The 63,279-nt window shown below is 43.9% G+C and overlaps 3 protein-coding genes and 1 pseudogene across 5 annotated transcripts; 2 read left to right on the forward strand and 2 right to left on the reverse strand.

Annotated features, from left to right (window-relative positions):
* Window positions 1-881: 881 nt before the first annotated feature.
* Window positions 882-2,857, reverse strand: LOC135545014 (uncharacterized; annotated as a pseudogene).
* Window positions 2,858-14,175: 11,318 nt separating this feature from the next.
* On the reverse strand, window positions 14,176-23,523 carry LOC135545238 (protein phosphatase 1A-like). Its single transcript, XM_064972865.1, has 5 exons — window positions 23,118-23,523; window positions 21,745-22,316; window positions 14,734-14,851; window positions 14,387-14,501; window positions 14,176-14,260 (listed from the first exon to the last, which is right to left on the reverse strand). The coding sequence occupies exons 1-5, from the start codon at window positions 23,521-23,523 to the stop codon at window positions 14,176-14,178; spliced, it is 1,296 nt and encodes a 431-aa protein (XP_064828937.1).
* An 8,429-nt stretch (window positions 23,524-31,952) lies between these two features.
* Window positions 31,953-44,436, forward strand: LOC135546102 (reticulon-2-like). 2 transcript variants are annotated; one of them, XM_064974256.1, is made up of 10 exons: window positions 31,953-32,149; window positions 33,322-33,375; window positions 33,972-34,496; window positions 35,124-35,336; window positions 39,776-39,983; window positions 40,475-40,613; window positions 42,757-42,826; window positions 43,113-43,159; window positions 43,279-43,337; window positions 43,574-44,436. In XM_064974256.1, exons 1-10 carry the CDS (start codon window positions 32,119-32,121, stop codon window positions 43,647-43,649), a joined length of 1,422 nt encoding a protein of 473 aa, XP_064830328.1. In that variant the 5' UTR covers window positions 31,953-32,118; the 3' UTR covers window positions 43,650-44,436. The 2 variants fall into 2 exon arrangements, with proteins under 2 accessions (XP_064830328.1, XP_064830329.1); XM_064974257.1 differs by lacking the exons at window positions 31,953-32,149; window positions 33,322-33,375; window positions 33,972-34,496; window positions 35,124-35,336 and adding an exon at window positions 37,121-37,227.
* A 3,334-nt stretch (window positions 44,437-47,770) lies between these two features.
* On the forward strand, window positions 47,771-58,999 carry LOC135546103 (rho-related GTP-binding protein RhoU-like). Of its 2 annotated transcripts, none has more exons than XM_064974258.1 (3): window positions 47,771-48,216; window positions 50,237-50,295; window positions 56,517-58,999. In XM_064974258.1, the coding sequence occupies exons 1-3, from the start codon at window positions 48,000-48,002 to the stop codon at window positions 56,970-56,972; spliced, it is 732 nt and encodes a 243-aa protein (XP_064830330.1). In that variant the 5' UTR covers window positions 47,771-47,999; the 3' UTR covers window positions 56,973-58,999. The 2 variants fall into 2 exon arrangements, with proteins under 2 accessions (XP_064830330.1, XP_064830331.1); XM_064974259.1 differs by having other exon boundaries at window positions 48,071-48,184.
* Window positions 59,000-63,279: the final 4,280 nt, after the last annotated feature.

A 63,279-nucleotide genomic window follows, 5' to 3' on the forward strand; every position in this document is an offset into this window, starting at 1 on the left:
GAGTTTCTGACTTGGATGACCGTTTCTGTTCTAGAATGGGCAATCAGCAAACATTCGCCAGGCCCAGACATGTTGCAAGTGTTACTTTAAACTCACCTGGCTGCTGACTCTGTTTGGGTTTGGTTGGCCTAAAATGATTTTCTTCTATCTTTTTCTCCACATAAGAGTTAGAAGGGATGCATATTGCAAAAAGGAAGTGTGTGTACACACACACACACACACACACACACACACACACACCATGTTAAGTTCCACACTGGTTTGATTTTAGGCACAAATACGTCACTCAAGGCAATAATGTACAATGGATGAACCAGAAACATGTGTGACCTTCCCACCAATCATTGTGGTTCATTCAGTGATTTACTGTATGTTCCACCACATTATTCAGCTACATACCTCAGGATACGTCATACAATGTTTGTTTCTCAACTGAAACATGTTGAATTAATGTGTTTGAAACTCATGACAACAAACAGACAATGCCTGTGTTTATACACCCTGAAAAAGATCTGATAAGATTGGTCAAAAGACCAATTGGTGAAGACATATCAGAATTGGGCTGCCTTTGTAAACACAACCATAGCCTTTAAAATGTGTTTGCAATGTATTCCAAATATTTGGCACCCTCTGAAGTTGACAATGTCGTCAGAACAAATTATTACTATAAATTATTACTATACAATTGATTATTTTAAGACCTTTCAAAAACATTTTGATACAGCCTTTTAAAAAACAATTTCTTGACTCCTCCCTGGCACACATTACCATTTGTGCGCAACAGAAGCGATGGCTAAATAGTTCCCATTTCTGCCTAGTTATCCTCCCCTGCATCCAGTCCTAGCCTCTCTCACTCTGCTCAAAGCCCCAGACCACAGACCCTAGGAGGAGTAGCTGCCACACTCAAACAGTTGAATGACATGGAGCCTCAGTGTTTCCAGGGAGGTGGTACCAAGGCGGTCGATCCCTGTGCTGGTCACAAACACCCCGGCATTGGGAAGGCTGGGAGCCCAGGCTGGGACCAGGGCTTGGGCCTCGGGCCCCAGGTTGAATAGCACCACAAAGTGGAAACAGCCCAAGGAGTGCAGGAAGGCTAGCACAGGGGAGTTGGAGGAGTAGGGGGGGAGGGAGGTGGTGTTGAAGGGGAGGAAGGTGAAGCTCCCATAAATGAGAGATTCTTCTCTGAGGCGACAGCGACTGAGGGAGTTGAACAGAGCCAAAGCAGAGCGTTTGAGCATCCTCTGTTCCTGAAGGAAAGAAGGGAGGAACAGAGGAGGTTTCAAACCGAGAAACAGATCAAAGGAAAAATAGACCTGTCATTCTGAGAGACTTTCTGTGGTATAAACATAAACCACGGTCCAGAGGTCGTAGAACCACAGAGCTCAGATGTGGTAATACTGTAGGTATGTGAAGAGCAACAAGCTTGATATTATTTTAGACTAAAATAGCCCATTTGGACTACAAACCCCAACTGAGTCGTTCAGTCCATTGGTCTTATCTGCCTCATGTTCCCAGCTCATTTCTGCAGACACCTTCTTCACCACAGAAAGAAAGTGATTCACTGGTGTTGCATTGTACTAAAGTATGAGCACATCAGACGCAGTTAGTCTGTATTGCATCCCTAGAACCCAAGTCTCTTACTGGTGAACGGGCTATTTCTTCTCTGTACTTGACAACAGGTGATCCAGGTAGTGTCATCATCTGAACCAGGAGTATTCTGTGCAACACAGGTGATGCTTCACCGCCCACCTGGCATCACACACACACTATTGATGTAATTTTGCCAATAAGGAGTTGGACACCATCCTCGCTAGCCTGTGAAAGAACGAACAGAAAGAATGTCGGGTCATTACCGTCCAACTGGGACAAATTTTGCCGTGGGATGTCGACAGGTGTCGCTCCACAGCAATGGCCACTTCCTGTCAGGACAGGAGGTGATGCGCGTGTGGCAGCAGTGACATCATAACTAGCTCCACCAATGAGATGTTGGCTGATGGGCTAGAGGTATTCAGGGCAGGTAGAGACTGTTTCACCACTACAATCCTACACAGATGACACACACAGGTTACATTCCAACTTCAATCACAACTACTTTGCTATAAAACATTAACTACATATTCCAAAATCCTAACAGATTCCTTACATATATCAGACTATATTAGTAACTAAAACAAAAATATAATTTTGCTTAACACAGTTATAACAGTACATGTGAGTTGTGTATCATTTGTTCTGTATGTTAAGTGTTAGCAGTGCCACAGCACCTCTCATCATCTGATGTACTGGAGATCAAATCAAATCAAATATTATTGGTCACATACACATGGTTAGCAGATGTTAATGCGACCCCTACTCGGTCAGGGTCTGAAACAAACAGACAACACGAACAGACAACATAACGTTCAGTTAAAAATCTGTGCTTACATGAACTGGAAATAAATTGGTCTGGCTTTGATTGTTTGGCAACCAATTTTGAGCACTGTTCAACAGTCTGACCTTTTCTGATTATGCAGAGTCTGCCACAGATTCAAAATCATTCCACACCCTGTTCCAACCAAAATCTGAGTGAATACTGAGGTAACATAACTATTATTAAATCTCATTCAGTCCACATAACAATTGAAACCAAGATCTAACAATTATACTCATCAGTGGTGTAAAGTACTTAAGAAAAAATACTTTAAAAGTAATACTTAAGTTGTTTTTTGGGGTATCTGTACTTTACTATTTATATTTGTGACTACTTTTACTTTACATCACTCCTTAAGAAAATATTGTTGTCACCACTTCCTCTGAAGTCGGTCCCTCTCCTTGTTCGGGCGATGTTTGGCGGTCGACGTCACGGTCTTCTAGCCATCGCCGATCCACCTTTAATTTTCCATTTGTTTTGTCTTGTCTTCCCACACACCTGGTTTCAATTCCATCAATTACATGTTGTGTATTTAACCCTCTGTTCCCCCCATGTCCTTGTCCGGTATTGTTTATTGTACGTGCTTGCGCACGTTATGTCTGGTGTGTCAGACCCGGCACCGGGGGACCGGGTCTGGCTCTCGACCCGAAACCTGCCCCTCCACCCAAAACCTGCCCCTCCACCTGCCCACCGGAAGTTGGGTCCGTGGTTTGTGGGGCCATTTAAAGTCCTGAGGAGAGTGAACGAGGTTTGTTATAGGCTTCCCCCCGATTACCGTATTAACCCCTCGTTCCATGTGTCTCTCCTCAGGCCGGTGGTGGCTGGCCCATTCCAGGAGTCTGAGGTGCAGGAGGTTCTTCCGCCCCCTCTGGACATCAAGGGGCCCCGGCGTACTCCGTCCGCTCCATACTGGATTCGAGGAGTCGGGCGAGTGGCCTTCAGTATCTCGTGGAGTGGGAGGGGTACGGTCCGGAGGAAAGGTGCTGGGAAACACAGTTTTTGCTCTCCTGCGTCTGACTTCTCTGCCGCCAGTACGCACCCCTTACAATTGTACTTTTTACTCCATACATTTTTCTTGACACCCAAAAGTACTCATTACATTTTGAATGCTTAGCAGGGCAGGAAAATGGTCAAATTCACACGCTTATCAACCGAACATCCCTACTGCCTCTGATCTGGCGGACTCACTAAACACATTTGTTACTCATTTGTAAATTATGTCTGAATGTTGGAGTATGCCCGTGGCTTACTGTAAATAAAATAAAAACAAGAAAATGGTGCCATCTGGTTTGTTTAATATAAGGAATTTGAAATTATTTAATAATTTTACAATTGATACTGAAGTATATTTTAAACCAAATACTTTTATACTTTTACTCAAGTAGAATTTTACTGGGTGACTTTTACTTTTACTTGAGTCATTTTCTATTAAGGTATATTTACTTTGATAGTTGGGTACTTTTTCCACCACTGCTACTCATGCAAGACCTATCATCCCTGAATTGAGCCAGAGAGGTCAGAGGGCACAGCAGAGTCGTTGCCTACTGAGTCTTGGGGTCCGAACAGGTCCAGCTCACAGAAATCAATAGAAGTTTGAATAGTGGATCAGAACATTCGATGTTAAGTGCATTTTTCAAGGGCTCTGGAAATGTCCTTGTGAGGATACAGGCTAGCTGGCCTCAGCTTAGATCTGCCATTAGTTGTCTTGTCGTAAGGGCAAAGATGTTTTGGGTACACACCTGCTTTGAGGCACTCCATTAGCAGTTGTTGGATCTGAGGCACTGTACCCACTCGCTCATTGATCTCTAAAAGGTCCGGAGGAGAAGCGTCCCGATGACACAGCCCCTCCAGAAAAAGAGCCCCCCACACCCAGGTAGCAGCTCAGACATCACAAAACAACTCAGAAACTAGCTTTACAAACAGAGGTTCCCCACACACTAAAATGGAGTAATGTCAATTACTTGACTCAAGTCCATAAAACAGAGAAAGATACTGTTAGGTTGAGATAATTGTACGCAACAGGACTGAGGCAGTGTGACTGGTATAAACATACATGAAACAGGAGAATGAATGAAATAAGGGAAGGTATGCAAGTCTACAGAGTGGAAATATTATATTTGACTCAGTGACCAGTGGGCGACAATAGTGGTCTACAGCTGACAGACGTAGCGGTATTGAATATTGTATCAAACAGGGAATGTGTTCTCGATGTAGTGCTGAAAAAAAACAGCAGAGGGCACCCTACTTTCCTTACATGGTTGAACTGCATGTCCATTTTACAAATGTCAAAGCTATTTGGTGTTTTGACAGTGGTTAAAAGGAAGGACTTTAGTTATGATGGTTAGAAGAGTAGAGCAAGGAAGACCCATTTAATTATTATTGTGTTTTGCAACTTTATTCTATAAAATGTTAGTGAATTCACATCCTGAGACTGTCTTGTGTAGGCTTATCGGCCTTTAACCAGCGTTTTCTATGGATTAGGCCTATGGTCATTTGTGATTAATAAGTAATTAGTGGGAGGGGTTATTATTCCTACACTGGGAAAGTGGTGCCAACACTTCCATACTTCCGTATCCTGCCTCATACCATGAGATTCCTTAAAAACATGACACTACAGCTACAACCAGTGACTTTTGGGACTTTATAGTAGGATATTTACACAGCAGCATTGTCTCGGGATGTGTGGGTGCTGCAGCACTCCCTGAATTTTCACAACAGCAGTACACTGGGCCTTTACAAGTCCTGTATTAGCTGACAGATATAACCGGCTGTAGCGCAGGAAAACAAGTTCAGCAACCCCACCCCATAACTACCTCCCGTGTCTATGTGCAGCAGGTTGGAAGAATTCATGTACAAGGTTAGGGTAATTAGGTTAACATTAGGGCTCTGGCTGGACCACTTAAGGACATTGAGACTTGTCCCGAACCTTTGCCCCCGGTCTGAGGTCCTGAGCGCTCTGGAGCAGGTTTTCATCAAGGATCACTCTGTACTTTGCTCTGTTCATCTATCCCTCGATCCTGACTAGTCTCCCAGTCCTTGCCGCTGAAAAACATCCCCACAGCATGATGCTGCCACCACCATGCTTCAACGTAGGGATGGTGCCAGGTTCCTCCAGATGTGACCCTTGGCATTCAGGCCAAATAGTTCATCAGACCAGAGAATCTTGTTTCTCATGGTCTGAGAGTCATTTAGGTTTCTTTTGGCAAACTCCAAGCGGGCTGTCATTTGCCTTTTACTGAGGAGTGGTTTCCGTATGGGACTCTACCATAAAAGCCTGATTGGTGGAGTGCTGTAGAGATGGTTGTCCTTCTGGAAGATTCTCCCATCTCCACAGAGAAATTCTGGAGCTCTGTCAGAGTGACCATTGGGTTCTTGGTCACCTTCCTGACCAAGGCCCTTCTCCCCCGATTGCTCAGTTTGGCCAGGCGGCCACCTCTTGGAAGAGTCTTGGTGGCTCCAAACTTCTTCCATTTAAGAATTTACTGATTTATTTTACTAGGCAAGTCAGTTAAGAACAAATTCTCATTTTGACTTTCAACCTTCGTCTCTCCCGAGCCCGTACGGGAGTTGTAGCGATGAGACAAGATAGTAGCAACTACAGCAATTGGATACCACGAAATTGGGGAGAAAAAGGGGTAAAAATTCAAAAAAAATAAAAATAAAATAATAAAAAAAGATGTCCCTTCACTGGAACTAAGGGGCCTACCCTGAACCATGAAAAAACAGCCCCAGACCATCAATCCTCCTCCACCAAACCTTACAGTTTGCACTATGCACTGGGGCAGGTAGCGTTCTCCTGGCATCCGCCAAACCCAGATTCGTCTGTCGGTCTGCCAGATGACGAGCACTCGACGGGAATGTATTTTCCTCCACCCCAAGCCCGCCGCTTCGAGCTCCATCTGCTCCTTACACATGGGCTGCCCTTTAGGCGTCTCTGGTTAGGGGTCCGTGATCAGCTGCGGGACCGTCGCAGAGCAACCCAGACTGCCTGACATCTCAGGGCCCACTGCCACGCTGCCGTAGCCCTTGTCACCATCCATGTTCAATGGAATTCTGACTTAGGCTCCTGATGTTTCAATGATAAAAAGGATGACAAGATTCCATAATTGAATATTATTGACATAAAACGAAATGATCAATTAATAGTTGATAGGCCTACAACTAGGCTACAAGTCATTACACTTTCAAACGTTTAACGACTTCAATGGAGGTGTTACCATCTACAAACATATATATATATATCTTTTTTTAAATATTTGGGTAAAATAGGCTACACACTTTTCAATGTTTGTGAATACTTTTGATAAAATATTGCTTTCATTTTACTTAACAGCCCACACCCCCAGGGAACTCACCTACCGGACAGGTGAAAACTGTTACCACTATGATACCGTCGGGACAGAGGACTGGAATGACCTGACCATGACCAGTCGATGCGTGAATGATACTCTTGCCTGTCAAAGTGCAACATTCATACCATGCGTTTTAAAATCGTCCAATTAGCACATTTACCTTCTCAGTTTATTTGAATTCTAAGACCTAGGCTACTGTCAATATTAATTACTGGAAAAATCAATATTCTGGCATGTAAATCTTGGTGGGGCAAAAAAAATGTGGACTGGAATACATGGGATGCATGCCAGCAACGCAACAACACAATACTAAACAATACATTAATTGCACTATAACGGTGACAAACGGTGCCCACAAAATGTTAGGGCCTACAACGTATTCAACTGATATTCAACGAATATTCCCGCTTTCAAACCACAGACTCCAAATAAGTGTCATGATGTTGGAAAAATTGTGCACAACATTGCAACTTATTTTCACGATTTGGACATTAATTCGCTTCCCAACGCTAATAAACATGTGGAATGTAAACAGCGTTTTGTATTCCTAGTTGAATTAGTTGTGAGTGTAAACGAAGTACAAACTTTTTTTACATTCGAATTTCAATAGCTCCTTGGTTATGTGACCTACTTGACTCAAACAAGGTTCAGAATGTCCACTGACTACCCCTATGTATTGCACACACTTTAGTTTGTCCATTTTCATCTCACATGATTTCACATGAATTTTTCAAACGTTCTAATTTCAATAGCTCCTTGGTCAGGTGACCTACTGACTTCAAACAAAGTGCAGAATGTCCACTGACTAGCCTTATGTATTGCACATCCTTTAGTGTGTACATTTTCATCCCACCCAATTTTACATTAATTTTTCAGAATTTAAAACTTCAATAGCTCCTTGGTCATGTGACCTACTGGACTCAAACAAACTTCAGAAGGTCCATGGACTAGCATTATATATTGCACACTCTTGTTCGTATACTGTAAAATCACGCGGTGTAACATACGTTTTTCATAGTTTTAAATTTTAATAGCTCCTTGGTCATGTCGATTACACACCTAAGAAGCGTGCAGTGCATATACACCCATATTGCATAACCTCTAGTCATGTATCTTCTATATTGTTGTACATTAATATTAGTTCGACAATTAGGGGGTTCAGTCCAGTGTTGTGTTAACCCTTTTCTTTAATATTTATCTATAATAATTGGTAGTTCTAAGTACTTATTTTCCCTGTTTTTTTTCCCCCCACGGTATTTAACAGCGGTACATAATAGGAGAGAGACAGATAATATCTCCTTTCGTCGTTAATATCAACCATAAAGGAAAAGGGCAATGTTAAGCGGTCATGTTATTCATTGTCCAAAGCAGGGATGGAGAGTGAGCTAGGCTGTAGTGGGTTTGCTGGTCAATACATATACTGAACATGTAACCACAGTAATGGAGTACAAAATGGAATATTGACAAATTAAACAGAAATTGTAGACCTTTAATTTTTTCCAACATGTCAGACACTTTACTTCAAATAATACAAAACATTTCACAGTGTTAACTTTCTCTTTATCCCTGGTTGATGTACATTTCAGAGCCTGTTCGGTGTGGATCAGGTATAGCATACATTTTCAACAACAAAGACAGCACTTCCAGTTTGTGTTCTTCACTCTGAACTCTCTTCATTCCTAGGTACAGTACATGGAACCACCATTGGCATGAAAAACATGCAATCTGAAACAAAACGTAACATGTTATAAATAATATCAAATATCAATGCAGTATGACAAATTAGCCATCCATAAATATAAAGAATTTACATTTACTTTGAATTAAATATCAGACATTTTTAGTACATCCTCAGCCATTTCTTTTTGCAGTTGCTCCATGTGTTTTTGTGAAGGTTCTATATCAATTTGGGAAGGGATGTTGGGAAAGTTCTGTGCAACTTCCTTGGCCATCTACACCAAAAAATGAAATAGAATCTTTGACCGAATTGTCACATAACAGCTAACCATTCATTATTGAAAATATAGCTATCAAACCTGCATTATAAAGACCCCACAGCTGAAGGTGTCCTGCTGCATGGTTTGAGTTAATTCCCCTCCTTTCCACTTTATGTCATCTTTTCCAAGGCAGGATCTTCTCATTTTGAAGTATTCTCTTTTTTATGTAAACATAATGGAATTCTGATTAGTTATAGGCAAATTAATACACAGGCCAAAACGATCAGGTCACAAGGCGAGACCCAGATGCAGAAGGTCAAAACCAGTTCAGAGGTCAGGGCAGGCAGAATGGTCAGGCAGGCGGGAATGGAGTCCAGAAAACAGGCAAGGGTCAAAACCGGGAGGACTAGCAAAAGAGAAATAGAAACTTTAGGTATTTTAATACGTAAATAAACATTAATGTCTTTACCGGAGATAAACAAAAGGAGCTCGCTCTCGCCATGCGCATGGGAAACACTGCAGCCAAAATGGGAGCCACATAGAAAAACTACAACTTCTACCTCATTTTTGCAAAAACCAGCCTGAAAAAAAACCAGCCGGGGGGGATGGTTTGTCCTCGGGGTTTCACCTGCCATTTCAGTTCTGTTATATTCACAGACATTATTTTAACAGTTTTAGAAACTTTAGAGTGTTTTCTATACAACTCTACCAATTATATGCATATCCATATCCTATGCATATCCTATCTGGGCCTGAGTAACAGGCAGTTTCCCTTGGGTCACGCTTTTCATCCGGACGTGAAAATGCTGCCCCCTAGCCCAAAGAGGATCATCTAGTAGAGGTAATTTCCATCATTCCCCATTCTACACACAGTCTAAATTATAGGCATTGAACCATTTACATGAGAATAATAAAAGTAGCAGATAGGATCCAACCCTATCACAGAGTGAATAAATGTAGAGCATTTGTAGAGCGTTTGAAAGTGACAGAGCCAGCAGCCAAGATAGTTTTTCACAGTATGTCATAAAAAATTATTACACATATGAATGTATGTAAAATGCTAATATGTATTAGATATACTATAACTACAGTCCACTGACTATATAAGGGTAGTCAGTGGACATTCTGAACTTTGTTTGAAGTCAGTAGGTCACATGACCAAGGAGCTATTGGCATTTGAAAGTTTGAAAAATTAATGTAAAATCATGTGAGATGAAAATGGACAAACTAAAGGGTATGCAATATAGAAGGGTAGTCAGTAGAAATTCTCATCCTTCTTTGAGTTCCGTAGGTGACATGAACAATGAGCTATTGAAATTTTAAAGTTGACACGTTTTATTTAAAAATGTGTCAGATGAAATTGGGTAAACTAAATGGTGTGCAATGTGTCGTCCCCTGAGTGTACATTCTGAAGCTTGTTTGAAATCAGTAGGACACATGACCAAAGTGTAAATAAATAATTTTAAAAGGTGCGAGAAGTAAATCGACAAATAAAAGTGTGTGCAATGCCATCAGGTTAGCTACAACCAGTTTTGAAAGTTTTAGGAGCTATTGACATTTGAAAAATTTGATTTGTCACTATGTTGACGGTCCCTAACTGCTGTTGGTGGACATAAGGAAAGCTACAGGCGAATATCCGTTGATTATCCAACCTGAAACTGTCTTCACCTCAGTGGGCCTACAGCAGTCCCAACACCTTAACACTGCTACAGTTAATTCAGCCTCATTTCCTGCCTTTAAAAAAAACATAGCTGATATGGCTGACTTGCTTCTGTAACCGATGTGAAATGGCTAGCTAGTTAGCGGTGGTGCGCGCTAATAGCGTTTCAATCGGTGATGTCACTGAGACCTTGAAGTAGTGGTTCCCCTTGCTCTGCAAGGGCCTTGGCTTTTGTGGAGCGATGGGTCACGATGCTTCGTGGGTGTCAGTTGTTGATGTGTGTAGAGAGTCCCTGGTTCGAGCCTGGGTATGGGCGAGGGGACGGACTAAATTTATACTGTAACACTTCAACAAATGTGGTTTCTACTGACAATTGAGATGTACAAACTATGGCATAAGGGGACGACAAGCGGATAAGAGGTTATCCATAATTTCGATTAAGACATTAATAAGCGAGAGACAATAGACTTAGTCAATATAACTATTTGTTCAGCACTTTTGAAATGTACAGCGACAGAATTCAGAACATAGGCCGTTCTTACATACAAGCAGACAATGAAAGCTCTTACAATATTCAATGATTACATTTCTCTAAAACAGGTTATAAGCAAACAAGCACACACCTTCCATGAACGATGTGTTTACAATATTGCGTTGGTGAAAATAGACCAAATTATTAGGATGAGGCACATGGGCTACCAACAGCTTACTTCACAACACACACTTAGTATTACTGTAGCTACAGTATACATCTCTCTGGCATCCTATATAATTTATGAAGCAGCATAAGACATTGTTGGACTCACTTTGTGATGTGCTTGAACAGGAAAGTGGCACGGCGGTCCTTCATGGGCAAATTTGATCATCAAAGAGAAAGATGCTGGATTTACTGTTACGTTTTGAACAGTCATTCAACTTGTATTTCCCCAGTCTTAGCTCGTTTTTCCCCGAGTTCTCAGTTGTCTTAAACTTACAGTTAGCCACTGATTCCTTCCCAAACCACTCATTGTTGAATTGTCTATTTCCAACTTGTTGTGTAATGTTTATGTCCAATTGCCAATGAGCACCGAGACGTTTTATCTCTAATTTCTCTTCATATGACAACGATTGAAAAGGATTTGATTGTCGACTTTATTTTTAAAGTATGATGTTGACATGATCAGTCCAATCAAAGCTACTGTAGCTATAACGTGATTTGATGTCATTCTATCTGTGACCAATGATCATGAGCCTTCTTGGATGGGCACTTCTAATATAACTATGGCGCAACCCAAAGGGGCACCATTTTTTGAGCTCTAACCTTAGAATTGGGGATGACATTCTGTCCCATGAGTGACAGAATACTGAGCCAATCATGATAGAAAACTGAGCCAATCAGGCGCAACACTCTGCATTTTCTGCTAGCTAGCCCCACCACCACAGAAAAAGCACTGAGCTAGGCTGAAACACCTGCATTTTGGAGCTGCCTTACTCAAGAAAGCAAAAAAGAGACCATGTTTGTATGCGGCTTTATTAACTCAATTACGTACACTGTTTGCAAACTGATATGTGACACGTATCAATACCAAAATGACCTGCCCTGAATGACGGGTCGCCACTGCCTAACACACACAAATAAATTTTCCTATATCAGTGAAACATGAACCACCGTCAACAGAACAATACATGAAATGGGTCAAACAAAACTCAGTAATCACCAGCATACCGTGCACAAGCACTACATGAAACAATTCCGAACAAGGACATGGGGTTAAATACACAACATGTAATTGATGGAATTGGAAGCAGGTGTGATGGAAGACAAGACAAAACCACTTGAAAAATGATAAGTGGATCGGCGATGGCGAACGCTGCCCGAACAAGGAGAGGGACCAACTTTGGAGGAAGTCGTGACAACCCTTCCTAGCCTCTCTCACATTTGTCACACCCACACATACATGTGCAAACAATTTACTAAAAGTCATATGTTAATCTCACGGCATAAAATGCTGAATTGTGATCGTCATAGAAAAAGCTTGACTATTATTTAAGCCTAAGCTACATTGCTTAATTTCTTGTTACCAAAATGAATTAAACTACTACCAAACATTGTAACAACCAACACCATACTGGGTGACATCCAACCCTGTGCGTGTGTTAGATGGCTAATAACTCCATGTTGCAATAAGATGATTAAATGGTCCGAAATTCAACCCAATACCTTGATCTTTCTATTACTGTTGAAAAGAGTATTGTAAGATATACTGGTGCTAGGAAATACACAAGCTCTCCATGGAATGAGTTTGACACCCCTGGATTCGATGCATAAAACTGGCCAAAAGACAGTTGTGGAACAATATCAATGGTTGGTTATGGAACTGTGTTGTCTTCTTCTCCCTTGGTCCTTAGTCTAACCCTGTAGTGCTGTATGCATCCGTCTGAAGGCTGTAATTGGATGGTAATCAAACATTTCAGGAGTAGGAGCTCACTCCGCTCCATCAAAAACAACAAGACAAAATTGTTCACAGAATGTCATTCTATTTCATGAATTTATTGCCCCATTTGACATGCAAGATCTCATAGTAACCTGTTGTGCTGTCGAATGGTCTTGGATCCTATTTCCTCCTGATTTCATAGAATTCAAGCAGACATGCTGCAGCGGTGTTTGATCTATAGTCTAGCTCATTTTGACCTCTATCATGGAATACAGTTACTATGTTCATCCGTTTGGTATGATCCAAAGGAGGAATCAATTAACCGTACAACTACAGAGAGCTTTGTAAGGCAGCACAATGACATGTTATTGAAATGAAAACATGCAAACAGCAAAGCGATGTATCTATAGCTGTACTACTTTACTCATCACACTGGTCTAAATCATGTCTAGCTGTGAGCATCTGTGCTTTAAACTGCAAAAAGGTTACATTTTATGGGGTACAGTATTTGGGCCAATAATCCCACACCCCATGTTATCCTCTGCTGGTTCTCTCTCTCACACACACACACACACACACACACACACACACACACACACACACACACACACACACACACACACACACACACACACACACACACACACACACACACACACACACACACACACACACACACACACACACACACACACACACACACACACACACTTCATCTATTCATGTCACTTATGTTCCCTCACAGGATTCTGCAGATTATTTAGTGTAGGCCATGCCATCACAGGACACATCCGTATCGGAGCCTTCGCTGTTCTGCGATGGCTGAAGGGGTGTTTGGTCAACTTGATTTACAGCTGTAGTATGGAGTTGCGCACCGCTTAAACATATCAATTAGCTTTTAAATGAAATCACTTGATCAGCCTTATTCACAAGCTTCTAGTCTTCAAGAAAAGTAACCAGATCTACTCAGGCACTGTAAAGTGTTGTCATGCATTACAAGAATAGTTTTGGAATATGTAATTCTTCCCTTCCTGGAAAATGTCAACTATTTGATATTTTCTAAAGATACATTAGACTTGTTGATAGACAGTGTACATGAGGAACAGAGAAGAGATGATTGGCTAAGGGCAGGCCCAGGTCAAACCCCCTCCCACCATATTTCTTTATTTAGCCATTGGCTGATTCCTCAGCTGAAAAGAGTCCCCAGTTGGAATTGGTCACCACGGATACGTGAGGCTAAAGAATACATTTACATGGAAACGACTACTTGGACTCTTCAGATCCTCCGATGTCCTGGAATGTGACAAGTCAATGATGTGTCAGTGAAGAACAGTAACTTAGTTACTTTGTAGTCCAGTTTGCACTGATGTGTTTAGCGAGACATGGTGCAAGAGTGTGTGACCTATGTTTGGTCGTCTCCTACCATTGGTTCCAGAGATCTGGAGGGAGTTACAAACTTCTGATACGCAGTGATGACACTGTCTCTTCTGCAAAGGAAAATGAGTTATGCCAAATTATGAACATTTAATATTATTATTATTAATTCACACACATGTAGGCCCCTGTGTCGCTTTTTGAACTCTGAATGATGAGTTGGCGAGTGAGTGACTTACTTGCTGGTGACTCCTCCCCCAGGTGGTAGGCCAGGTATGTCCTCAGAGACCAGAAACTTCATCACATACAGCAGGTCAGGGTCCTTGTCCTGCGACCTTAGCAAATGTACTATCTCTACACACACAGATAGAGAGAAAGGGAGTGAGTTATGTAATGATCGGTCACTGTCCTCAGAGGAGAGAATTAAGCTGCCATTGTCTCAGTGTTTTTGTTATTGTTATCAATTTTAATTTTTTTGTGATGTCATATTATTATGAAAGCCTATTGTGAATGAGAACAAGCCAAGATGGTTTACAGCTGCATAGTAAGCTTAATCGCAAATCAAAAGCCCATTCGAAATACCTACCTTCCACTTTGGCCTCGAGGAGTGTCTCTAGCTCGGCCTCTTGTTGTAGGGCCTCTTGTGAAACCTGGGGTGCGCCAGGGAAGGTCACGATGATGATGCTCATGTTGTCCAAACTACCCTGCAGGAGGCGACAAAGAGGGAGCGCAGGGATGATGCCTTTGCTTGAATGGGGTACAATTCTATGAGCTCTTGAAACAGAAGCGTCAGTCAATATTTTATATTGAATAGGAAACATTGTTTGTTGGCGTATGATTCATTTCAACAATGTCCTTTGTTACCCCAAACATTCAGAAGCTAAATGAAATGCCAATGAAAGAAAGCTAACATAAAGCTTCCATTATTGATATAGAAGTTTACTTGAGGAATAATGTGGTGATGAGGAATATTCTTCGCTTGCTTAACGATAATGTAAACAGCGAAGAAAATAAGTCTCATTATGACATCACAATGGAGAGCAGGACTATGAAGTCTCAGAGTGTCTTCTGGGAAGAAGACAGCTGGGAAGATTTTCACATGACACTACAGGTGGAAGGATATTGTGATGTCATAACTGTGTACTGACAGAAAGCAGAAATGTGAATTTTGGAAACAGGTCACAATGGAACAATGGGAAGTAGAATTAGGAATTAGTATACCAGAATGGACATGAATCTTCATATAAAGCTTCTCCTGTAAGTCACTATGCATACTAAATGGCTAAAATGTAATGATGGTCTGAAAATTCAGCCATGGTTTGCCAGTGCTGTGATAAGATAGTGTAAAACAATGAATGTGAATAATTTATCTGCACTGTATTTGTGCTAGCTAGCTAGCCAGCCAGTTTTACAGGAGTGATTCCGTTAATTAATATGCCAAACTTCCATTCAAACAATGCAGTCAATCCACAGCCATACACTGGCTCAGTTACTCATCAGTTGATGAGTAAATGCAACAAGTACTGATATGGTATCATATAATAGCACTCACAGATTTCCCCAAAACCTAAATCTGGGACATTTGTCTGTTTACATGTATTTTAGAGGCTATTAATAAACCTGAATGTATAAACCTGTACAAACTGTATTCATTTTTATATGACAATATTTTAGGTTGACTATAATTCTATGACACAATTTCTGTTACATCACATACCTTACTTGTATATTCCTGCATAAGTAAAAGCAGGAAATGCATCACCTTTGCCTCTACTGCCATTCATTCCAATTAGACTGGTTCTGGATTTCTCCCTGACCAAGATGGATGCCATTTTCGCCCCATTCTGAAACTTGGAGGGATCATGACATAGGCCTCCAAGTAATTTAATAGGATCTCTATGGGGACTAATTGGTTATTGTGATCTCATGTCACATAGCTGAGAAGTTAGGTTCACTGTGTGCTACAACATAACCCATATAACTTAAGTACTGATTCAAAGGAGGTAAGTCTGTTCTGTTGCCATTGGTAAAGTGACGCTCTTCTTGGACCAGGTTAAATAAGCCTAGCTATCAGCTGGTGTGACCCTAAGACCTTGATAGTCTAACACACACACACTCACCCATAATCCTTCACTGTATTGCCCTCACCTCTGTCCTTCTCTCCCTCTCTCTACAGCTCCCTCTCATAATCCTGCTATTTAGAGGACAGGTACAGGTCGTGCCAGTGTTAAGATGTACCATTGTAAGTCCTAACCAGCATAAGCGGACCTGAATAAGATAACTGCTTACATGATGCTTGGTACATTAGGTATGTAATTATGTAGGCCCTTCAACACACACCCTGTCCAGTGCTGACTGCCATCATGTACTCCCCCTTCACGGGGCGACAGGGTAGTGGTTAGAGTGTTTGACTAGTAACTGAAAAGGTTGCAAGTTCAAATCTCCAAGCTGACACGGTACAAATCTGGTGTTCTGCCCCTGGACAGGCAGTTTAACCCACTGTTCCTAGGTTGTCATTGAAAATAAAGATTTGTTCTTAAACTGACTTGCCTAGTTAAATATAGGTTAAATAAATAAACAAAGGTGGTGGCCTAAATAATTCTGGCCCTATTTCTAAACTTTCTTGCCTAGCTAACACATTGGAATCCTTGATTCATTCTCTGCTATGCTCTTTCTTATCTTTGAAATATATTCTATTAGTCGGCTTTTAGACCAGGTCATAGCATTATCTCCGCTCCATTTCTAGTTATAAATGATGTGGTTAACTGTATGGATAAAAGGCAACATTGTGCTGCCCTCTTCATTGACCTGTCAAAGGTTTTTGATACTGTTGATCACTCACTGCTAACTCTGAGGTTTTCCTCAATTGGCCTAGACCAGGCTGCACGTAACTGGTTTAAAAATGACTTGACAGATGGAACTCAATGTGTATCTACTGATGGTGTTAAATCAGGTTTTCTGGATATTACGAAAGGTGTCCCACAGGGGTAGGTTCTGGGTCCTGTACTTTTTACTGTGTACGTTAACAATATTGACTTGTCTGTAACAAAAGTTGAACCCGTACTGTATTCCGATGATACTGTTGTGTATGCTATTGCCCCCACGGTTGACCAGGCTCTATCTGAACTACAGTCTGCCTTCATTGTATTACAGAAAAACTTTATTGACCTAAAAATGTGTATTCAATGCAGGTAAAACAAAGTATATATTGTTCTCTACACTCTTAGAAAAAAAGGTGCTATCTGTGTAAAGGGTTCTTCGGCTGTCCCCATAGGAGAACCCTTTGAAAACCCCTTTTGGTTCCAGGTAGAACACTTTTGTCACGTCCTGACCTTAGTTCATTTTTTATGTCTCTATTTTGGTTTGGGGTGGGCATTCTATGTTTTGTTCTATGTTTTGTATTTCTGTGTTTGGCCTGGTATGGTTCCCAGTCAGAGGCAGCTGTCTATTGTTGTCTCTGATTGAGAACCATACTTAGGTGGCCTGTTCCCACCTGTGTTTGTGGGTAGTTGTTTTGTTTTTTGTGTTGTGTCACCTGATAGGACTGTTTCGATTTTCGTTGTTTCACTTTTGTTATTTTATATTCAGTGTTCAGTTGTAATACATTTAACATGGACACGTACCACGCTGCAGTTTGGTCCGATCTTTCATATTCCTGTTCCTCAGATGAAGAAGACCGTTACAACTTTTGAGTTCTATGTAGAAACTTTTACACTGAGGGTTCTACATGAAACCCAAAAGAGTGCTTACATGATGCTACCTAGGGCTGTGGCGGTCACAAAATTTTGCCAAGCCAATAACTGTCGGTGTCATGGTAATTGACCGTTAATGAACATAAACACATTTAGCATCTCCTGGCTTCCACAAGCCACTAATGCAGACCTTTGGAACATCTACATTTTAAAAAGTCTAATAAATCCATTTAACATAGTCTACGCCTTCACAATAAATCCATTATTTATTTTAGACAGGTCTAAAGAAACATGATATAAAGAAAATGTAGTCTATTTCAGAAGAACAGGATAGCATACTCTGAGTTGTCCTTATGTTAGGTCCTGATCTGGCTATGCCAAACGGCTGTGGGCTACACTAGTTCATTCAGCAGACAAGATTAGCTTAGAATCCCGTGGCATTATTTTATATTATTTTATAGTATGAAGAATACAATTGAACAAAGCTGTATTAAATAGAAAGTATATTTTCTCCAAACAATTTGAGGGAGTGCGCATATTCTGCGGTTAACCTAATAAATAGGCACTCCTACAGTACCGATCAAAAGGTTTAGAACACCTACTCATTCAAGGGTTTTTCTTTAGTTTTACTATTTTTTACATTGTGGAATAATAGTGAAGACATCAAGACTATGAAATAAAACATATGGAATCATGTAGTAACCAAAAAAGTGTTAAACAAATCAAAATGTATTTTATATTTGCGATTCTTCAAATAGCCACCCTTTGCCTTGATGATAGCTTTGCACACTCTGGCTAAGCAATGAACCATAATCACAAGTTATTGTTACTAACCAACCAGGTTCAATGTTAGCTAGCTAACATTAGGCAAAAACTAGACAAGCAAATGTCTCTGAGATACAAATGATAAGGTCATACACGTAACATTAGCTAGCGAACAAGCCAGCTAACAGTAGCTAGCTAACAGTACACTTTAACTTGAAATTAAATCACTTTCTGTCAAAATTAGAAATGTGTAATATCTGAAAATGTAGCTAGCTAGACTAGCTTACCGGTATATATCATGGATGGACGCGTCTCATATTACCGTTGCCATGGTTTCTCTTCATTTGAAGATGTAATCCAGAGACAGATGTTTTTTCCATCACCTTTGCGATCATACTCAAATTCCACTGATTTCAAAACTCGGTCCTCCAGAAAGTGGAGAGCAACACTTATGCCATTTTACTACGCAAAACTTTTACTACGCAAAACTGCGTTAGACAGGATTACCTACACATACTGACCAGCTCAAATAGACGGAAGAGTGCTATATGGCAGACCAATCCAAACTCATCTCTCGGCATGTCCAGCCCACTCATTATCTCAGCCCATCATGGTTATCGGGATGGTTGCTATCCTTTTCTGTGGCTAAAACAACTAGGCTCATAATTTAATAATTTAGTTCCTATTTACAGATGGCATACAAGTCAGTTATTAAGGCACATGAAAGTTCACATGTTCCAGAATGCATTTCTGCCAAAAAAAATGCATTTTGATAAAAAAGCTCTCCTGTGAAGTAGTGACCCGTGACATACATCTAGTTTTCTGAAAAGGATCACAAATAAATACAACCACTAGCATCCCAAAATATTTTTTTACACTATGTGGCTGACGCAACAGATCAGAACATTTAGCTTAAAATGTTTATTAACTATTAGGCTATTTCTTCACACATGGCAGTAGGCTATAAGCACAAATGTTCCATTAGCGGGGAAAAACACCATTATCAAAAGTGACCCCAAATGTGATTATGCATGTAATGCTTTTATTGTAAAGGTGCATTTTTATGATGAAAATTATCTTCCCCAAACTTGAAACTCACACTCCGCTTTTGTCTGCCAGTTAGTCTCTTTACCTCTTGTAAAACGTAGTAATGTGCCCAATTTTAAGAAGTTATTTGGCCACTTTGGTTGTGATACAAACCTTACCAAGGCATATATGCATATGGGCTAGGCTACATGAGGTGTGCGACTATGATTTGAAAAAGTCACAAAAAAAGGCATTGTTTCTTGCCTTACGTTGGGTGAAAATATATAATTCAGAAGTGATAGGCTAATATTGTCACCCATCAGACTATTCTTGATTTAATTTTCTTTACATATAATAAATAATATGCTTGACTTTTTTAAATTTAGAATGGACCATTGCTCGAAACAGGGATGTCATCTATTCAAGCAAATGGAGGATGTTTTTCCCTTGGTTCATTTCATGCCAGCCAAGTAGGCTATACTCCTGTTGTAAAGATAAGCAATGTGCTCAATATTTTTCTTGTGCAATTGCATAGCCTATAGAAACGTTGCGCAACATGAGCTCATGGGCTCTCATGAAGTGTTTGATTAGATTTTCGAATACATTTGCATTGATGTCAGAGTGATTAGAGGGACAATGGAATGCTGAGTACCAGGCAGTTAGCAAGTTTGGTAGGCTACTAATGACCATCAGCAGCATCAGAGCTTGGAGAAGCCTAATTACTGTGACGAAATGGACACGTTGAATTTGACTGCCTTCATGACTCGTGACCACCGGTGTGGCGGTAATACGGTCACCGCAGCAGCCTTAGTTCTTCCAGGAACCAAAAAAGTTCTACCTGGAACCAAAAAAGGGTTATCCTATGGGGACAGCCGAAGAACCATTTTGGAATCTCTTTTTCTAAGAGTAGAGAGCGCATAAAAATAAATGATTTTAGAATATGTGATTTTAATGGTGTCCATCTTGGTTGTGACCCTGCTTATAAATATTTGGGCATCTGGATAGATGAAAGGCTGTCATTTAAAAATAATATTGATGAGTTAGCTAAGAAGCTGAGAATGAAAATGGGCCTCTTCTCTCTCGCTAAATAGTGGAAGGTAGATTATTCAGTCGACGTTCCTATCGGTCCTAGACTATGGCGACAACAGCTATGAACGCAGCTGCCATTTTGTTAGAGCTGTTAGATGCAGTTTACCATAGTGCACTGCGCTTTATTACGGGCAACAATTTTAGTACTCATCACTGCATTCTCTACCAGAGAGTTGGTTGGACCTCTTTGATGTCACGTTGGTTGATACATTGCTATGTTTTCATTTATAAAGCCTTTTTTCACAAAAAGTCCCACTGTACCGAACATCTTTACTAAACTTTAGACATACGAGTTATCAAACCTGGTGTCAGGGATGGCTAACTGGAAATTCATTTGGTCTCTACAGTTAGGTAAATCAGCTTTTAGTTTTCGTGCACCTTGTTTGTGGAAGAATCTTTCTAAATTTCCTTAAATTAGAATTTTGGGAGCCTCGGGGGAAATTCATAAATTTAGGACCTTATTAGTGATGAATGTGTTTTTTTTTATGACCGTGTTTCTCTTTCTTCATGCATTTTGCATTTATATTTGGATGTGTGTATTTTCGGTAATGTATGTAATTCAGGGCTCATCTGTAAAATAGACCTTGGTCTCAGTGTGACTCCCTGATAAAACATGTATTTAGAAAATGGCCATTGGCTATGGAGCAAACTCCTTGCAGTGCAGTGTAAGTCACCTGGCTGTTCCGACCTGGCTGTATCCTGCTGTTAAATCCTCTGACTGATCTGAACATTGAGTATTAGTCTCCAAGACTCCAGGAGGGGAGAGGGCAGACAAGACCTTGAGATGATATCATTGCCGGAAGATACTGTCAAAGTCCTCTAAACCCTCTCAGCCCTGGCACCTTCTGACTTTCCATACAATGTCCAGTTATCATTGCAATTTACTCAATTTGGCAATTAGTGAGTGTGATTGTACCCCTTTTCAAGTTTATACTCTGGTCCTGCATATGTACCCATAGAGGAGGAAGAGGTTTAGGATCATTGTGATTCTGCATGTAGTGTGATCTGATCATTTACACACTGACCTTATAGAGGCAGAGGTCAATGACCTGGTTGCAGATCTCCCTCAGGTCATTGCACACCTGCAGGCGGCTGCGGACGAATGCACACAGATCCTCGTTGCCGATGGCGTCCCACACGCCATCACAAGCCACTATGAGGAACTCATCTTGCGGGGACCTCTCCAGCTCATACACCTCTGGCTCTGGGGAAACTAGCTGCTCAGTCTGGGACCTCCACTCCACCTCCTTAAAGTCAAAGTCTCCCAGGGACCTGGACATGGCCAGGGAGCCGTTCACCCTATGCTGGGTCACCGAGCCGCCTGCGTTCTGTATACGCTCCTTCTCCCTGGGGTTGACGGGCTTGTGGTCCTCCGTGTAGAAGATGACGTGGCCGTCACGGCAGAGGAGCGTCCGCGAGTCGCCACAGTTGACGAAGTAGACGTACTGCGGCGAGAGCATGACGACGGCCGCCGTGGAGCCGCTGCGCTCCCAGCATTCCTGACGCGTCAGCGTGTGCATGTGGCTGTCAATGGCCAGGAAGCCCTCGATGATCCCCTCCTTCACGTCATCAGGGTTCTCCTCTGCCTTTACGCGCCCTGGAGGAGAGATCAATACGGGTTAACGGCCTGGTCTATAGCTGACAAATACACAGCATTTGGTTCTAATTCATATCAGGTCGCTCTGCCTAAAATCGACACGCAGAAGTTAACTACAGTGGGGCCAACTACAGGATAACTACACATAGTTACAATACAATTCTTTGACCCCCAGCCTTGCCAGCTTGGTTCCAAGGGACAAATGCCCACTGTCGGTGCCATGCCAGAGCACAAATCTCAGAGGTCAGGTCACGTTGTTGTATTCCTCTGAGATCACTGTCTGTCTGTCTTGCTTGTGGTATTAAATGATTAATTAATGCATTGTAGGTTAGCCTTAAAGTTTGTCTTGAGTTAAGTAGCAGACACTGTAGTCACAAGTGTCAGATTTAGTATCTCATACTTCGGGCTAAGAACAAAGATCAAGAGGTTTTCAACAACAACAGCTGTCAGCCATGTTGTGCTACCATGTTAATGTTTAGGAATGATACATAAAACCAAGAGTGATATTGTCTTTGGTGTTCAAGTTACAACTTTAGATCAAGAACAATATACACAAAGCCTACTGCACAACGGCACCTTGTCATTGCTCCAATGGAAGACACCCATGCCCAAGACAAAGAAGTTCTTCATTGATCTATCAAACAACATCTGTCTGTAGCTATGTCTGTGGAACACACACCGGAAACAGGTGTTGTAAAATGCTTCCCTACTTGCCCACATATTCCCTCAAAGTGAAAATAAACTAGACCGCCTACAGTGATTATAAATCAGTTAGTCAAAGTGTGCAGCCCAATTTGGTACCTGTAGCGAGGATGTGTTGCAGCAGATTGCGGGAGCAGTACTGTGCCACCGTGTTGCCAGCGTGTCCATCAAACACTGCATAGTAGCCCCACTCCGCCAGCTCCCCTCCCATCTCCGGCATGCAGGCGTGTGCGTCCTCCATCTGCGCCCTCCAGCCCTGCATGCTGGCCGTTGCATAGTTCAACCCCCACTGAGACCCTCCCTCGGTCGCGTGTTTCTCCAGGATGGGCCGGTCCAGGTAGACACTTGGCCCGTTATCCTCATCACTGGAGTCCTCTTCGCTCCCCTCCTGGCCATCTCTCTGTCCCCCCTTAAAGAAGAAGGTGACCATCTTCTCTGTCTCCTTGGCCAGCTGGCGGAGGAAGGAGGGCACCTCCACGGTGCTGGCCCGCCTGGCCGTCCTCATGGCTCCTCGGAGGCGCCGCTCAAGTCTCTTTCCTGACCTGCCGCTGGTCTTCCTCTTCCCCTCTCTCCTCCTTCTCCCAGTCTGTGTCCCACGCAGCAGGTCTAGGGGAGTGGGTTTAGCTGGACACGCTGAGCAGGTGGAAAATGTGTCGACTCGGGTCTGTAGAGTTGTGTTTAGGTGGGCTTCACTAGATACGGGCAGAAATTGCTGCGGCCATCCTTGTCTTTGTAAACCTGGCTCGTTGGCGTGGTTTCTGGATTCCTAGCATTTGTCTCAATGTCTTTATGTGGAGTGTATGTGGCTGTATGGTGCCCACTCTATCTCCTTCTCTGTCTTTCTCTCCCTCGTTCTCTCCTGTCCCTGGGCAGTGTTTGCATTGATATGCTAGTGGCCTGTATCTATTTCTGTCGACTTAACCCTCAGCATGATCACTCCTCCCTTGTCTCTCTCTCTCTCTCACTCTCTCTCTTAATGCTACTAGTTCATCTCCAACCTGCGAGGGATCTTAGATTAGTACTGTATGAGCGAGTGTACCATATGGATTATGAGCCTGTCAGCGTTTCATAGCAGCACGGTGGACAGACGGAATGAGCTTTCCAACTCTGTGTAACTGGACCTCTGTAGTTTATCTTCAGAACACTTTAGGACCTGTTAGCAATGATTCACTGAATGTAGCCCACCTTTGCGCGCCCACTCTCTTTCCCCTTTTCTCTCGTTCTCCTTTTCTCTTTAACACAGTGCCACACACATTCTCACACACAACACACGCGCACATTAGTACGTATTAGCCAATCAGTGTCACATCTAACTGATACGGCGGACCCAGGTTGTTATACATGCGTGTCATGGTTGAACCAGTTAAATAGTTCAACCAGTTTAACACGTATGAGCCGGTTTACCTCATTATTGATATAATGGAAGCATAAGAGGGAAATCCTGGCTCAACCACATGTGGGATCCTCATCATCAGAGGTCCCCTAGCTACAGTATAGGCCTAGGTGTTCCTTTTCCGTCTCTACTGTTTCTCTTAAGCAAATTACCTGGTGTGTATTTGCAGCCCTTGGCCTATTTTAGATTCAGTCATTCTGGGGTGGTCTAGTAGATTGCTGGACTTAAAATGGTGTATACATGAGGTTGGGAGCTGATCCAGATATCTATAGAGCCTTATAGGTTGAGTTATGGGTTTAGGTTGGGGGTGGGACCCACTATATGGTGGTCAGATAAGGAAGTGATAAGTAACCTACACATACACTCCCCTCTGTATTTATTTGGACAGTGAAGCTAAAATGTGTGCATTTGGATTTGAGATCAAATGTTTCAGATGAGGTGACAGTACATAATGTAGGGTTTTTTCATAAATATATGAAATTAGAAATGAAAGCACCTTATGTATGCCTACTCTTGCTCCGGCTCTAGACGTTGCAGGTTGACTAACCACCAGACCTGGCAACCCATCATTACATGCACCTGGCAACCCTCATTACTGTCACACCCTGATCTGTTTCCCCTGTCCTTGTTATTGTCTCCACCGCCCTCCAGGCGTCGCCCATCTTCCCCGGTATCCCCTGTGTATTTATACCTGTGTTCTCTGTCTGTCTGTTGCCAGTTCTTCTTGTTTGTTCGAGTCAACCAGCTTTTTGTTTCTCGGCTCCTGCTTTTTCTAGTCTCTCTTTTCTTGGCCTCCCGGTTTTGACCCTTGCCTGTCCTGACTCTGAGCCAGCCTGCCTGACCACTCTGCCTGCCCTTGAGCCTGCCTGCCGACCTGTAACTCTGCCCTACCTGCCTTGACCTGTCTACTGCTTGCGTATGTTGGAACATTAAAACATTATTTATTCGACGTGGTCTGGGTCTTCCCTTCATTCCTGATAATTACACACACCTGCGCACCATCATGAGGCACACCTGGACTTCATCACTATCCTGATTACTCCCCCTTTATCTAGCACTCCCAAGCATCACTCTTCAGGCATTATTAGTTCTGTGTTCATGTCCAGACGTTGCTCTTGTTTTGTATCGCACTGTTTTTATTATTAAACTCACCAGCCGCTTCCTGACTCCCAGTGTCATCTTTACAGAATACTGCCTCAATATGAAAGCAGCAGACGAGAAAGACATCTTCCAGATGATCGACGAACAGAGACACCTACTCAGCCAACACCACGATCATTTGGCGCAACTGAGTGCGACTATGGATGAGGTCCTCCGTGTCCTCCACCGCCTCGACACTACCCGAGAGGATTCACCTTCAAACAGCGGAGGACCTTCTACCACGAGTTGTCCCAGCGAGACAGTCCCCCATCCTACCCAGCAGTCCGCCCAGGCCAGTGATGCCCAACTATGCCCAAGTATGACGTGGCTTCCTACTCCAGTGCTCCCCCTATTTCACCCCACCACCAAGAGGTCCAAGGTTGCCATGGTCATTTCCCTGCTGACCCGGGCAGGCGTTGGAGTGGATCACAGCCATCTGGAAAAGAGGAGAGGAAGAGCTGGGTTCCAAAGAGGGGTTCATGGCTCTGTTCATGGGCGGTCTTCGACCATTCAACGCAGGGCAGTGCGGGAGGTGAGCAACTACTTCAACTCTGGCAGGGGGCCCAGACTGCTTCGGAGTACACCCTCGCCTTCCAGACTGTGGCAGCTTCCAGTGGATGGAATGAGCTGGTGCTCCTGCACGCTCCAGCAGGAAAACTCCTTCCCCTGCCTCAGCGGCCTTGGTTGCATCTGTCCATAGATTTTGTGACTGATCTCCCTCCGTCTGATCGTTTCACCACTATTATGATTGTAGTGGACAGATTCTCAAAATCCCTCTCTCTGGTCTCCCTACCACTCTCCAGGATGCTGAGGCACTGTTCCGGGCAGGTCTTCCGACACTATGGCCTTACGGAGGACATTGTCTCCAACCGTGGCCCCCAATTCATGTCACAGGTATGAAAAGTTTTCATGGAGAAGCTGGGGGTCACGGACAGCTTCACTTCCGGGTACCAGCCTCAGTCTAACGGGCAAGTGAAGAGGATGAACCAGGAGCTGGGGAGATTCCTGGGGAGTCACTGTCAGGACCGGCAGGGGGAGTAGCCAGATTCTTTCCATGGGCGGAGTACACCCAGAATATATTTTGTTACTCTTCCACCGGGCTGACTCCCTTCCAATGTGTTCTAAGTTATCAATCTGCCCTGGCTCTGTGGACCCCGAGCCAGACCTAAGCTCCTGTGGTGGATGATTGGTTCAGGTGTGCAGACGAGGTTTGGAACTATGCCCACGTGAGGCTCCAGTGTGCCATCCGCCGCCAGAAGGAGCAGGCGGATCACCACAGGTCCTGGAAACCCAACATTACGCACACCTGGTAACCCTCATTACGCATACTTGCGTACCATCATGAGGCACACCTGAACTTCATCACTATCCTGATTACCCCCCCTTTATCTAGCACTCCCTAGCCTCACTCTTCATGCAGTATTAGTTCTGTGTTCATGTCCAGATGTTTCTCTTGTTTAGTATTGCTCTATGTTCTTTATTATTAAACTTGCCACCTGCTTCCTGACTCCCAGTGTCATCTTTAGGATGTATCCGTCATTTGAATCCGTTTTATTTTACTTTATAAAGTATTTGGACAAATTCACTTTGGGCTGACATCCCGCTAACGGGATCGATATGACAACAGCCAGTGAAAGTGCAGGGTGCCAAATTCAAAACAACAGAAATCCCAGAAATCCCATCCCATAATTCCTCAAACATACAAGTATTTTATACCATTTTAAAGATACACTTCTTGTTAATCCCACCACAGTGTCCGATTTCAAAAAAGCAAACCAGACGAAAGCAAACCAAACGATTATGTTAGGTGAGTGCCTAGTCACAGAAAACACAGCCATTTTTCCAGCCAAAGAGAGCAGTCACAAAAAGCAGAAATAGAGATATGAATGATGAATGAATGAATGAATGAATGACTAACCTTTGATGATCTTCATCAGACGACACTCATAGGACTTCATGTTACACAATACATGTATGTTTTGTTCGATAAAGTTCATATTTATATAAAAAAAACTCAGTATACATTGACGCGTTATGTTCAGTAGTTCCAAAACATCCGGTGATTTTGCAGAGCCACATCAATTTACAGAAATACTCATAATAAACATTGATAAAAGATACAACTATTATGCAAGGAATTATAGATACACTTCTCCTTAATGCAACCGCTGTGTGTCACGCCCTGACCTTAGAGCTTTTTATGTCTCTGTTTTGGTTTGGTCAGGGTGTGATTTGGGTGGGCATTCTATGTTCCTTTTTCTATGTTTTTGTATTTCTTTGTTTTGGACGGGTATGGACGGGTATGGTTCTTTTGTGTTTCTGCACCTGACAGGACTGTTCCGGTTTTCGTTCATTCTCTTTGTTATTTTTGTTATTGAGTGTTCAGTTGAAATAAGAGTATGAACACTTACCACGCTGCGCTTTGGTCCACACCTTCTTCAACAAACGATTGTTACAGAACTACCCACCACAAGCGGACCAAGCAGTGTGGTATGGAGGAGCAGAAACTTCAGGATTCCTGGACATGGGAGGAGATATTGAACGGACAGGGACCCTGGAGACAGGCTGAAGAATATTGCCGCCCGCAAGAAGAACTGGAGGCAGCTAAAGCTGAGAGGCGGCGATATGAGGCAAGGCAGCACAGCAGGCACGAGAGGCAGCCCCGCCCCCCAAAAAATTGGGGGGTGGCACACAGAGACATTGGCGGAGTCAGGCAATAGACCTGAGCCAACTCCCCGTGCTTACCGGAGGCAGCGTGGTACTGGTCAGGCACCGTGTTATGCGGTGTCTCCAGTGCGCGCTCATAGCCCGGAGCGCTACATGCCAGCCCCCCGCAAGTGCCTTGCAAGAGTGGGCATCCAGCCAGGGCGGATTGTGCCAGCTCAGCACGTTTGGTCTCCAGTGCGCCGTTTCGGCCCAGGGTATCCTGCGCCAGCTCTGCATACTGGGTCTTCAGGGCGCTGGGATGGTTCAGTTTGTCCTATGCCTGCGCTCCGCCCGACTCGACCTGTGCTTGCACTCTGGTGGGGCCAGGCTAAAGTGGGCTTTCAGCCTGGAGGAGTGGTGCCAAGGCTGCGCACCAGAGCTCCAGTGCTCCCCCACAGCCCGGTTCGTCCGGTGCCTCCTCCACGCACCAGGCCTCCTGTAGGTCTCCTCTAGGACTCTGGAGGGAGGAGACGCAGAGACAGCCTGGTGCGTGGGTTTGCCACAGGGCTCCCTCCAGAGTCGCCCTCCAGTCCGGAGCCTCCAGTGTCGCCCTTCAGTCCGGAGCGTCCAGAGGCTCCCTTAGGTCCCAAGTGTCCAGAGGCGCCCTTCGGTCCAGAGCTTCCAGAGGCGCCCTTCGATCTGGAGCGTCCAGAGGCGCCCTTCGGTCCAGAGCGTCCAGAGGCGCCCTTCGGTCCGGAGCTTCCAGAGGCGCCATTCGGTCCGGAGCTTCCAGAGGCTCCCTTCGGTCCGGGGCCTGCTACGAGGGTCCCCAGTCCGGGGCCCGCTACGAGAGTCCCCAGTCAGGGGTTGGCGTCCCTCACCAGAGCCGCCACCGCGGAGAAATACCCACCTAGACCCTCCCCTATTGGTTCAGGTTTTGCGGCCGGAGTCCGCACCTTTGGGGGGGGTACTGTCTCGCCCTGACCTTAGAGCTTTTTATGTCTCTATTTTGGTTTGGTCAGGGTGTGATTTGGGTGGGCATTCTATGTTCCTTTTTCTATGTTTTTGTATTTCTTTGTTTTGGGCGGGTATGGTTCTCAATCAGGACAGCTGTCTATCGTTGTCTCTGATTGGGAACCATACTTAGGTAGCTTTTTCCCACTGGGTTTTGTGGGTAGTTAATTTCTGTTTTGTGTTTCTGCACCTGACAGGGCTGTTCCGGTTTTCGTTCATTCTCTTTGTTACTTTTGTTATTGAGTGTTGGATTGAAATAAAAGTATGAACACTTACCACGCTGTGCTTTGGTCCACACCTTCTTCAGCAGACGATCTTTACACCGTGTCAGATCTCAAAAAAGCTTTACCGTAAAAGCACACCATGCAATAATCTGAGTACAGCGCTCAGAGACCAAAACAACCTAAACAGATATCCGCCATGTTCTGTAGTCAACAGAAGTCAGAAATAGCATTATAAATATTCACCTACCTTTGATGATCTTCATCAGAATGCACTCCCAGGAATCCCAGTTCCACAATAAATGTTTGTTTTGTTCGATAATGTCCATAATTTATGTCCAAATACCTCCTTTTTGTTCACGTGTTTAGCCTAGTAACATGTCAAAGGATGTATAGAATCAATCTTTAGGATGTTTTTAACATAAATCTTCAGTAATGTTCCAACCGCAGAATTCCTTTGTCTGTAGACTTGCAATGGAACTCGAGTTAACTATCATGTGAACGCGCGTGGTCAGCTCATGCCTCTCTGGCAGACGTCTGACTCATTCCCCTCTCATTCTCCCCCACTTCACAGGAGAAACATCAAACAGGGTTCTAAAGACTGTTGACATCTAGTGGAAGCCTCGGGAAGTGCAATTTGACCCCATAGACACTGTGCGTATGATAGGTTTTTGCCTGCCATATGAGTTCTGTTGTACTCACAGACATCATTCAAACAGTTTTAGAAACTTCATAGTGGTTCCTATCCAAATCTACTAATAATATGCATATATTAGCGACTGGGCCTGAGTAGCAGACAGTTTACTCTGGGTACCTTATTCATCCAAGCTACTCAATACTGCCCCCCAGCCATAATATGTTAAAGTAGTCAAAGCTTTAGTATTTGGTCCCATATTCATAGCACACAATGACCACGTCAAGCTTGTGACTCTACAAACTTGTTGGATGCATTTGGAGTTTGTTTCGGTTGTCAAGATCAGCGTGTCTGCATGTGTTGGTATCACACCCACAGAGCTTTTGTAATCCCGCTCCACTAGATGAGTGATCCCCCAGCTTTTAATTAACAGGATACACAGGTAAGGCGAGTGGCGAAAGCTACAGTAGCCTCTTATTGTAATCCCAATGTGTCCATTGCAACTTCCCTTTATGAGCAGTTCTTGGAAATCAGTTGAATATTTAGCAATTGAACTGAGAAAATTGTGAGAATTGTTTTGGCCAAATGTGTGAGTAAATTTGTCCATTAAACATGAGGAATCCAATGCATTCTGTTTTTAATATCCCATTTACATGAGCATGGCATAATTGCAGTAGTTGGCCAGATGTCATTTTACATTGCTGAATGTATTTCCGAAAACCTCCCTTCAATATTTCATATAATTCCCCCTTATATATTGTCGAAGTCTGAACTGTGAGTCAGTGCAGTCAGTGACGTACATGAGCAGGATGATTTAGCTGACACATTATGTGATCACTCAGAGGAAGGCCCAGAAACGTGTCCAGGACTCCAGTCACCCAAGTCATAGACTGTTCTCTCAGCTACTGCACAGTAAGCGGTACCGGAGCGCAAAGTCTAGGTCCAAAAGGCTCCTTAACAGCTTCTACCCCGAAGCCATAAGACAGTCTATAACCCCCCCTCCCCCCCCCCTACATGTACAAATTAACTCGACTAACCTGTACCTCCGCACATTGACTCTGTACCAGTACCATCTGTTCATAGCCTCGTTATTGCTATTTGATTTTAATATATATATATATATATATATATATATATATATATATATATATATATATATATATAGATATATATATATATATAGATAGATAGATATTTACTATCGTTTATTTATGCCTGGTTAAATAAAATACATTTAGTAAATATTTTCTTAACTATGCATTGTCGGGCTTGTAAGTAAGCATTTCACGGTAAGGTCTGCTCCTGTTATATTCGGCTCATGTGACAAATAAAATGGGATTTGATTTGATTGGCAGAAGTAGCTTCAGGCAGCACACCAGAGCTACAACAGGCTGGACTACAGTCTGTGCTGCTGCTGCTGCTACTCCTGCTTACCGCCGCCAGACTATCTACAAATGCACCCTTCTGCTGTGTCTAGCAGTCTCACACGTGGTTATACGAAACACCTAGTACGTCTGTCTGTGTGTGGGATGGTGCAAAAGGACATGTATTTTTAATGAGCTTGATTATTTCCCTTTGTTATGTGCATGCAACTAGGCAAAGCCCTGTAAGGTGCTTATGTGAATTTACAAAAGCAGAGATATGCTCCGCTCGGCTGGATGCACACACTAATGATTAGACATGAATGGAAAGAGGGAAACACACACACACGCACACACACACACACTCTTTCTCTGGCTCTGCCTGTGCTGCTCCCCTGCTGTCATGGTGACGTGAGAGCAAGAGAGGGAGGGAGGGAGGGGAAAAGAGAGAGCAGGAGAGGGAGGTAGGGAGGGGCCGTGAGCGAGAGGAGGAAGCGGACGGTAAATAGAGGGAGAGCCAGAGACAACAGCAGTGCTGCATCGGTGGAACAAGAAAGAGAGGGAGGGAGGTGGAAGAGGGATAAAGCACGAGGGAGCAGAGAGAGAGAGAGAGAGAGAGAGAGAGAGAGAGATCCAGAGGAAGAGAGGGGGGCTTCCAGACTGGATGGGCCCAGCAGTGCCTTGATGGAGCATGGGCCAGGTTCTAGGATTCTCCCGCTGCAGTGAGTGTCGGTTTTTGTCTGTCTGTCTGTCTGTCTGTCTGTCTGTCTGTCTGTCTGTCTGTCTGTCTGCCTGCCTGCCTGTCTGTCTGTCTGTCTGTCTGTCTGTCTGTCTGTCTGTCTGTCTTTCACATCCCAATCTATCTGTATAGCATCTGTACTAGCCATGTGCATGGCCATCACTCTCCCCTCTCTTTCTCTCCCTCCCTCTCTTTCTCGAGCTTCCTCCCTTGATAAACACATGGTTGAAAGGATGGATGGATGGATGCAGTGCAGTGGCAGACACACCTCTTTCTTCTCTTTTGTAGAGACCATTGCAGTTGTGTATGTGTGTTCTCAGGATGTGTCGGCTATGTGTGTGTGTGTTCTCATTGGCTGAGCACTGGTTATGTGTGTGTGTGTTTGTGTCTGGTATTATGTGTGTTTGTGTGTGTGTTTGAGATAGATGAGGATGAAAAAAAGCTGCGTGTTGTTTTGCTGTCTTCATTTTAGCCAGGGCTGCCTGATCTTTTGGGTGATCTGAGGCAGGAGGCTTGCTAATGTAGTGAAGGCCTCTCGCCTGCCTGCTTTGCCAGAGCTGATCTGTGCTGTCCGAGGGGGAACATACTGCAGTTAGCTGTTAGCATTATATACTGGGTCTTAGAAAAAGACTACTCAAATGCCTGGATTCGAGCCATGGATTCTCCTAAAAAAAACATAGAAATGAAAACCTTTCATTTGCTCTCTCAGTCTCATCTCAATGTATCGAGACACTATTGAAATACAGCAGGTCATCTGAGAATAGGCTACGTGTGGTATAATGCTTTTCTGCGCAATGTACTGCTTTTGAATGTGATACAATGCTTTAGTAGGTGATATTGAATGCTTTAGTAGGTGATGTTGAGAGGAAAACTGTTATCTTGATAGTGTCCTCTCTCTAGGCTTAAATGCAAATAGGCCTTGGCTAAAAGTTGCAGACATCGAAATAGAAGGAAGAGAGGAGTTGTAGACATAGACGGTATAGAACAGTCTCCAGTTTTGCCAAGCGGCCAATTCTTAATCAGTTGTAAATCAGTAGTTATTTAAGATAAAAATAGTCTGTTTGATACTGTACATTTCATAACTGTGGTTATGATAGTTCCCCAGCCAATGGTAATAAGCACGTCTCTGATGAATCTGCTTCTTTTTCCTTCCAGAGGAATATGGTTCTGTCTCCTCCACACCTGATTCAACATCTCCCTGCACTGAAGGTAACATCACACAAGGCATACACACTGTACACGTTTAGAAATGGACTGCGTGAATGATTGAACTTCAATATGTGAGAATCATAATATGGGAGGAAAGAAAATCATACTATGACATGTCCACAAAGTCTATAGGTGTAGCCTGAGATTGATTGTGTCGATTTGTTCGTTTGAATCTGGGAACATGACTCCCCATCAAATGTGTTTTGCATCTTTGGATGTTGCCCTTTCATTCAGACAAAGCATGTTGCGCTTCACCGGGCTGTCCCAACTCAGCGCTCAAAAACATCAGAGGACGTGTAGATGAGTAAGCAACGTCAAACAGCTGCTCCATAGACATTAAAGTCACAGAACATGGGATATGTTTTTGGAATGATATTGCGTGCTTGCATAGATTTACCTCCTAGGATGAAAGTTTCCAATGTAATGGTTGAAGTTTTTAGCTAAGTTTATAGCTTAAAAAAAAATCACACAAAAAACGTATACAATTTCAATGTATAACATGGATACAGGACAGAATAACAAATATAAAAAATACAAAAATACTTAAAGCAATATAGGTTTTGCTTTAAGGCTTTTCCTGTGCCTGTTCTCTCCAGGTGGGAATGAGGAGTCTGAGCTGTACGACCTGCAGACGGCCAGGGAGTGGTCTGACGAAGAAGATGGGGGTCCGGAGGATGATGACGGTGGAGCTTCATCCCCCTCCATTTGGGGGACCCCGAGACAGAACTCCTTTGAGCCCACCTTCTCCTACATCGCCATCGCCGAGGCCGAGGCAGGCGGATCCTCACGACATCATCGTGACTCATCGTCAGGGAGCCGGCGGAGGAGCGGGGCCAGGGGAGGCCGCACCTCCCTGAGCCGCACGGACACCGTGGAAATGCTCCTCCCCCTGGACTCCCCCGACGTGGAGTGGGACCCCCACGCCTTCCTCGCCCGAGAGGAGGAGGAGGAGGAGAGGGAGCAGGAGGAAGGGGAGAGGGAGGTCCACAGACAGACTGAGACAGTCCATGCATCTCTCCTAGATACTGAGATTGAACCTCAGGAGAGGGACACAGAGACCCAGAGAGGGGAGACAGAGCCCCTGGAGCCCCGGCACTACAGTCCCTCAGAGAGCCCCCAGGGTGAGCTCACTATGGGGCAGTGGGGATGGGATGGGGCAATCTAGATGGAGGGTAGATGGGATCAGGGTAGATATACCTGCATGGAGGTACATGGAGCTACAGATAAAAGCAGAAGCAACTGCATCTTTTCAGGCTTTCTAGCCATTGAAATCACACAGTGGGCGAGGATACTGCTCGAGGGTAAATGGGTTTAAACTCTATGTTTGAAAATGGGTGGCGTGTACCATCAAATGGTAACATGGCTTACACACAACAAAACCGAGTTGAGCTAATACTGTGTGTGTGTGTGTGTGTGTGTGTGTGTGTGTGTGTGTGTGTGTGTGTGTGTGTGTGTGTGTGTGTGTGTGTGTGTGTGTGTGTGTGTGTGTGCACCATGACCACAGACGAAGTCAGACACCACTGTGCTTTAGACTCCCTGACAGCATGCTCTCTCCTGTTCTGTAGGGTCAAAATGAGCACGTTTTGTTATAAGATTTCTAAATCACTGTTCATTGTAAAGTAGGTGAGGCTAAATAATGACATCGTTTGATAAATTACACTTCTAGTTAATCTAATGCAACCTGGTTGAAGAATAACTTGATGCTGGGTGATGACATCATCACAATGACCTTGTGTTCTGTTTCTCAGCGGCATCACCGCCCCCTGAACCTGAGTCCCTCGTAACCATGGAAACCACCGTCACAACGCTCACGGCCGCGCGACCAAGAGGCGGCCTCACCGATGACGTGCCATCCGCTTCCTCCACCTCCATTGGTCGAAACACTCAGGAAGAGCTGGTCAGCGAACAGTGGTTTTCAGCGTTCAGCCTATCAGGCCCGGCGATATGCATCCACGTAGCAGGTAACGTTTGTAGCACATCTTGTCTACTTCTATGTGACTTTCCTATCTTGGATCTACCTTTTACATCCCCTTGCCTTTGCCCAAATAAATCTATTTTGGCTTCTACTACATTATCTTACATCACATAGCAAGTCTGGCAACGCGGTTGTGTTAGAATGACGCCGTCTGTCGGAAGACAATAACCCCTACCCTGATACCTCACTCCCAACCCCTTTCCTCGATACGTTGCTGAGAGCACAAAGCCTTCCTCAATCAATCCTTTTCAAACCACACTGGAAATAAAGACAACCCTCTCACTGCTTGAGCAACACGGACCCTGGAATGTAATTCCGCCGTGAGCCCTGAGTGTTCCATTGTGTCTCCATGGCAACATTCCCTTGGGATTCCCGAGAGCTAATGGGCTACTTGCGCAACAAACAAAACAAATCATTCTGTTTTCCTGGTTGGTCTGTATGTACAGTATGTCTGCTCGTACATGCACACTGACACCCCAATCTTTCCGCATCCCTTGGATCACTGTACACATGATAAAGCGAATGTGAGACAGAGCAGTGAAGGAGAGAGAGAGAGAGAGGAAATGTCTATTCTTTTGGAACTTTCATGAGTCATGTTTACTGTTAATTTTTTATTGTTTATTTCAATTTGGTTTAGTATTTATTTCACGTGCTTTGGCAATGTAAACATGTTTCTCATGCCAATAAAGGCCCCTTCAATTGAAATTGAGAGAGAGAGAGAATGCAGGGGTGAGACCTGAGATCTTCTCCGGACTCCATGGTCGATATGGATCACTCTTCAAGGGGGGCGCCACTCAATATGGACCTCTGGCATGTCTTCCAATCTTATTATAGTGGGTGGACTAGGGAGTGGCTGGCCCGGGGGCTGGGTGGACTGGGGGCTGGGTGTACTGTACTGTCCACTCCCCCTCACACTGACCCTGGGTGATTAATGGCTGGTCAAGCTGTTGACAGGCTTGAAGGGTTTCTAGATACCATGTAAAGCAAACCATCTGGTTTTCGTATCAGAATGGGGCTGAATGTGTCAGAACATGTTTTACTCCCCATGTTTATTGTGAGGTTGGACTAGCCGGTTACAGGTTAGACTACCACTATGTGCATCTGAAAAATGTGAGGCTATTTGAGCTATCGTCTGCACTCTTACAAAAAAAGGTGCTATCTAGAACCTGAAAGGGTTCTTTGGCTGTCCCCATAGGAGAACCCTTTGAACAACCCTTTTTTGTTCAAGGTAGAACCCCTTCCACAGAGGGTTCTACTTGGACCCAAAAAGGGTTCTCCCATGAGGACAGTAAAAGAACCCTTTCTAAGAGTGTGTACTTACGGGAAGCACGGTACCGTATGTATGTCACAATAATGTGCATTTACTTCTATGGCTGCTCCTTTGTTAGCTGTTGCCTGTTCGGTCTCTGCTTACGTAAGTGTTTTGTGTAATTCTCTGTCTGTGTCTATGTCCGTTTCCGTGTGAGTGTTTCTCTCTGAATGTCTGTGGTTATGTCTCTTTGGGCCTCTAGTGGTTTTGTATGTCCTCTATGTTATCCAGCTGTGGCTATCTATGTGTATACCAACATGTTTCTCTGTCTCAAGGTTTGTCTCTGTCTGTGCAGGTACTAAATGTGTGTATACGTGAATGTACTGGGTATCTATCTTACAGTATCTCTATATCTATCTGTCTATCTACATTGGAGTCTCCATGAGTCTTGAGGGGGCGGGCCCTGTTGGGCAGATTATTTTTGGCTGAAAGGTCTCTGTACTGCTGACGGGGCAGGGGAGGCCAAAAACAGCTCCGAGTGGCAGAGAGAGAGCAGGGGGACTGCGTGAGAGTCAAAGAGAGAGAAGGGGGATCGCCTGAGCAGCAACCAAAATGGCCAACATTAATGGTAAGACCCTGGCCTCAGAGAGACAAGATGGAGACAATATGAGACGGTGGCAGTCGGCACACTTAGATCTATCAGTGAATTGACTAGGCGGGGAGGCAAGGGACCTATTGAATGGGCAAAGCAGTGTCTCTTTTCAGACACCGGCAAGATCAGGGCACAGTTAGAGTTCCAGTGCCTATCGTCCTCAGCCGTCGGGCTGTTTCCACATGTAGGGACTGACTGTCTGTCCACTGCAGAGCCATGCATTTAGTGACCGTGAGTTTGGAGAGGAGTCTGAACGTCAGGAGACCAGCTCCAGCCATGGGTCTTTGGGGGGATTTTGACCACTCACTGACCAGGAGTGTTTGAGACCGTACCAACTGTGCAGAGTTGTGTGGGTCTGCCTGCTTAGCAATGGGATCAGTATCGCACTGTTTTTTTTTCCACGGTAAAAACAACACTTTTTGGTCCATTAAAAATCTGCTCATCCCATCCCTAGACGTGACCATCCGGAGTTGTGTTATAGCTTTGTGACAGCATGTAGGGGCCATCTGTGTGGTTGTTTCTGTATGTAAGAGGCTAGTAGCGTGATCAGCTGATCTGTGCCACCATTTGACAGGGTTACCTCTTTGGGCAGCAGCGCTGGCAGAGCCAAGGTGTTTCACAGGGTCACTCTGGGACTTCCCGCACGCACCGTAGTGTTACAATGGCTGGGTGGTGGTTATAGTTGTGGTGGTAAGTAATGCCAGGTCAGGCTGCCAATTGGTTGACTGGTAATGTCTCATGTTGATGTAACGATTGAGTCATTCACGGTCAGGCAGTCAGTGCTCAGCTCTGTGTTGGTTAGTTCAGTCAGAGGAGTACTGCGTTGGCACAGATAGAGAGGTTTCACTAAGATTATGGCAAATGCAGCTTTCATTTTGATCTGTGTGTGTGTGTGTGTGTGTGTGTGTGTGTGTGTGTGTGTGTGTGTGTGTGTGTGTGTGTGTGTGTGTGTGTGTGTGTGTGTGTGTGTGTGTGTGTGTGTGTGTGTGTGTGTGTGTTCGTGGTTGTATTCCCCCCTCCCCCTTCCCCGCTTCATGTTGTCTGTACTCTTCTCAGAGAGTTCATTGTATTACTATATTAACATCAACCAATATAGTCATGGCTTAGTATGGAGTCAACCTATTGGATCGTCACACGAGGGGGTTGTTTTGCCCCGGCGTTAGGCTAACTTGCTGTGGTATGTCTTCCTTTTCTTCGTGCACTTAGTCTGTGCATTGAACGGTCTTACCACATGCTGGTCAATGTCGCAAAGTGCCAACACATCAAAGTGGGCTGTTTGCTACAGTTCCACCTGTTGGGACAATGGACAGGTGTGTGTGTGCTGGAGGCTTTGTGGGTATTAAAAGTCTGTGGTAATGTTTATAAATAGTCCTCCTGCTGGTCAGATATATCAGTGCACTCTATTCTAATTCCCAGGCTCACTCATACACTAATAGCCATGGAGTAATGACCACATGCCTTTGTCACTGCAGTTTACCACGTCCGAGGGTTAGCGAGCTGCTGGTGTTCAGCTTTATTACACTGTGCTATCAGTGTTTTGGTTGTAATGTTTGTTTTGTTTGTAGCTACTTTTAACTATTCCATGGAGGGGTTAGGCCAGGGGAGCCTCCATTTTGACACTGAGAGGGCCCAGTCGCAGCGGCTCCAGTTGCTGGGTGACTGATCGAGGGAGACGGACAGGGTGCTGAGAGGGGGTGGTAGCGGGCTTGAAGACTGTCAGCAGGTGCTCTCCGAGTCAACATTTAAATTCAGGGTTCCTGCAAAGTCCCTCTCTCCTCTCCTCTTTTCTTTACTCTTCTCTCGCCCTTGGGGCAACTCCAGTCCTCTGGAGCCTGATTGGTGTCACAGTTTTGCCCCAGCTAACACACCTGACTCCAACAATCAACTAATCATGATCTTCAGTTTAGAATGCAATTTGATTAATCAGGTGTGTTTGCTAGGGATGGAGAAAAAGTGTGACACCACTCAGGCCCTGGAGGACTGGAGTTGCCCACCCCTGCTCTATACAGAGTGCAGGCTATATTAAGCCCAGGTTAGGCTTGACGTCTCCCCCTGCCCCTGTGTGTGTTTTCTCTCTGCCTGGTGATCACTGTCCCTCTGCTCTGCCTACGCATGGCTGAAAGGCCTTCTGGCCCACCGAACACTGGAGAGTCAGAGCCAAACAGGGACTGACTGGCTGGTGATGCTGTGGGGGTTTTGTTAAAAGCACATAGGCAGGAACAGTGAGGAGGACAGACTTGCAGCTGTGACTGTCCTTGCTGCCTTTCGCAAAGCAACTAAAATAGAGGACGTGTCAAATGCATGGGCTTGTCCCCTCCCCCACCCTGCTTCAATGAAGACTCCTGAGTCCATGTTAGCTTCCACTCTGTTCCTCATTGGTTTATATGTGAAGAGAACATGTAGACTATGAAACATTCTTATTTCTCCACCTGTTCTCCCTCTCTTGTCAATTCCCCTCCCCATCCCTCTGTTACCATCTATTCTCCTCTGCTCTCCCCTCCTCTCTCCCTCCTCCTCTCCTCAGTGATGGATCTGATCTACTGGAAGGACACAGAGCGTACAGGCATGGTATTCACAGGGCTGGTGGTTGGCCTGCTGTCCTTGTTCCAGCTCAGCATCATCACAGTCATCTCCACCATCTCCCTGGGCGCCCTGTGTTTCACCATCTCAGTCAGCCTCTACTATAAAATCCTGCAAGTGCTCAACATGGGAGACGGAGTGCACCCTTTCAAGTGAGTGACTCGCCAGTCCTCTCCTCTTTTCTCTCATCCCCCACTCCCTTCCACTCTTGTTTATTTCCTCTCTTCTCTAATGATGCAGTGGGAGTGGAATTCAGGAATCGTTTCTTAATTGGCTGGATTCCCCTCACCTCCCAAAATAAATCCAGCCTGGGCTCACAGTCCAGTGGGCTTGCCTTTAAAAAAAAACGACAGTGTGTTTTATGATTTGTTTAGGCTAACCACTGCTGTTTGATCCAAAAAAGTCGATAGACTTCATCCATCAGGATCTGAAAGGAACGTTTTTCTTTAGTATCTGCGCTGCTGGAAATAATGACATGAGACAACAAACTGTGCAAGCATCCGGGTGTGTTGGTGGCGACGACCACTCGTTTTCTAATCAACACCCTCTTCCCTGCTTCCTCGATCCTGGACTCTATCTCCATCACTCCCCCGCTATAGTGATCCCTCCTTTTCTACCCCCCCCCCCCTCTTTCTCTCCTCAGGGCGTATCTGGACCTGGACATCAGTTTCAGTGGGGAGCTGGCGGACCAATACACGCAGAAGACCATCGTCACAGTCGTCTCTGCTGCCAACTCACTCAAGAATCTCGTCCTGGTTGGAAACCTCTTTGACTCTCTCAAGGTGAGACTGCCTGGGTGTTGGATCTCATCGATCTTCATCTGGAATTGGCCAGAATATGACCGTGTAACTTTTTTATATGCTCCCCTTTCGACGGCTCCTCTCGATCTCCAGTTCGTTCACTTAATGTTCAAGTAACTTTTTACACAAGGAAGTCCTTCAGAATGGCATAGACCTTTAGTCCCTAAAAATACGCCCCTCTCTCTCTCTGTCTTGCTCTCTCTCTCTCTCTCTCTCTCTCTCCCTCTCTGTCTGTCTTTTAATCTCCTTCCCTTCTCCTTGTCTTTTGAACCCTGTCCACTATCGTGTTTACAGGAGGCCATCTTGTCATTGCGGATTTACTTCACCATTACTACATCTAGCTGTCTGGGCTCTGCTCTCTTTCATTCGAGCAGGCATCCCTCCCTCCCCTTTCTCTATCCATCTTTTTCTCTTTTTTCTGTTCTGTTCTGTACCGGCGTCAGCCTGCCTCCCCGTTCACCGGAGATGACGACGTTGTTATGCCTTCCGTCGCCACGACTGTGTTTCCGAACAACGCCACTATCAGAGACAGCTGCTGTCATACCCACAACTCACTGTGGCTCATGCGATTGTGATAATCATGTACATACAGTCCCGCAGCTTTAAATGTGTCCTTGTTTTCGGTCGCATCGGAGTGGCATCCATTTAGTACAGCCTTTTCTTACCCAAAGTCACTACAGGTAAACTTTTATTGGGTTTGCAATGCAGTAGCGGGCCTGGAGAGCCATCACACTGCTGCAGTGTTATGAAGGAACTAATAACTGGAGTGCCTGTACAGATACACTACTGCCCTACATGTTGACATTAAGAATCACAGAAAACATCCTATCAAAAAATGATTTTGCTTTGGCCAGCAAACTGGCAGCAAAAGCACAATTATGAGTTTGTAGAACTTCGGGATTGTATTCAATTTTGCATTGCGAACGATACACACAAAGAAAAACGGGTCGTATTGTAAGGGTAACAATAAGAAACATCTTCCCTTTACAAGTGTCCGTGAGTGCTCTCGAAGCATCGCAGTGGTGTCATTTTGTTATGGAGGCTAAAACAACATAGTGCTTATGCGAAGGTTACTTTTAACAGCTTGCCGAGGCCATTCAGGGGCTCTTGTCCTTTCCTTCTCCCCATCCTATGTATGCGTTTCATACAGAACATGAAAAAAAGGTGCTATCTAGAACCTGAGAGGGTTCTTCGGCTGTCCCCATAAGATAACCCTTTGAAGAACCCTTTTTGGTTGCAGGTAGAACCCTTCTGGGTTCCATGTAGAACCTTTTCTACAGAGGGTCAGTCCTGACATATCGGTGAAGCTTGCCATAGTAAGGCAAAACATACAGCAGATGTTGTATGCTTGCAAACATCCGGCTAGCTCAATTCGTTGTCAAATGATAAAGCGTTTCTGCTCGAAACCTTCCTTTTGGACTTCATTCATTTTATCTCCGGTTTACCAGGAAAGTAGAACTAAAACATTTGGCACGTTGAATCAACAACAGTCATATTGGCTGCACCATAATGCTTCAAGGATTAAATGTACATTTACAGCAGGAGTACTTAGTGTGACTGATCTCGGTTTAGTGAGAGCCAGTGTGACTGTGCCACGTAGCCTTGAGCCTGAGCCCCAGAAGCCCCTAAGTCCCTCGGTCTCAACCCTGACCTGGCCGGTATGTGACATGGGACACAGGTGGCTGTTCACCCAGTTACAGGATACGAGAGGAGTTTCGTCCTCTCCGAGAGGGTGGGGTGGGGTGGGGGGGACAACCCACTGAGCTGTATTGCACCAACTCCAGCAGGGTTGTGGCGGATGATCTGGGAAACATGTACTCATTCATTTGTCAGGGACCATGTGCAATTTTAACATATGATGCATGCATTCATTTACATATCACATTTGAGTCATTTGGCAGACGCGCTTATCCAGAGCGACTTACAGTTCAGTGCTTTCATCTTAAGATAGCTAGGTGGGACAACCACCCACACTTAAAATGTACGCACGCATGACTAAGTTACAATGGCTAAAGTCTTCCGCTAAATATGTTTACATTTTGATGGAATTTGCCATGCTTCATGCAAAGAGTACATTCAATTGTGTATGTGGAGCTCACTGTGTGTTTCCTCCCGTTCTTCTCAGCTCCTGGCTCTGATGTACCTGGTGACTTTCCTGGGAGTCCTGTGTAACGGCCTTACAGTGCTCATCATTGGTGAGAATCACAGACACCATTAGCATCAGCATTTGAATAACTTTACTGTATTGCCATTCAATAATCACGATGTCCCGTTTGTCCTGTAGAGACGGACACCATTGGTTGACGAATGCTGACGTTGTCGCAGATTGTACTTCTCGTATTTCAGTTGAAGACGCCGCTCACTGTATATTGTTTGATTGTAATAAAAGGGCACGGGCCACGTTGTTAGCCTGAAGGAGCTGTGTACTCAATCGGAAGGCTCGACACATGCTCACTCCTCCCTTTCTGTCTTCTTCTCCAGCTGTGATCACTCTCTTCTCTCTACCGCTGTTCTACAGGCAGCACCAGGTAAAATCTCACTCACGCTGCGGACAACTGCTCTCCTGATTAATTCAGCAAAAAGAGGTACTTCTGTCAATTGTTCAAATGACGTGTGTTTCTCATCAATACCTCTTTTGATGTTCCAGGCAAAAGTGGATGGCTTCTTTGCAGGAATTCAGGCAAAGATTGACAATGTCAAGGACATGTGAGTATGGCGCCATCTTGTGGCACGACAGTGGAATGAAACATTCCTCTTTCCTTCCTGTAGTTTTCCATTGCAGCTCTGCAGACCCTGCACTGAATTCTGAATCACTGTGACATTTACTCAATTTGTAATAGCTGGCAGTATTGGAGAAACGGTATGGAAAAAGCATATAACCTTTGTCAATGACCAATGTAAATGAGATCATGTGACATTGACCCCTCTCTTTAATAATACAGTCTCCACAGAATTGCCCAAGGTGGTGGCCCCACTCCTGACCCAACCCCTGGCGGTGCGAAGCCCAAAACACAATGAAGAGTAACGGCGGAGAGGAGGATGAGGAGCAGAGAAGAGGAGGAGTTACAGGCTGTCACTCAGATGTCTTACTCGGCAGTCTGCTCAGAGCTCCAGAAGGCGGAGCTTCTGAGATTGGGCAGGTTGTGTGGGGAGTCGAAGCATGGGGTTGGGACACGATGATACTGTTATGGTGGGATAGGGTAGGTTGCTACTGGGTGAGGGTGAGGGAACGGAAGTGATATCTGGACGAGAGTTGTTGCTGTTTCAAAGGAAGATTTAAGGCATGGCCTACATGGGTGATTGTGGCTTGAATGGTACAGACAGCTGCAGTCCAGTAAAATAATAAGACTGATTGGAACCTCCGATTCTATGAGACCTGTGGGTTCCTTATTGACACCTGTATATCTGAACAGAGGGAAGTAAAAACTTCAGTATAGAGTCCAGCAGGACTGGAGTTCACCAGGAGCGAGGACGGGGTCAGAAGTTGGAGTTCACCAAACCGGAGTTCACCATTATTCATAGCAGCCTAACACTTGGAATCAGGATGTGTGTGTGGTAGAGTCTGTGTGAGGGAATGATGGCACTTTTGTGCTCATGACGAGTGTGTGTGTGTGTGTGTGTGTGTGTGTGTGTGTGTGTGTGTGTGTGTGTGTGTGTGTGTGTGTGTGTGTGTGTGTGTGTGTGTGTGTGTGTGTGTGTGTGTGTGTGTGTGTGTACACAGTATGTGTGAGTTGACATGCAGCTCGCTGATCTGAACCTGTTACCTGAGAACTATTAAAGCCACAACTGTTCTTTTCATTTCAAATGTTCTGTTTCTTTTTGCCCACGTGATCATCCCCACAACATTTGGTGTTCATCGACGTTGAGCGTCTTCCGTTCCCGTTTCAACAGACTGTACAACCAGTGAGGTTTCTAAAAATGGCCTTCAGCTGCAGGATGCAACAGCACAGTCAGAACCAGGCCTCGAAATGCATTTTCTGAATTCACAGTCGAGAAGACAATGATCAAAAATGTTACACCGTATGACTTTTAAAGATCCAAATATCCGTGAGAATGGAATTGGGGGAAATGCAGTTAATTAGGATTTCATCTGAGATTGAGGTCAAATGAATCTGGGTAATACAGTACTGAGTATTGACGGTTAAACCAGACTTCTGATGTTGGAGCACTGAAACAGTTCTATTAATCTCCTTCATTGCCAGCCAGAATATGGTTTGATAATGACAGGACAATTGTTATGGAAACAGAGGCACGCACATGTCCTTCCGGTAATGCATCGGAAGTGTTCATGCAAAGGAGTTGAAAAAATAAAAGGGCTAGATGGACAATTTGAAGATCTATGGAGGGGGGTACTGTTACCCAAACGTTGAACCCCAATCACCCACACAGAGGGTACCCTCGAGCCTAATCTCTCGTGGACAGATGCTCGCAAACGTAGGATGGTATGGTTGAGTCTGCCAACAGACTTTGAAATGCGACGACAAACGAGGAACTTTGCTCCAGTGTGCCGATTTGGATTTTTTTTAAATATCACCTGACAAATCAAGATTTCGCAGGTGTTTGTGTCTTTCAAATTTCAGAAGGGGAGGGAACATTTGGCCCATGTTTGGTCTGAGAGTTTCGGTTTAGGGGGGTGGAGACTTGTCTTGTTAGTATCTTTTTCTCATACATCTCACCCAAGAACCTAAATGAGCATCTGACGCAATTACATGAGATTTTAGTTTTGGGGTTTCTGAGATTACGTCAAGCCTGAAAGGGTGTTCTGAGTGCGATGACTCAATGGGTGCCTTTCTATCAACAGTCCCATTAGTGCATGAACTGATTGACTTTGCCTGGCTAACCAAATGTCCCAACAAACGACTTAAACGACGGCAGTCTCAGAGCGAAGTATGTGGCGAACATAGAGCAGTGGAACAATTCCATTGGAGTCGTCAGGGAATGAATGACTAGCTAGATAACTGCTCCTAGACGTCTTCTGGAACAGGCCATTCACGTCGGACTGAAACCAAGGCTTTTTTTTTTTGAGTCATTTCACAATCATTTACAATCATCATCGTCATCACTACCATTTCAGTACAAAGAAACACTTCAGATTATGCCGCCACAGAAATTCCCACCTCCTTACATCTATTGCCTTCGGTTCCTCACCACAGCCTGGCAGTGTGCTTTAGTAATAACCCGAGACCTGTTTTTGAAGGATACATTTCCCCCTACCTTATTATTATTGTATGTTTTGACTGTGTGCCACAGCTCTTAATTGTAAGAGTTAGAATTAACTTTATCCCAGGACATGGTTAGATGATCTGGCCTGTTCGCCAACACTTGATGTCTCCCTCCTATAGTATGTTGCACTGATCTCACTACACGGTACTAGGGATGCCGGAAGCCCACGACAGACCTGAACCCTTGGTAGATTGGTAGATGGTGAATTGGAAGATGAGTGGTGAGATGGGTTATGGTTCGCAGGAAGACTTTATTACACGACCCCTTAGAAGAGGCAAGGACACGAGAGCAAATCTTAACAAACCTCAAATTAAATGTCATTACTTGTATTGTGCATAGACCAACATGAATAATTTTGTATGATCAAAAAACAAATGGGTCTCCAAACGTTGAATCTTGCAATAATACATATATATATTAGGCAAAATCTTGAAAAATAAATCAACATTTTGACGGGAGTCTAGTGTTTGATTCCTTTCTGCGTTTCACACCACCGTGTGTGTGCGTGTGCGTGTTTGTGAGAGAGAGAAGACAGAGTTTTTTAATGTAAAAACGTTTTAAAGCTCAACTAAAAGGAAAGAAAAAGAGGTAGAGCATTTTGATGACTGGCTTTTTTTACCACAGGGAGGCGACAAAAGCTAACGCATGTACTGCAACAGCCATACTGTGTCACAGATTCATCGTGAGGGTGTCACTCCATTTTGATTGATGTTTTGAACACGACACTTACACTTGATGGACAGCCAGTTGGGATCCTGTGAAGTCGCCTTGATTGGCGCCTTGACAGTGACTCTGCAGAATTTAATATGCAGAGATCCACGAGGCTGAGATATCTTTAGAATTGGTAAAGGGAAACCCCAATGGTAAAGTTAAACAGAAATGACGGAATCGACGGCAAATGCAGTACTGCCTGCTCAAGGCTCAAATATAGCGCTGTAGGCGACATAATTTATGGGCCTAGTCCAAACTCGACCATGGGCCTCACTGGAGTTTCAGCCTGTACTTTATTTAAAGGTTGGCACGTGACAGAAGGATATTGGGCCTTTTAAACTGTGCTTACCTTGACAAGTCTCGACATGCCCTGACCTCAAACGAGGTGTTATTAATGTGTATTATGCCTAGTTTGTAGGCACATAGGCGTTTGTCTTTCTGTTGAATCTGTTCTCAATGTCGGCCATTGAAATAATATTGTATCAGCCTAAATCTGTCAAAGGTGTGCCACACTCACTGTCAAACATGTTGAGTAGGTAGGGTGTCAAAGAAATGTCTCCTTTCAAAACTAGCTGCTTGACAATGCCAATTAGCCATGAACAGTTGAAGGGTAGGGCCAACATTTGTTTTTGTAGAATTGTGTTTTGAGTTACTGGCCCTCCTTTGAAATAGTTAGCAGGTAAATTCCAAAAGGGGCAATGCATGTCAAAGTTCTCCAAAGGTTGCCTTTCAAGTTTTTCTCTTTGTGTTATTCTAAAATGAATAGGAACAGGGAATGGTGGGCTACACAAATTCACGTCTATTAATTATGTGAGGTGTTCAATATACTACATTTGAAGACAGAACACCAGGGTTCTCCAATTCTGAGCAGAAAAACATATATATACATATATTTCGCTGTTGGACATAAAAGACTACAATCCTCATTAAATCAGCACAAAGTTATTTTAATTTAGGAAATCTGTTCCCAATTTATTTATAACTATGTTCAGGTCCCGACCATCCGCTCAAGAAAAAATCTGCCCAGGGCTGAATGTAATTGGGGACCCCTGAGGTACATAAACCTACAGGAACATGAATATGTTCATTTTGCCACTGACAGAAGGCGTGCCCATCAACTCGCTTCCTTTCAAAGCGCAGTGGTGGAAGAGGGGAGGGAATAGTCAAATCATGCTTGAAGTTATAAAGCAGACCCTCCTCCAACGAGTATTCAAAACCTGAGAGAAGTGCCTGTTTTCAACTTTTTACACATACTGAGTATTAGTTCTTTGGAGAGCACAAGACTACTGCTTTGAATTCTAACAAATAAAAAAACGGCTATAGACCAACCTGTCTAATTGACAAATATATTATAGGCTACAGAAGACATTTTCATGGTGCTCTCTTTATTTGCTCCTACTGGAGTAAGGAAAAGGTGTTCGTAACCAGTGCTGGATGTCACCTCCAGCTCCAATGGATTATAACCAGGCCATGGCTCCTCCAGTGCCGCCGCACAAACCCAAAACGACCCGGCCACTCGAGGCTCAGGAGCGGGTGTTGAAGTGCGTACTGCTCGGCGATGGAGCGGTTGGGAAGACCAGCCTAGTTGTCAGCTACACAACGAATGGCTATCCAACGAAGTACGTCCCCACTGCGTTTGATGACTTTTCAGGTGAGCCAGTTAAAACCATTTATTGTGGCACTATTATTGGAAAAATAAATAATGATAGATTAGTCTCCGACAGGCAACAAATCTGCAACTTCCCAGACAGATAAAATAAACATAAAACATGTTTTCTGTTGCACATTGCTACGTTTTGATTTTGACTATGGGCCAACACCCATATATTGCACATTGCTACATTGTAACAAAGCCTTAATTGACCATAGTGGACATCTGTTACATTGTAACGGGGAAATGTGCTGGCTCTGTCTTGCAGCCACCAATTCTGCGGAACGAATCACCTAACTTTTCTTGTGTCATTTTGCTGCCCTCGAGGCTAACAGCAGCGACCGTCTGTCTGCAGATATTTGTATTATTGCACACAAATGATGCGCCCTGGTCATTTTATACGCCCGGGCCTGTTGTAATTTCCAGTTGGCAGAATTCCATTTTCCAAAACGTAGCCACCAGCAAATGTTTGTCTAACCTACGGAATGGTTGAAAACTTAAACGGCATACTTGTTGAAACTAACCTCAGTTGGCAAGTGATGACAACGCCCGCCCGCACACACTGACGTTAGCGCGTCATTATCTCAGGAGAAGCCTATCCTTCCTTTTGAAGTTGTCGCTATAAACTTTGATCTCAGGAAACCTCCACCAAAACGCAATGTCTGGATTCATCTAAACTTGCATGACATGATAAGTCGCTCTGGATAAGAGCGTCTGCTAAATGACTTAAATGTAAATGTTAAATGTAAATGATAACTTTAGGAGTCTAGGGATGGCTTGATTAGGAAAATGTGACCCTGTCTTTATGGCCATTCAAAATGATAGACACAGCTGCCCTTACTTATCCGTACATCAGGAATATACATCTATTATCACCATTCTATCATTCTAAACACCTAATTATACTTATGCCAACCGCTATGGAAGGTTTTGAATGAGACTATTACATGTTTTAATAGGCGTATACACACGAATACACTTAGTATTCATCCCTCTCTCACTGCCCCCAGAAATCCAAGTTATAAGGCCTAAAACGAACAGAACATTCTTGTTGAACATGCTTCTCAGCAGGCAGGCTTGGCTTTGGATTGAACAACTCTGGCCATTGTTGTCAGCCTGGACCTGAAAGCCGTCTCTCTGCTATGATGGAATGGACACATCTGTTGCAATGGCTCTGAGCAGAGATTGTCTTTCTCCCTCATGACAGAGAGGGATTGTGCAGTTTGGGGGCCCCATTTGATGATGTCATTTTTCCGTCCCTGGAATCAGAGCCGTCTTTTGAAAGCTGATTTCTGGGCAGTTATGCAATTCCACAGGTGACACTTGGGGGGGGAGAGAGAGTGTTTTGGGCCCAAGTAGAATATGAGGCAGATCATATGTCTTTGATTGGGGAACGATTGCACAATAGGCGCTGGGTTTAATGAGGAGTAGTCCGATGCTGCTGCGGACTAGTCCCCACAGCTCTTTGATCAGGTGATGTGACCATATATCTTGGGCGCCTTGTAAACACTTCCAGAAGCTTCACCACATTGGGCTCTTTTGAAACATGGCCTATAATGAAACTGCTCGTGACATGACTCATAGCACTCTTCCAATCTGGAGAAAGCTATTGGGAGAGTCACTAAACAAACAAATCCGCTTTGGTTTCCTCTGTAGACAGCTTGGCAGGGCTTTCAAAGCTTGAAAGAACAGAATATGGTATGAAAGAGAGAAGTTATTGCCTTTACTTTAACTGGGCGAGTGGGTGGGCGAGACAAGACCGCCACTCTGAGTTAGGGGGATGGGTGAGCTTTCTGTTCACTGTGTCCAGGGGGTATGAAGTACGTCAAACTGGCTTGCCTTTGTTTTTCCCAGAGGATATTTTTGGTGGGCTGGCCTCTCATCTGTCAGGGGTCTCTTCCTTTCTGTGTGTGTGTATGTTTGTTTAAAGTGTCAGGTGGAGTAATGTGGAGGCAGATGGGACTATAGCCCCGCGCTGATTATTTTTTCTCTCTCTACCTCTCCCCCCCCCCCCCAACAGCGGTGGTGCAGGTGGATGGACACCCTGTGAGGCTACAGCTCTGTGACACTGCTGGACAGGTGAGAACCCTAGCAACACCTCACATACTACACACAGTATGCTTCGACCTATTGGTGCTGCGTTCACCGCTCTCTGTCACAGGCATGTATGCCCAGAGGAAAAATTATGCTGAGCACCACTGAACTTCCCCCAACGGCCATTTTCCTTCTTCTGCTTGGTTCTCATACATGTTACATGATTTTAGAGTCAGAGACGGTGTTGGCTTTTGTGTTGCGTGTCGTCTTTGCTGGTGGGTTTTGCTCAAGGCAGCATTCTGGGGCACCGTCTTATTTCCCAGGCTCTACCACTACTCTGTGGCAGCTGTGGGGCCCGCTGGTTCTCCTGAGAATGCCTCTCTAACACCCCCCCCCCCTTAGAGAGAAATGAATTCCTGGGCTTTGCTGCCACTCTACATCTGAAGTGGGATCCAGGCAAATCCATTGGCATAGCTTTTGGGGATGGGGGTTGGGAGGGGGGATTTGGGAATGCTTAGAGGCGTTAGAACGGCGGGGACTCATTAGAACAGAACAGATCTGGGTTGAAGCCACATTGTGTGGCAACCGCTAGGAGGGAGGGAGACGACGCAATCACAGAAAGTAGCTGTTAATGCATGTTTTTTTATATCTCGTTATGCTCTCTTCCTCTTCCCCCCCCCCCCCCCGCCCCCTTTCTCTGTCGTTCTGCAGGCATAGGCAGGCGCGGTTGGTGTAACTGAGAGTTGTGCGCTTGAGCTCTGAGCGTCATGCTAAGCCTTTTTAACATGGTTAGATTGTTCTAGAAAGAGAACAGGTTGTGAAAGCCCTGGTGTTTTCTCTCTGGGCATGGGTGGTGTCGTAATTTCACTTCTATAGCTACAACCCAGCCCAGAGAGCATAGTTTAGTTTATTAGGATCCCGTTAGCTACTGCACATGCAGCAGCTACTCTTCTTGGGGTCCACATATAACATATGAATGCAAAGTACAGAACAGTAAAAGACAAGAACAACATAACATATTACATTAAATTTAATATATATATATATATTTTTTTTTTATAAGAGAGACACCAAGAGACAACAAATATACTATTTACACACTTAATATATGCATATTCCTACATACAGTACAGTTAAATATGATCTTTGTAAAGAGGAGAGGCACTGTGATAAATAATTTTTTATCTGTTTTTTTAAAGCTAAATTTTCTTTTTGCCTGAGTAACCTCTTGTGGCAGAGCATTCCACGATGACACGAGTGACGCATTAAATCTGGTTTTGGTTTGGGTACTGTGAAGAATCACATAGTGGCGTGTCTCGTGGGGTATTAATGTCTGTTTAAAGTGTATATGCAAATAGATTTTACAATTGGTTAGGCATTTTCAACACACAAATGTTTCTTAAAAAGACTAGCAGAGAATTAGTACATTTCTCCTTAACCCTCAACCATGAAAGACTATCATGCATGTTGTTCATGTACAGTTGAAGTCAGAAGTTTACATACACCTTAGCCAAATACATTTCAATTCAGTTTTTCAAAATTCCTGACATTTAATCCTAGTAAAAATTCCCTGTCTTAGGTCAGTTAGGGTCACCACTTTATTTTAAGAATGTGAAATGTCAAAATAATAGTAGAGAGAATGATTTATTTCAGCTTGTATTTCTTTCATCACATTCCCAGTGGGTCAGAAGTTTACATGCACTCAATTAGTATTTGGCTTTAAATTGTTTAACTTGGGTCAAACGTTTTGGGTAGCCTTCCACAAGCTTCCTATAATAAGTTGGATGAATTTTGGCCCATTCCTCCTGACAGAGCTGGTGTAACTGAGTCAGGTTTGTAGACCTCCTCGCTCGCACACGCTTTTTCAGTTTTGCCCACAAATTTTCTATAGAATTGAGGTCAGGCCTTTGTGATGGCCACTCCAATACCTTGACTTTGTTGTCCTTTAAGCCATAACTTTGGAAGTATGCTTGGGGTCATTTGGAAGACCCATTTGCGACCAAGCTTTAACTTCCTGACTGATGTCTTGAGATGTTGCTTCTATATATCCACATACTTTTCCTCCCTCATGATGCAATCTATGTTGTGAAGTGCACCATCCCCTCCTGCAGCAAACCCCCACAACATGATGTTGCCACTCCCGTGCTTCACGGTTGGGATGGTGTTCTTCGGCTTGCAAGCCTCTCCTTTTTCCCTCCAAACATAACGATGGTCATTATGGCCAAACAGTTCTATTTTTGTTTCATCAGACCAGATGACATTTCTCCAAAATGTACGATCTTTGTCCCCATGTGCAGTTGCAAACTGTAGTCTGTTTTTTTTATGACGTGGCTTCTTCCTTGCTCAGCGGCCTTTCAGGTTATGTCGATATAGGACTCGTTTTACTGTGGATATAGATACTTTTGTACCTGTTTCCTCCAGCATCTTCACAAGGTCCTTTGCTGTTGTTCTGTGATTGATTTGCACTTTTCGGCACCAATGTACTTTTATCTCTCGGAGATAGAACGCGTCTCCTTCCTGAGCGGTATGACGGCTATGTGGTCCCATGGTGTTTATACTTGCATACTATTGTTTGTACAGATGAACGTGGTACCTTCAGGCATTTGGAAATTGCTCTCAAGCATGAACCAGACTTATGGAGGTCTACAAAAAAAATTCTAAGGTCTTGGCTGATTTCTTTTGATTTTTCCTTGATGTCAAGCAAAGTGGCACTGAGTTTGAAGGTAGGACTTGAAATACATCCACAGGTATACCTCCAATTGACTCAAATTATGTTGATTATCCTATCAGAAGCTTCTAAAGCCATGACATCATTCTCAGGAATGTTCCAAGCTGTTTAAAGGAACAGTCAACTTATTGTATGTAAACTACTGACCCACTGGAATTGTGATACAGTGAATTATAAATGAAATAATCTGTCTGTTAACAATTGTTGGAAAAATGACTTGTGTCATGCATAAAGTAAAACTATAGTTTGTTAATTAACAAGAAATTTGTGGAGTGGTTGAAAAACAAGTTTTAATGATTCCAACCTAAGTGTATGTAAACTTCCAACTTCAACTGTTAGTTCTGTGTGTGCAGTTAAGGGCAAGGCGTGCTGCTTTGTTTTGAGACAGCTGCAGCTTCTTTGCATCACCTAACCATATTAACGGACAGTAATCAAGATGGGACAAGAATCAAAGCCTGAACAACTAGTATAGTTGATATGTGTCAAAAACGCAGAACATCTTTTTATAAGAGACATTCCTCTTCCCATCTTCACTACAATTTTGTCAATATGACTTGACCATGACAACTGATCATCCAATGTTACTCCTAGGAGTTCGGGTTTATGCACCACTCCAGTTGAGGTTTAGGTCTAAGAGAATGCTTTTAACCAAATGCGTTACTTTTGGTTTTAGATGTATTTAAGACCAGTTTATTGTTAATCACCCATTCTGACAATAAGGTAAGTCCTCTTTAAGAGTCTCAGTGAGCTCACTGGCTGTAGGTGCTGATGTGTAGAGGGTGCAATCATCAGCAGACTTCAGCAGACATCATTTTAACTTCTTGTAAAACAAGTGGCAAATCATTTGTAGAAATAGAGAGGGGCAGTGGCTCAAGTCCACTGCCCTGAGGGATACCGCACTGTACATATCTGATGTTAGAGAATCTTCCATTGAAGAATACTCGCTAAGTTCTATTTGATAAGTAACTCTCCAACCATGTGACAGCAGGTGATGTAAAGCCATAACAAGTGAGTTTTCAATAACAAATTATGATCAATAACACCAAAGGCTGCACTGAAATCTAACAATACAGCTCCAACTATCATCTTATTAGCTGTTTATTTTAGCCAATCAGTCATCTGAGTCAGTGCAGTACAAGTTGAGTGCCCTTCCCTATATATATATATATATATATGTGAAGTTCACTAGCACCGCAGGGCACTGCCAGTACTGTAAACACAATCACAACATCCAAGTTGTTTTTTCTAAGAAGACTTGACTGTGTTTGGTTGAGTGTAGAGTTCACAACCATTGGAATGAACACAAGGCCCAAACACTTCTGGGCGTACATGCACTGTAGTGAACTCCTCACAGTGGTCTTAGGGCTGAATGGATCTGTTTACTTTGTACACAACTTCTAAATCCTCCACTCTCACAGCCACAGAAAGCTGGGGCAAACACATGCAAAGTCAACAAACACTTACTGTACATATATACAATATCATAGCAGGAGAACAGATACCGCACCCTGAGAACGCCTGAGATATACGATAGCAAACGCTGCTATGGCTGTTAGGTCATTCTCATAAAACTGTAAAAAATTTAAAATTATAAACATTTTTCACAAAATGCCTTCTTTAATCATGTTAAGGTTTTCTTCTATCTCCTCCTCTGAAGAGGAGGTGTAGCAAGGATCGGACCAAAATGCAGCGTGGTTAATTCGATACACCTTTAATGAAGATGAAACACGAACAATACAAAAACAATAAATGTACCATGAAAACCTAAACAGCCTATCTGGTGCAAACAACACAGATACAGGAACAATCACCCACGAAACACTCAAAGAATATGGCTGCCTAAATATGGTTCCCAATCAGAGACAACGATAAACACCTGCCTCTGATTGAGAACCACTTCAGGCAACCATAGACTTTTCTAGATAACCCCACTATACCACAATCCCGATACCTACAAAAAACGCCAAGACAAAACACACCACATAATTAACCCATGTCACACCCTGGCCTGACCAAATTAATGAAGAAAACACAAAATACTAAGACCAGGGCGTGACAAATCACTGAGATTAGGATCTGCACTTATCTATTGCATAATTATTATGTTTTTTTATCAGATATGCATTTTACCAACAAATTCACAAAATTCTCATTTCCGTAACAGTTTTCGAAGTTCCAAAAAGTAATAAACAAATCTATATTTCTAATATTTTTTTTTTACATTGCTCCCCCCCTAATGAAAATAAAGGTTCGTTAAACATAACACTGAAAATAAAAATATGTCGAATGAAATTAACCATTAACTTTAACCATTTCGATAATGAGAAAGCCAAGAGGGGTAAAAGGGGGTGTTTGAGAATAATAACCTTTTATGAACACATATAAGCGAATACATTAACTTAACTTGTGCTCCTCTAGATGATCCATCATGGGTGAATAAAACATTATTTATTCAAAACTGATTGTAGTTTTTACAGGAACTTGAAAAAGTGGTACGGTAATGAGACACTGTTTGTATGTAATAAATATTATACTTTAATGTAAACTTCAACTCGTATACAATTTTTATGATTTATTGACAAACTACAACAACATATTTTGTTTTATTCAAATAAGTTAGGTTTTTGTAAATAATGTTTTTAATAACATTACCCCCCAAAATCTCATCTGGACGCATTTCGGTAATGTGGAATTGTGGTGAATAAAAAAAAAATAATCCGTCAGAAATTAAAAATGTATTTTATAATAAGACATGTTTCCAAAAACAAAACATCTTAGTCCTCAGAATGATAGTTTATTTTTGCAGATTGATAGTTGATTTTTGCAGAATGATAGATGATTTCTGCAGATGCATCATGGTTATGTAACTCAATTTGCTACAGACATTTTATAACTGGTTTCCTGAGAATTACCTTGTTAATTAAAAAAAGTCACTCCCCGCTCAGCAAGATTGATGCATTTTGTATGTTAGCCAATATCTCTGCGCCGTCACCTCAGTTTGGAAACACTAAATTTTAAAGTATGATTTGGAAAAAAACGTGTGGGAAAAGACTATTCCACTCAGAGGCTACTGAATATAAAAAAGTACCTTTCCCTGTCAGGTTTCTGAAAAGGGTTAAAAGAGAGAGGGATTTGTGTCAAGTTTCTGCCAGCCTTAATCTGTGTAATCAAGGATGTGAGAGGCCTTGTTACCCAAGGCTCTGTGGCTCCACGGTGTTCATTTGGGAGATCAGTGTGATAATGAAAGAGGAGGTTACTGCTCAACATAAACAGACTTCTCTCACACGGTTTGTTATGGAGAGATTATCACCACCATTTATTTCCACTGACATTCTGCCTGCTTGTTTTGCATTGACCTATAAAGCGATTACTGCAATGTGTTGGTGTGAAGCTGGTTTGTTTGTGTGTGAAACTTGGAGTGAAATACATCAGACAGTGGAGTTGGTAAAACTCTACTACCTAGGGATTAGACCTTGATGGATTTTATATAACATCATCTTTCTCTCTCTTTTCTCTCTCTCTCTCTCTCTCCCCTCAGGATGAATTCGATAAGCTCCGTCACTTCTGCTACTCGCGCACCGACGCCCTCCTCCTCTGCTTCAGCGTGGTCAGCCCTGCCTCCTTCCAGAATGTCTGGGAAAAGTGGGTCCCAGAGATCCGCCGGCGCTGCCCGCTCACGCCCATGCTGCTGGTGGGAACCCAGTGTGACCTGCGCGAGGACGTCAAGGTACTGATCGAGCTGGCCCGGCGGAGGGAGAGGCCCGTGGCCGAGGTGGACGCCCGCGCCCTGGCGGACAAAGTGGGCGCCGTGGCGTACGTGGAGTGCTCGGCGCTCACCCAGAAGAACCTGAAGGAGGTGTTTGACGCGGCCATCGCCGTGGGGATGAAGCACGCCGATAGGAGGGCGCGGCGGGAGAGGAAGGTGCGCAGCACGGCCGATAAGATGAAGACACTGTCCAAGTCGTGGTGGAAGAAGTACGTCTGTATCCAGTAGAGAGAGAAAGAGGAGAGGGATACCGACTAGGACTATGAAACTGGGACTGGAAACGTGTTCAGATGAGCCTATATTGTTCATATAGGTTGAAGGACTTCTGTCTTAGCTCCTCTCAGATGACCCCACATCTTCAAAATTAGGGTTGCAAAATACCGGGAACTTTCAATAATTCCCCTGGTTTTCCCGAAATCCCATTTGGAGGATTCCCGAAATCAGAAGGGAATAAGCAGGGAATCCAGAATCTTCCAATTAGGATTTCTGGAAAACCAGGGAATTTATTAAAAGTTCAGGGAATTCTGCAACCCTAGTCAAAAGGAAGGGAGTGAGGGGATGGACTGGGGAGTGAGAGTGTCTCAAGTTGGAGGAGATCCACTGATTGGTTGTTTGCAAAGAGACTGACAGGACTGTGCTCCAACCACTCCCTGTCTGCTTGAGCTGGTTTGAATTCTAACCTTTGAGCAGAGTGGTATCACAGAAGTAAAATCATCAACATGATTGACAATGCAATGGAGCAAAGAGCGAGTTGAACTCAGAGCAATAAGGACTTTTATATGAACTGATGGGTGGGGAGGGGAAAAGACTGGGATGTACTCTTATACACCACCCTTTAAAAAAGATTTAAATACTATATCATGATGTGCTGCACAAAGTAGGTATCCCCCCCCATCATCATACCTGATATATGTTCACATCTTTTATGCGATCCACATGACTCTGTAATCAAACAGCCGATAGATCTCATTGGTAGAGCTAGACGGAAACAAACTGAGGGACTAACATGGCATTCAACTCAAACCAAATGGCACTACGATACGAATACAGCTACAATACATTCATATCTACAATCGTACCAATTGCATTTACAGACAAGACTTTAGGGGTATTGATAAGGGAGTTTTCCACCGATTCCACCTGGCCCTAGTCATCACTGTCAGCAGCATGATCTGGCCCCATGGTCCTCTGGTGGTGGTCACTCTGTCATTGCCAGTAAAAGCCAGGGGGTGGAGGGTTAAGCCTGGTGTGTGTGCGTGTGTTTAGGGGGTGCATATTTATGTGTGTGTTTAACCACATGACCATCTGAGGTCCTTAGCCCAGGTTGTGTCTGTCTGTCTGCTGCAGCGCTACATTGTAAGTGTCTGTTGATACAGCTGCTGCCACTGTCAGCAGACCACACAGTGAGGGACTGGGCTCTCCAGATAGAAAAGAGCTCCTCATCAATACACATTAATGGTCAGACCTTAAAGAGCACTCTCAACAATACACACACCCCATTGATCTCCACTCAACCTACTTTAACTGGAGAACTCGGCGGTTTCCATCCAATAGCCACTCCTCAACTGATGGGAGTCTGTAAACTGTTGAGAGCGTTGTCTCACTCTGCCGGAGTGAGGAGATTAGATTGAGGAACACAAGGTCATCGAGTGGTGCCACTGTAAATTGCACTTATCACGCTTAACCCAAATACTTTGTTGGAGTCGTGCCAATGATGCCATGCAATGGCCTTTGGACTGCACAGGGTCTGATGCCTCTCTTTGTCATTTGAAACGTTTGATTTTCACCCTTCCGTGAGAGTCGCAAGGTTTTCACTCCGCTGTTGATCACTACATTTTTGTAATTACAGAACTATATTGAGTTCACTGGCGCTCGTTCTCCTCTCCAGCAACCTCATGATAAACGGAGCGAATCGCCAACGAAACCAATTGTATTTGCTTCTTATTTTTCAGAAGCCTGTCTGTATGCTCTCTGTGTGTATCCCTTTATTTGGGGCATCAACTATAAAATGCACAGCCACTGATCAACCCTACAAGCAAATGTATGAGAAATTAAATGTATATTTTGTCTAACAATGTTTGTTTTTTTTGCAAGGTAATTTTGTGTACATTTTGTTCTGTTTCCATCACAAACTATCCCTAAACACCCTAAATGGTGCCGATTGAGACAGAAGTGTTTCACTTGCGGTCTGATACTGTCAAGGACTGTTTATAAAAGCAACAGAGATCTAAATAAATGTGAAATCTTAACAAAAACATGCCGTGTATCTGTTGTTTCTATGCAGAGAGATATGCTATCTTTTACCCCGTGTGGAGTGTGTGAGGGATTGAATGAATCCTATCTCCCGTTGAGTCTAAAATGAATGCTGGTGACGCTCCGTGTGAGGTCAAAGGTAAAAACACTATGTAAATGTGTGTCGAGGAACATTGTATTCGTCAACTCCATCGCACCCTCTCTGTTTCAAGAATGCGCTCGAGTTGTGGTGGATGATCATTGACAATCGTGTCTCTTACAGGAATGGCTCTATTGGTTCTCCTGAAGGAAAAAACAAACAACTCGCCTAAAAACTCTACAATGTTATCCATGACAATCCATCAATACAACTGAACAGTTGGTAGTCATATCAGTGTTTTTGTTGCGGCGTCTATTATAAACGCAGGAGAATTGCGGTAGAATTGCAAGAAGAGAACGTCTTCCTTCACGTCGCCACGGTGGAGATAATGGGTCGACAATTACAGCTGGTTATAGTTTGTTTTTAAGCTGTAATGATATCTTGAGAGTTGTTGTGTGTGGACGGCAGTTGGGTGTGCGTACAGAGTCTGGTGACGGTGTGGGTGAAACGGAGGTAGGCGTTGGGCCAGTGGTTTAATTATAATGGTTACAATGGTTTCCTGGGAGCTGCACTGGTAGTTTGACACAAAGCTGTTGTTTTTTTGTCTCTCTCAGAAGGAGCCATTGCATTGTGTCCAGCCTTTGGTAATGGTGATAAGCAGTCTGGTAGAGACAAGGCAGTACTTATACTTAGCTGTAAAAATCTACCTTTGGGATATAATGTATAGCTAGGCCTTTTCAGATAGGAATCCTGAATCCAAGTGTGGGTCACAGTGAAGAAAGAGAAAGGGAAAAGATTTACAGCGCAAGATGAAACACCCTTTCTGTTTCCAGATTTGACTGTTGTTGACTGATGGTGAGCAACTGTCCGATTTAGAAGACCTCTGAAGTATTGTGAGAGGAGAAAACATGTTCGGTGCCATCTGGAATATCAATAAGTCATAAACGGCCATGTACGGTGCCTTCGGAAAGTATTCAGACTCCTTGACTTTTTCCACATTTTGTTATGTTACGGCCTTATTCTAAAATGGATGAAATATAACAATTATCAGCAAAGTACACACAATACCATATAATGACAAAACATTTTTGCAATGTATGTATAAAAAAACTAAAACGGAAATGCATTATTTAAATAATATTTCAGACCCTTTGCAATGAGACTCTAAATTGAGCTCAGGTGCATCCTGTTTCCATTGATCCTCCTTGAGATGTTTCTAAAACTTGATTGGAGTCCACCTGTGGTAAATTCAGTTGATTGGACATTCATGTACATATAACCTCAATTGGGCCGACCAACCAGTGCTCCCTCACATTGGCTAACCGGGCTATCTGCATTGTGTCCAGCCAACCACCACCCACCAACCCCTCTTTTACACTACTGCTACTCTCTGTTCATCATATATGCATAGTCACTTTAACCATATCTACATGTACATACTACCTCAATCAGCCTGACTGACCGGTGTCTGTATGTAGCCTCGCTACTTTTATAGCCTGTCTTTTTACTGTTGTTTTATTTCTTTATTTACCTATTTACCTACCTACCTACATACCTACCTACCTAATACCTTTTTTGCACTATTGGTTAGAGCCTGTAAGTAAGTATTTCACTGTTGTATTCGGCGCACGTGACAAATAAACTTTGATTTGATTTGGAAAAGCACACACCTGTCTACATAAGGTCCCACAGTTGACAGTGCATGTCAGAGCAAAAACCAAGCCATGAGGTTGAAGGAATTGTCCGTAGAGCTCTGAGACAGGATTGTGTCAAGGCACAGATCTGGGGAAGGGTACCAAAACATTTCTGCGGCATTGAAGGTCCACCAAGAACACAGTGAACTCCGTCATTCTTAAATGGAAGACGTTTATAACCACCAAGACTCTCCCGAGAGCTGGCCGCCCAGCCAAACTGAGCAATCGGGGGAGAAGGGCCTTGGTCAAGGTGGTGACCAAGAACCTGATGTTCACTCTGATCGAGTTCCTCTGTGGAGATGGGAGAACCTTCCAGAAGGACAACCATCTCTGCAGCACTCCACCAATCAGGCCATTATGGTAGAGTGGCCAGAATGAAGCCAATCCTCAGTAAAAGGCACATGACAGCCCGCTTGGAGTTTTCCAAAAGGCACCTAAAGACTCTCAGACCATGAGAAAGATGAAGAATAGAGAGATCCTTGATGAAAACCTGCTCCGGAGCACTCGGGACCTCAGACTGGGGTGAAGGTTCACCTTCCAACAGGACAACAACCCTAAGCATACAGCCAAGACCATACAGGAGTGACTTCGGGACAAGCCTCTGAATGCCCTTGAGTGGCCCAGCCAGAGCCCGGACTTGAACCCGATGAAACATCTGTGGAGAAACACCTGAAAATAGCTGTGCAGCAACGCTCTCTATCCAACCTCACAGAGCTTGAGAGGATCTGCAGAGAAGAATGGGGTGCCAAAGATGTCGTGTCATACCCAAGAAGACTCAATGCTGTAATGGCTGCCAAAGGTGCTTCAACAAAGTACAAAGTAAAGGGTCTGAATACTTATGTAAATGTGCTATTTCAGGTTTGACATTTTTATATATTAGCAAAAATAATAAAAATAAAAAACAGTTTCTGTTTTGTCATTATGGGGAATTGTGTGTAGATTGATGAGGGAAAAAAACTGTTTTATCAATTTTAGAATAAGGCTGTAACATGACAAAATGTGGGAAAACTCAAGGGGTCTGAATACTTTCCGAAGGCACTGTATATCTTCTGGACGACGGGCCTACACTGAAATAGTTTCATAAGCAGACAGTGGTCTGAAAGAACGAAAAGTAGAGTAAAGCCATCGGCATATGTGACCTTGTGGTACAGTAGCCTGTGTTCTGTGAGCAATCACATGAAGTGGATAGCCTGCCCAGTTCAAGTCTACAGCAGCTTTGCAGAACGGTTAGGTTCAGAAAAGGAATCTTCAACCTTCTCCCTACTGCTTCTGTGACGTTCTGGGAAACGTTAAGGTAACAGATGAACTCTGACTCCACGTGAAAGAGTTTGGATGGCTTAAAGTTGGTGAAGGATTTATCTTGCCCTCCTTACATGACTATGACCAGAATCATTAGACATGAGCCTATGGGAACAGGATTACAGTTGAACAGAGACTTTGTCATGAATGTCGGGACTCAGGAGCCGGGCTGATCTCAGGCGGTCTCGCCCCACTGTGGTCCGCTTAGTCAGGCGTTGTCTTTGGGATTAGCATTACCCAAGCACTTGTAATGTGATGCAATGTGTCTGGGTCTAATGGAAAGCCTTGGCTGCTGGATTTCACAGCGCCGCGGTCTGATTCAACTTTGGTACATTGTTCCTGACACAAAACTGCTTTCAAAGTATGTTGAAGGCCTAGGGGTCTTGCAGCTCTCGCTCCTCTCTTGCTAGAAAGCCTTACTACGTGCATGAAATGAGGGGTTCTCACACAATCGAATGGCCTTGAGCTAGTGAGTGTACGGTGAGGTCGATGCGCCCAGGCTGCTTGGTTTCTCTCACAGAGCGTTAAGCTGTCTTTATGACCACCGCGTCTCCAGCACTTCTCACCGTCACTGCCAGAAAGACAGATAAAGTCCCGTGGACCGTGGACGGCGTCATACAGCCGACGTGAAGCAACACCGTTGTGCTCCTGGTCAGGTCCGCTCCGGGCTCGTTGGTTGTTCGACGACCTTTTATAGATGTCCCCCTCTGTCTGGTTAGAGAGAGCTAAATGAGCTCTTCTCACTTTCCCAGGTCCCAGGTCGGTGACTCAGTCCTTAAACAGCCTCTGAGCCTCTGGTTGATAGGCCATCAAAAGAGCTATCGCTGACTCTGGACCAGCTGGTCGCTGGTCTGCGTACCATGTGTCGCTGTTTGTGTGCACATGTGTGTGAGTTCGTGCATGTTTGTCTGTACACGTTTGCGTGTGTGTATGCAGGCGTACATGCATGTCTGTATGTGTTTGTATAGACACTCAGCTGGGATTGTCTGTTGTCATACCAGTGGTTCTTCGAATTTGCGCGCAAACAGTATGCTATCATGTGAATGCTGGTCATGTGTGGCCTTTATATTGTTGTCCATCACCTTTGAATAGGAGGAGACGTAATCCCAGTGTGTAAGCTACAGCTCACCGGGCTGAAAAGGCAATTCATGCTGCGCTGTTTAAAATAGACCATCTGACGGAAGTGGGCCAATATCTCAGCCTTATCCTG

The sequence above is a fragment of the Oncorhynchus masou genome, chromosome 9 (genome assembly GCF_036934945.1).
Source record: "Oncorhynchus masou masou isolate Uvic2021 chromosome 9, UVic_Omas_1.1, whole genome shotgun sequence".
In the NCBI taxonomy this organism is placed as follows: Eukaryota; Metazoa; Chordata; class Actinopteri; order Salmoniformes; family Salmonidae; genus Oncorhynchus; species Oncorhynchus masou.

What these genes read in the sequence shown, in the direction of transcription:
- LOC135545238 (XM_064972865.1), bottom strand. Translation starts at nt 23,523, where the DNA reads ATGAGGACGGCCAGGCGGGCCAGCACCGTGGAGGTGCCCTCCTTCCTC. An exon ending in TTGACCTCTGCCTCTATAAG is followed by an intron (nt 14,852 to 21,744) that starts GTCAGTGTGTAA and finishes CGCCTCCTGCAG; the next exon opens with GGTAGTTTGGACAACATGAG. An exon ending in GGGGGAGGAGTCACCAGCAA is followed by an intron (nt 14,261 to 14,386) that starts GTAAGTCACTCA and finishes TTTCCTTTGCAG; the next exon opens with AAGAGACAGTGTCATCACTG.
- LOC135546102 (XM_064974256.1), top strand. Translation starts at nt 32,119, where the DNA reads ATGGGCCAGGTTCTAGGATTCTCCCGCTGCA. An exon ending in GACGGAGTGCACCCTTTCAA is followed by an intron (nt 39,984 to 40,474) that starts GTGAGTGACTCG and finishes TTCTCTCCTCAG; the next exon opens with GGCGTATCTGGACCTGGACA. An exon ending in CCTTACAGTGCTCATCATTG is followed by an intron (nt 42,827 to 43,112) that starts GTGAGAATCACA and finishes CTTCTTCTCCAG; the next exon opens with CTGTGATCACTCTCTTCTCT.
- LOC135546103 (XM_064974258.1), top strand. Translation starts at nt 48,000, where the DNA reads ATGTCACCTCCAGCTCCAATGGATTATAACCAGGCCATGGCTCCTCCA. An exon ending in TGCGTTTGATGACTTTTCAG is followed by an intron (nt 48,217 to 50,236) that starts GTGAGCCAGTTA and finishes CCCCCCCAACAG; the next exon opens with CGGTGGTGCAGGTGGATGGA. An exon ending in TCTGTGACACTGCTGGACAG is followed by an intron (nt 50,296 to 56,516) that starts GTGAGAACCCTA and finishes CTCTCCCCTCAG; the next exon opens with GATGAATTCGATAAGCTCCG.